The sequence below is a fragment of the Miscanthus floridulus genome, chromosome 3, assembly GCF_019320115.1.
Source record: "Miscanthus floridulus cultivar M001 chromosome 3, ASM1932011v1, whole genome shotgun sequence".
NCBI lineage: Eukaryota > Viridiplantae > Streptophyta > Magnoliopsida > Poales > Poaceae > Miscanthus > Miscanthus floridulus.
The window spans coordinates 124,346,706-124,417,611 of NC_089582.1; the positions used below are offsets into that span (position 1 = coordinate 124,346,706).

At 43.5% G+C, this 70,906-nt stretch overlaps 4 protein-coding genes, 1 long non-coding RNA gene and 2 pseudogenes across 6 annotated transcripts; 5 read left to right on the forward strand and 2 right to left on the reverse strand.

Moving 5' to 3' along the window:
* The window catches only part of LOC136546781 (myricetin 3-O-rhamnoside 1,2-glucosyltransferase UGT709G2-like), a 2,675-nt pseudogene extending 277 nt beyond the window's left edge, over positions 1–2,398 (reverse strand).
* Positions 2,399–5,996: 3,598 nt separating this feature from the next.
* On the forward strand, positions 5,997–7,818 carry LOC136546782 (photosynthetic NDH subunit of subcomplex B 3, chloroplastic-like). The gene is made up of 6 exons (XM_066538758.1): positions 5,997–6,363; positions 6,516–6,626; positions 6,746–6,802; positions 6,969–7,031; positions 7,206–7,268; positions 7,508–7,818. The coding sequence occupies exons 1-6, from the start codon at positions 6,130–6,132 to the stop codon at positions 7,556–7,558; spliced, it is 579 nt and encodes a 192-aa protein (XP_066394855.1). The 5' UTR covers positions 5,997–6,129; the 3' UTR covers positions 7,559–7,818.
* A 12,293-nt stretch (positions 7,819–20,111) lies between these two features.
* On the forward strand, positions 20,112–21,215 carry LOC136544348 (myricetin 3-O-rhamnoside 1,2-glucosyltransferase UGT709G2-like; annotated as a pseudogene).
* Positions 21,216–25,570: 4,355 nt separating this feature from the next.
* Positions 25,571–26,795, forward strand: LOC136546783 (expansin-A26-like). The gene is made up of 2 exons (XM_066538759.1): positions 25,571–26,093; positions 26,302–26,795. The coding sequence occupies exons 1-2, from the start codon at positions 25,597–25,599 to the stop codon at positions 26,609–26,611; spliced, it is 807 nt and encodes a 268-aa protein (XP_066394856.1). The 5' UTR covers positions 25,571–25,596; the 3' UTR covers positions 26,612–26,795.
* Positions 26,796–27,470: 675 nt separating this feature from the next.
* LOC136546784 (uncharacterized) lies at positions 27,471–31,298 on the forward strand. 2 transcript variants are annotated; one of them, XM_066538762.1, is made up of 5 exons: positions 27,471–27,926; positions 29,277–29,334; positions 29,410–29,527; positions 29,676–30,641; positions 30,846–31,298. In XM_066538762.1, the coding sequence occupies exons 1-3, from the start codon at positions 27,498–27,500 to the stop codon at positions 29,520–29,522; spliced, it is 600 nt and encodes a 199-aa protein (XP_066394859.1). In that variant the 5' UTR covers positions 27,471–27,497; the 3' UTR covers positions 29,523–29,527; positions 29,676–30,641; positions 30,846–31,298. The 2 variants fall into 2 exon arrangements, with proteins under 2 accessions (XP_066394859.1, XP_066394858.1); XM_066538761.1 differs by having other exon boundaries at positions 29,410–30,641.
* Positions 31,299–31,854: 556 nt separating this feature from the next.
* Positions 31,855–41,212, reverse strand: LOC136542327 (calmodulin-binding transcription activator CBT-like). Its single transcript, XM_066534710.1, has 13 exons — positions 41,038–41,212; positions 40,267–40,392; positions 39,092–39,207; positions 38,923–39,011; positions 38,210–38,255; positions 37,218–37,389; positions 36,863–36,958; positions 36,697–36,782; positions 35,327–35,701; positions 34,024–34,700; positions 33,064–33,616; positions 32,541–32,852; positions 31,855–32,194 (listed from the first exon to the last, which is right to left on the reverse strand). Exons 1-13 carry the CDS (start codon positions 41,105–41,107, stop codon positions 32,174–32,176), a joined length of 2,739 nt encoding a protein of 912 aa, XP_066390807.1. The 5' UTR covers positions 41,108–41,212; the 3' UTR covers positions 31,855–32,173.
* A 19,350-nt stretch (positions 41,213–60,562) lies between these two features.
* On the forward strand, positions 60,563–62,653 carry LOC136546785 (uncharacterized). Its single transcript, XR_010781428.1, has 3 exons — positions 60,563–60,696; positions 61,261–61,326; positions 62,376–62,653. It is a non-coding gene; the product is annotated as an uncharacterized lncRNA (long non-coding RNA).
* Positions 62,654–70,906: the final 8,253 nt, after the last annotated feature.

The window sequence follows — 70,906 nt, forward strand, 5'->3', positions numbered from 1 at the left end:
TGGTCGGCGAAGAAGGGCCAGCACACCATGGGCACGCCCTCCACGATGCCCTCCAGCGTCGAGTTCCACCCGCTGTGCGTCAGGAAACACCCCACGGCGCGGTGCCGCAGCACGTCTCGCTGTAGCACCCACGGCACGACGCACGCCCTGTCTCTCCCGACCGCGGCGATGGCTTCCTGGAGCGCGGCGTCCTGGCTGGCCCCGAGCATGTCCGGCCGGAGCACCCACAGGAACGGGTAGCCGGTGGCGACGAGCCCGTGCAGGAACTCGGTGGACTGCTCGTGGGAGATGACGGTGAGGCTGCCCAGGCTGATGTACACCACGGACCGTGCCGCCTCCGCCTGGCTGTCTAGCCACGCCATGCACCCGTCGTCGGGGCGCCACAGGCTCGTGGCCACCGCCGGCGCGGGGGACATGGCGTGCAGAGGTCCCACTGCGAACACGCCGCGCATCTCCTTGGCGAGGTGCCCACCACCCCCTTGATCAAGGGCTCCTCGTGCGTGCTGGTGAGTTGGCGGAACTGGATCGGGAGGTCTCGTCGTCGCAGGAAGCCCTCCATAGCCGGGGAGCCGCGGATGGGCTCGTCGAGGTCGCCACCTTCGGGGAAGGGGAGCTCGCCGTGGCCGAGGAGCCTGGGCACGGACAGGTACGCCAGCACGGCGCACGAGCTCACCGTGCGGCCCGTCCACCATGGCAGCTACCGGCCCTGCTCTGATGTCTGCTGCTGCTGCAACGGTTGTTCGGTCACAGCGCGTGCAGTCCATCATTGTCGGACCTTTGCTATCCCAGGCGGCTGGAGCAGCCAAGCGTCGGTGTCGTCGCAGTCGAGTCCGGCGGCGTCCCCAACGCCGCCAGGATGACAAGTCGTCCTCCCGTAGACGCATCCCTGTGCGCCAGCGTTTGGGGCCTCGTATCGCCCCGCCCAGCGAAGGTGTCGCCGCGGCCTCAGGGGCAGAGGGCTCCCATGCACAGGCGGCTTGGCCCCTTCCGAAGGACCTCCTCGCCGGATCGTGATGGGTGGCAAGAGGTGCTGCTCCGTCAGGGCGTCACAGCCTCGCAACACCACCATCGGGTTTAGCAAGTCGTTGGTTGGCGCTTCCCCGACGAGCTCCGGGGCCGGTGTCTCAATTGTCTATCCTGAACACACCGCGTGGCGACATGCCGCCTCCCATGCGGGTGCCTACGCTGCAATGGTTTCGGCCACCTGGCCCGTGCCTGTAAGCAGCCGCGAACGGTTCCTGCTCTAGGGGTCGGCGACGTGAGCCGTCGACGTTGTTGCTTGGGCGTGCAGGCTGGTCGTCGACTACAGCCACCTGCCAACGTCGGTCCGGCGAAGTCAGGTGGGGCTATGCATGTGCCGTCAGCCGGTACGCCTGTCGGCCGATCTTGGTCGAACCTCCACGTCTCCATGTTCCTAGGAGGCGTCGTGCGGCTGAATGCACATTCTCACCGCCACGTTGTAGCGGGAGGCTTGCGGCCAAGAGCAGATGTAGAGCCTCCAACCCGACCATGCAAGCCCAGAACGTGATGATGGCAAAATGGGGACTCCGCCAGCAGGATCAGGCGCCGCAGGCAGATGCGGAGGGCGATTTCGATAAGTACATGGCCCTATTCGGCGAGCCTCTCTCGGAGTCCAAGCGCGAGGCAATCAGGATGCTCTTCCCAGCAGGCTACGCGATTGAGGGCATCCAGCTGGTGGAGAGGGTTGACCTCGAGGTTTAGCCTACCTTGGGGTAGCCGCTCTAAATCGTTCAATCGTTGTCTATGGCCTAGTTTACTAGCTCGCTGTACCTTAGCTCGTTATTGCTTTTAATTCCTTTTGTGGTAGTAGCCGGGCTTCGTCGTAGTTTTCTTTAATTTTTTCGCTTCCGTTTTTCTTCCTTCTCCTCGCCTAGGAAATCTTTAATTACCTAGTGTTGAGCCGTTTATTATTTGGTTCGGTGTAAGTGCTAAAAAAAATCGCTGGGACGCCCAGCTCCTCCGCGACGTCGACCACGAACGGCATTATACCGTCGCCGACGACGCACGTCACGGGCGGGAAGCCGTCGGTGGCTGCGCCTCCGCCTCCCTCGCGCAGCGAGGCAAGCAGGGCGCGGTACGCGGCCCTGCCCTTGGTGCACAGGGCCTCCAAGAGCTCCGGGAGGCCGTCGACGGTGCGCGGGTCGTCGTCGGGGATGCCTTAGGGCACGGACAGGAAGCGGAGGCGCGGCGAGGCGGCCGTGGCCTCGGCGACAGCGGCGCCGAGGCGGCGGAGGTTGTGGTCAGTGTGGAGGAAGGTGACGTGGAGGCCCGCGCGGAGGAGCCCCGTGGAGAAGTGGAGGAAGCTGTTGAGGTGGCCCTGCGCCGGGCCCGGGAACACCAGCACGTGTGCCGCCGCCGCCGCTTCCGCCTTCGCCATTGCCGCGCGATCCCACTGCACTGCTCTACTCTAGTACTAGATCGCCCGGCCGATGACTAGATCGGCGCGGCCGATGGCGTCTATTTAAAATCGAAATTTAAGGGAAACGAATATGCGGGCGTGGGAAGAGGCCAAGAGGTTGGTGACGCGGACGGCCAGCCCGTTGCTGCCGGCGGGCACGGTTGTCGGTCTAGTATCGGAAGCGAATCCGGGATGCCTCGGCTGCTCTGCTGTCTGCTCCAGGTAAACGCTGATCAGAAATGGTTGGTGGAGGCGGCGTCGAGTGCAGGACAAACTTGGATACATAGGGAGTATGCTATACCGAGCGTGAAATATTTAAAGGACTTGTTGATGAAGTAATTATGAAGCGGTTTCAAGCCATCAAAAGATGAAGAATGAATTTGCCATGTCCTCCACGACATAGTTAATTGGTATGTTCATTCACCATCACTAGAATATGCGATGTTTGATTTTTTAAAGAATTTTAGAAGTTTATGGTAACGAAATTCCATCTTTAATATAATTAGGACATCGTTTATGAGATTCTGACATGATTTATGGATATGTATATTGTTATTTTGCCACGTTATTATCTCTTATCTTGTATACAATCACTTCATTGTACATATTCTTAGTACAAAAGTTCGCCATAGGTGAATTTTTGTCCTGGATCCGCCACTGGGAGTATGTCGACAAGGCTAACTGCTGAGTGCAACAATGCAAGTGAAAGCGACCCGGATGTTGGCTCACAATTCTCGGTCCATGTGTCTCCGGCGGCTCTTCCGCCGGCATAGATGCGGCTGCCACCCTCTGGCAGAGATGCACCCGGCACTGCGGCACCCGCCGCCGGTTGCATTTTTTGTGCTCCCCCGCTCTTTTCTCACGTACCGGTTGTCGACTCAATATTGACAAGGCATTCAGAAAATCAAGCAGGTTTTTATGGCGTGTTTGGATTGTGCCTTCCAGGGAGCTTCTCATTCAGGCAATTACTTAGCAGATTCCCAAGACGGCAAACAAACACGTTCGAGATAAGGGGCCACATTTAAAGTTAAAGGGTGTTGTTTTGGGAGGATGTTTGGATACAAGAAATCCCACTTAAGCTTATATTTCCATAGGTGAAAAGTCTATAAATGTTGTGGAGTCGTCTACTAGTAGAGGACAGGGCCTTTATCAGAAGCAGAGGGACAGGAATCGCATCTGAGGTTGTGATGTATAGTTAAATAACAACAAAGATTCCTATTAGCCTTCTTTTAGATGGATTAAGGTTAAAAATTGGTTGGTTAACAATTAGCTCTATGCATCCAACCAGACCCTTAGTTGGATCCCTGACATGATAATCCTAGGCCAATCAAAGTACACAATTCTTCGCATATTAAATTTATTCAACAAAATACTCTAGCAATGAATAGAATCGTCATATATAAATGAGGCCATATAGATAAATAAGCAAATCTAGGTTTACTAACCAAATCACACATTAATATCTCCAAGTTACCTATTAATGAAATTTACAAATATGTCAACATGATAACAATGTACTGCATCCGTCTCAAACTCTCAATACATCTATATAAAGAAGAACGCAAATCTAGGTGTTTTTTAAAGTATCTAAAGTTTGACCAACTATATAGATAAAAAATAGTAAGTTTACAACACCAAACAGATATACTATGAAAATATATCTCATGACAAATCAATTAATATTTATTTGATACCATAAATATTAATTTTTTTATAATTAGTCAAACTTAAGATACTTTAATTTAGTATTGTGTTAGAATTAATTTATTTTCTGGGTAGAGGGAGTTGTATATTGATTTGTTACTAGACGAAGTACTAATCATGCAAAATTTTAAGATTCGACTCGTTGGTCGTAGAGATACTATTGCCATCTGTTTTTTTAGAAACACTATTGCCATCTGCTACAGTTCTACTGTGGCCCATGTTGCCCTTGGCCATTCCATTTTGGGCTTGCGCGCTCACGCTTTGCCTTCCGGCCCATCGCCTGTTCGCCCACGCCTGCACTGGTTCAGTGAGTGGCTCGAGCCTTCGAGGATTAGTTTTTTTTTTTTTTGTTTTTTGGTGGGATAAGGGAGCCTTCCAGGATTGAAGTTTGGGATGGAGAGCCGAGAGACAGCCTGTGGTGGCCTATTATGGTCTATGGATCGCTAGATATATATTTTTATTAATTAATATTTAGATTATTGTATATTACGATAAATGATAAAAAAAACTATGTATTTCATATAGAACATAAAAAGTACTTTTCCTCGCCCTCAAAATTGTTTGGTACCCTGGTGTCATGATTCCCATCATATTGGCCCATGACCCTCATTGTCCACATACTCCATCCGTTCTAAATTATATGTCGCTCTGACTTTTCTGGTACATCAAATTTGCTATGTATCTAGACATAATGTATGTCTAGATACCTAGCAAATTTAATGTATTAAAAAGTCAAAGCGATCACTAAAGACAAATGCGTGTAAAAGGACTTAGACATAATCTATACAATGTTTTTTTTGGGTGCCCGGCAATCTCAATATTGACTACAAACAGTTGACTGTGAGACATAGTGTGGATGTGGATGTACTATAAAAGAGAGAATATAAACGATGTATGTGCTCCTTACTTCATTTTCTAATTAGATGCTATCACTAGTGTGACTAATGAAGATTGGTTGGTAAATGACAAGTACAAATGTAATACATCCAAATTTGTGTGACCATTTAATGCAAAACAACTCTTAGCCCCTATAATCCCTTATGAGTACAATTTTTTAATGCTAGAATACACTGTGTTACAGGATGAAGAGAGTATCGTCTATGTTTTTGCTGTAATTTAAAAATGAGCCATTAAAACAAAAAAAAGATTCCTATGGCCGTTAAATGAATTTTAAAAAGAAAACCACTTTTTTAATAACTTATGGTAGGTATTTTTTTTTCTTAAATGCATGTACTGATGTACTCTATTGCCTTTTATACATGAAACGAGTCCTGAACTTTGTAGAAAAAAAGTAGTGTGAGAGCAACTCCAACAGACTGGGTAAATGTATTCGTGAAGCCATTTATATGTATTGTGCTCAAAAAAATATTTCAACAACTTGTCTGTATTGTTTTCCATTTTTTTCCAGCTGGCCATCGCACCATTCTCGCTGGCCATATTTTCCTAGACTCTATATTTTAGATGGGCTTTCTATTTTACATAATGGCTAAATCTTACAATTTAGCATCTAATTTTACCAAGTCTTTTGAGTTGCTCTAAGGAAATATGATGTATCTAAACTATTTGATTAATATGCGCGCACGTGTGCATCTTGTATAAATTGTTTCCTGGAAAAGGAAAAACAAATATAGTTGAAACGTTTTATAAATGGTTTCACTGCGAACAGAAAGTCGCCAGGCCCAATGGACCAAAAAAAATACATAAAAAAAATAGATCCAGTTCATCCACTCCATACAAATATCACCAACCTATCTGGCAGAAAAAAGTGCAGCTGGCGACCTGGCTGCGTCTGCTCGAGCGGACAGCGGAGGCACCACTACCGCACTAGCACTCTAGCAGGTCCTCGCCGTCCACAAGCGCCAGTTCGTCTCCTGGATAAGACGATAATTCGAGCCGGAAAAGTATCATCGCACAGACACAGCTACACAAGGCAGCGCGCGCGCGTTGTCACTCGTCACACAGCCCAAGACCACCGCGCTTGCACTTGCATACCGCCAGGGAGGGGGATGGGAGCAACCATGCACCTCACCGGTGTCCTCGGCGTGTCGTCGTCGCCTCTCGCTCCGTCCCACTGCAGCTGCAGCGGCGCCAAGAAGCAGAGCTGCTCGCTGCGCCCGCCGCGGCAGCAGCAGAGGAGGCGCCTCCGCGTCGCCCGCGCCGTCGAGGTGGGCGCGCCTTCCGCCGGCGCGCCGGAGCCGGAGCAGGTGGAGGAGCCGTCCATCGACTTCGCGTTCGTCAGCGTGAGTTCCTCTCGCTCGCGCCCCCTTGTTTTTTTTTTCTTCTTTTTGAAGCGCCGAGATAGCGCAGGCAGTGCGCACGACGTACGGGCGTTCGTGGTCGGTTGACTTTGACGCCGCCGCTTGAATTGTTGCGCGCGCTCGTGATGTTGCAGCCGCGGCTGCTGCCAGACGGGACGCCGGACGTGCACTATCGGACGGCGCGCGGCGGGCAGAAGCTCAGGGACATCATGCTCGACGGCTACATCGACCTCTACGGGCCATACGTGAGTCACTGCACGCGGCGCCGGCGATCTCGCTCTCGCTTTGCTCACCGTACCATCGCCACCTGTCTTTCTTGCATCAGCAATTGAATCGTTTTCACTGCTGCTCTCTGCTGCCGCAGGATAAGGTTCTTCTCAACTGCGCAGGGGGCGGCGTCTGCGGGACCTGCCTCGTCGAGGTAAATCCAATGCAACCAGTCACAGTGCCATTTCAGAAGCCTGATGCAATGATATTTCTTGTCGAAAATAGGGCAGAAACAAGGAACTCTGCCTGTTGCGATTGCAACCAATTAATCCAACGACAGCCGCGCCGCTTGACACTTTGCCGCTTCGCTAATTTTGCAGGTGGTTGAAGGCAAGGAAATGCTATCCCCAAAAACTGAAGCGGAGAAGGAGTTGCTCAAAAGGGTTTGTAGCTCGTACACACGACTCCCTCTGTTCATCAGAAGCTGCCATTTTTTCGTCAAAAGAATAAACTTGCAAAACTCCTAGTATCCTTTTTTAAGTAAAAGATGTTTCACAGGAGCATTCCCTGGATTGAACTTGTATTCTTTGTGCTAACCTTTACGCGCCAATTTTCAGAAACCCAAGACGTGGAGATTGGCGTGCCAGGCAACGGTGGGCAATGCAGATTCAACTGGACAGGTAAACGCTTTTCAGTGTTTGCTTACGAAAATTAAACTGTCCGTTCTGAATTTTCTGTCGAAAGTTGCTCTGAAATATTTGTGCACAATTATTCTTGAATATATATACTGCCACTGGATAACGTTTTAGCCAATGCCCAGTGCTGCTTCATGTTTTTTTTTTCACAAGGCATAACATTGATAGCGTTCCTCTGAGATTTGTTTTTTTTTATTGTCCTCTGAGATTTGTTATTTGCGCAGATGATCATTCAACAATTGCCAGAGTGGAAGGTACATGAGTGGGACAAGTAGGAGTTACTGCTTACTGATCTTAAAGAGTACTCTCGTGGCCATATTATAGATTACATGCAATGGAAGTGGGGAAAAATAAGAAGCAGTTGATCAGTAGAAGAGCTGGTGCAGATTGATGAAGCCTTTTCATACTCCAAAGTCCAAACAAAATCCTGGGCATATTTTTTCACCATTTGTAGCAACCGAATGGAGCATGGATCCATTAGCCCCGTTCTGTAAACTGTTCCCTTTATACAAAACAAACAAAGGCAACTTGTTCATGATCCTCGAAAAACCTGATTTTTTCCCGAAAAAACTGTTAGCGCTGCTACGGCCTATGTATGGCTACTGAAGTCTCTAATGATCCTGCTGGACCGTTGGCGCGGGAAGATGATGTTGCGGCTGCCGATGGGCCTCTCTGGACTGCTAGATGGGCTCAGACCAACAGGTACTACTCAGGCCCAGAATGGGCGTAGTTGGTTGTGTGCGCGCATCTTGGGCTCTTGGCAGCTGTAATATAAGCAGAAACAGAACACATCATAAATCTGTTCTGCTAACAAACATATTTGTCGTTGCCAAACAACTATTAGCTCCACCTTATCGTAAGGGCAATAATAGTGAAGCGTGTCTTTACCAGAACAGATATCATTGCCATGGAGAGAACAACTGATCAACCAGCAGTAAAAGAAATAGAAGAAAAATAGCCTGTCTGCTATTGTGACGCCGTCTCTTCTCTTGAACAACTACGCTGGTGCTGTGGTTGACGCCGTACCCGTTGCGAGCTCCCTCATGAGCCCAACGAGCCGCTCGAAATCCGTCGCCGACGCCAGAGCCTGCGCCCAGCCCGACCGCCTGATCTCAGCAGACTCCATCACCTCCCTCAACGTCCTCTCTCCTCTGAACCACGGCTCTGTCGCACACGTCCTTCATGTCCAGCCCCGTGCCCCACACGGCTCCCACGAACCGGCTGTTCATCTTGTTGTGAAACGGTGTCTCTCAACACACACCTGTTCACGAAATGATCTCATCCATCAGTTACAAGATTAGTGATAGGATTAGACAGTTAGTTTTACTTTAAGGGTATGTCCTTTGGGAACAATCGTGTCCCTTCGTGACACCCCCTCACTTGTATAAATATATTTCAGAGATCAATGAAAGAGATAGTTCTCCCAAATCTTTCATTTTACATTCACTTTTAACACGTTATCAGCACTTTGCTCTACGATCAATAAGGCAGGAGGATGACGACGCCGGTGATGCAGATTCTCCCACGCCGTCTCCGCTGCAAGACTGCTAATCAAGAATAGGTTGAAGAACGCACGAACAGGGTGGATGGATCCCATCGATTGCATCGTACCTCGCCGTCGTGCACATCTTCACCAAAGGGTTTCGGCTCAGCGCCGCTCCATAGCCGGCCACATCGGCGGCGCAAGCCCAGCGCCTCCGCGCGCACCGACGCCCGCCGTCTTCAAGTGGCCGCAGCCGGCCATCTCCGCACCGGCCGCGCGAGGAGCCCGAGCGCCCGGCCGGCGGTGGCGTTCGCGCTCTCGGGTACCGTGGGAGCGTTTTCGTACGCCTAAGCCCGCAGCAGCACCCGGCCCCAGCGCTTAGCCCCAGGGCGGCGTCTTCTCCAACGCCGGAGTGACCAAGGGACGCGTCGCATCATGCGTTCAGCGACACACGCAACCATCCGTGCGAGTGTGATGGAAACCACCCGTACAAAGGATAAGATTGTGTGGTTTTTGCAGAAAAATCCTTACCATTTCTGTAAATAACATAACGAAGTCTACTTCACCAACACTGGAATAAATAGGCAATCGCTCATCGTTGCCACTAATTGGCTTTCACGGTGAGTATCAATGGTTCGCACTCTATAGCGAATCCATGACATGCAAATCCATTGACTACATCATGAGGTATACGATTGGGCTTCTTAATTCATTATTAATTAATTGATGCCAATTTTATCTATGTGATGTATCACCACTGCGTCTCATACCATGACGTTGGTGGCTTGCGTCTTCATGCATGCTCACTGGTCGCACATCCATTGGCGTTTTCATGCGCCCGAACAATGGCACTCATGTCATGGTGCGGACCCTACCAAAAAAAATTCTTCTTTCTCCTATGAATTACATGATAATCCTAATAGATTATTGATGTATTCCAGATTTATGTTTAAGCCATCAGGTTTTAACATACTACGGTGTACTATATTTACCCGGTGTACTATATTTACTCCACGTAAATGCTCATTTTATACCTTAGGTTTAAAATGCATTATGATGCATAATATTTACCTCCTGTAAATAAGTATTTTTGAGACCCATGTGTCATCAAGAATTGCATCATGACATGTACTGCTGCAGATGAATTTATCACTGTAAATTCGCTTTCTAGATCCTATGTTGTCTGGGAATTTTTAGTACTGTTCAAAGCGTTTGTTCAAATTGACAAACCCAATAAACATGTGTTATTATTACATTGTTCAAAATGTTTGTCCAAATTGGCAAACCCAATAAACATGTAATATTATTATCACGACCTTTGTATTGCAATTACTTTGTTATTTGCAATTTTCATTTTATGCTAAGCCCATTTATGCTTTATTTAAAGCTTATAGCGCTTACATTTTTAATGCAAAATTGATTAAATGTATTACCTCATTATTTGTATAACACAAATGTTCCACATTGTATGTTGGCCATACACAAGGTAGCGCTATAGTTGCTACTGTACACTAAATTCTTAGTGACTATTCTCAATGTGCGTACCCAACATCACAAATTGGAACATACGGTCTACATCTTTTCACAAAGATGACTACCATTAATCAGCATTTCTATTGGCCATACACAAGGTAGCACCATAATTGCTACTGCGGGATCTACACTAAATTCTTAGTGACTATCCTCAACGTGCGTACCTAATTCGTTTACGGATTAACTAAGGTCTACATCAATCTTTTGATGATTAACTTAAAATGTGTTTATACAAATTACATACACCACTTGGCATTTACTGTTCAACAGACTATGTCCATATTATTAGAGGTCTACATCTTTATGATGACTACCTCTAATGTGTTAGTATAAATGAGGCTTACACTATTAGTGAGATAGATCTTATCTTCTATTTATTTTGCTTTAATTAATACAGCATCACCATAGCAATTTAAATTTACCCTTAGCGTAAATTCAGAAAATCTATGGTTTAAATCTTGTTAGAATAATAGCCAGCAAAGAGTTTGATCTCTTGCGCTTGATGGTCACCATTATCTAACATGGTTAATGGACGTAATGTTAAACTTGATGTTCTATGGATTTATGGCAATATTTGATGCTCCTCATAAGAGAGTATCACCACTTATGATCAATTTAAATATGGAGTTTTATTTAAATAAAGCACCGTATACATCCAGGTCACACGTATGTGTATCTCAATGGGTGCAAATCGAAGCACTATATGGCTAGCTTTCAATGAGTGATACGAACAACACAAGGCAGTCATTCTGCCCAATATCAACTATGATTGGCCACAACTTTATCTTTAGGATCATAAGTCCACTTGAGAATATAATTACGTTGTTCCAAAATATCCCCCAATATTATGTTTTCGCGAAAGGACATAACTTACCAAATGTATTCTAGATTAATTCCTACATTATTTCAGGTCTATGTGTATGATAAACTCTTATCGAGGAATCATCATTAGCATTATAGTGATGCTCTATCATCTGAAGTACATTGAATTTTCAGAATCATACAAGTTTGATGCCATGTAATAATGCCATCCAAAGAACTTTAATGGTAAGATTTAACGCAAAAAGAAGTAGCAGCCCCATGCATTCCTTAGGGTCAAGGCATTTCCCAAATATGACAAACCATATTTTGTCCCAATTGTGTATGTTCAGCCACACAACTTGGAAATGTCATGCCTTAAAACATTTAATTGATCGGTATTACAAATCCATTGGACATAAATATCCGGCTCAACAATAAAGATATGAAGCACGCTTCTATCTTCAACCTGACACCACCAGAAAGGCCAGTTGTTCATAACAAGTTTCATGAAGAAACCAAGTAGCAACCAAACACTTAATTAATAAGTGGGTCTTATGAGCATGGAGAGCACGATCATCGAATTTACTTCGCTTGATCCATTTTGGGACCAAAATTTGTCTCCCATTTACAAACATACCTAGTTTCTACGTCCCATTTTGGTGTTGTAATATAAAATATTGTCATCAATTTCAATTGAATATCACAATAATGTGCCATCACATTTGATATTCCATTAATTAACATGTATGTAATCTATATATCTGCAAAGAATGTCATTATATTCTTCATGCTATATATAGACTTATACGGGAGTCAATCCAAATGCAAAGAGGAATTTTGCCTAGTGGATAGTTGCACCACATACTCTATATAGGGAAGCAAAATATTCCTAAATTCTTACATAGAGATAAGAAAATATTTTGTTAATCGCTTGACGCGATGTCATGATAGTGGGTTTTGATCATGCTACTATCATACTCCCTATTGGTACTCAAATAATAATCATGAATCCATTCTTGGATTCTGATTCTATAATGTACCCAATTAAGATTATAGAGATATCCGTCAATGTGGTTTTCATATGGAAACCTCAAGATGACAACTAAGAGGAGTATTTTTCTCTTAACAACGGATATGGCAATACTTAAACAAAACATCCTCAGTTTGATTTGACTACACATACATAACCTGTATCCAATGTTGCGTACAAATAATTCTCTCTCTTGATGTCAACAAGACTGGGCACATTTGCCTTGGTTATTCAACTATAGAGATAATTTGAGAATTATTGTCAATTCTATTGGTCATAGCATCAATATGAGCCACTACATTTCTTGAAGAAATTCAAGAACAAACTTGTGACTCTATTTACCATTTTATGGACCATAAAGATACTATGTAATGCACATTTATGCATCCATAATATAGTCCTAGGTGTGTCTCTTAGTCATGAGAACCATCACTATACCAAACTCATTGCTCGAAATCTTTAATTTAGAGTAACTTATCCTGGACGCGGGATCAAATCCATTTTATATGGAACTGTTTGGTTTTTGGGTACTATATCAAGTACCTTATGTCTATACCAATAATGGTTTTATTAAGTCTCTTATTAAGAATCAAATTGCATGACATATTAAAATAGAATTGTAATTTACCAGAACTAAGTTGTTTTCATGCGCCTTACACACCGCATCGTTAATTCAAATTCATCAAGCTGCATTTATACAACTCCCTCCGTTGCAGTATGTACGTGAAACTTTGGCCGCAGCCAAACATTTCCCATCTGCGCATCGAGTATGTTTTCACATATCCATATCACCATCCCAACATACCAATGGGCATTAGGGATCCCAAGAGGTAACTCTGCAGGGGATTTATAAATTGTCCGTATGTTGATCACATTTGAGGATAATTCTAGGCATTAGGAGGAGATTTATACCACATCAAGAATGCCAGGAATCAAAAGAGCAATCCTCACATTCACGTACCAAAAAATTCTAAACCTAATCATTTAGAATATCTTATATTTGCATCATACTGCAAAGAATCTGCCAGAAACATTTACTGATAATAAGGGTGTCATAAAATCCTCTTATCCTACTTATAATGCGCCTGAAAGAATGGAGGTACCAATTAAAACCATTCAACTCCCACTTTCAAAGAAGAGGGGGAGAAGTACGGTCGCTCTTAAGGATAATGCTCCAAGTAAGCATCCGAGGATATCGAGGACAATATCCTCCAAATCAGTAAATCCAAGTCAACCTCAAGTTGGTAGACACCCAAAATGGATGAGCATCCAAAACCTGGATCAAAATCCACCCGGATCAACAGTGCACCCAAACTCTGATCCTGGGACATTAGAACACCCTGACTCCATATGGGAAATGACTCGGAGTCCAAAAGGGTTAACATTTTCACATGCTATATTGATTTCAAGAACTGAATCAATCATTTAAAGACTACAAATTGTCGCGGCATATACTCCTCAAAGATTGCCTTTTTACCTTACTGGATCCAGACCAAAAATCCTAGGCAGAGTGTCTTCACACTCAAATTTGGTCAAACTAAAAGGTGGTAATTAAGGAGATTGCTCTTGTTCAATAATGAGAAGTATTACCACAGTAATATCTTCCCTCATAGAGTTTCTTTTCAGAAGCAAGGTGGTGAACAATGAGAGCTTGTAGCATATGGTTTCACGCAGAGACCCAGCATAGTATACCCCATGGTATGTGTGAAAATGAAGTTTTCCAAATTCAATAATTGGCGGATCAAATGAATTTGATAGATTCGGACGTATAAGTCCCAATGGACTTCATATTCTGAATCCAAATACAAATCGCAACATACATTGTGTATAATTAAGCATGATTGCGTATATTGGTTATTTTGATATCATCATGATATAGAAATAATTATGCAATCATTTGAGATATAATTTCCATCATGTGGATTCGAGATGGAGGATTTGGGTGAGACCAAATGTTGCTAGGCTTACAACTTAAGCACCGTCCTTCAGAGATTTTAGTGCATCAATCAGCCTATATCCAGAAAATATTGGAGAAATTCAATATGGACAAATCATATCATAACAATACCTCAATGGTTGTTCGTTCTTTAGAAATAGAGAAAGATCCATTTAGACCATGAGATATTGGAGAAAAGATATTGGGACCAAGGTTCCATATCTTAGTGTCATTGGAGCACTTATGTATCTTGCAAATTACACCAGGCCTAATATTGCATTTGCAGTGAACATACTAGTTAAACATAGTGCCAATCCAACTCACCGTCATTAGACGGGAGCGAAGCATATCCTCAGATATCTTTGTGGCATAAAGGATCTTGATTTATTCTTTAAGAGAAATCATGATCCCAATATGATTGGATACACGGATGCTGGTTACTTATCTGGTCCCCATCCCAAACTGGATTTGTATTCTTACATGGAGGTACAACTATTCATGAAGTCTTCTAAACAGACTCTGACTGCGACCTCTACTAATCATTCTGAAATTATTGCTCTATACGAGGCATCACATGAATGTGTATGACTTCGCAGAATGATTAACCACATACAACATGCATGTGGTATTGGTTCAATTGAATCACCTACAATTATCTATAAAGATAATTTTGCTTATGTTACATAAATGCAAACAGGTTACATAAAGAGTAATGTCGCTGAGGACATTGCCCCTAAGCTGTTTTATTCCCCATAAGTTATAAGAAAGCGGGGAAATAAACATCTTGCAAATCCAGTCATGTGATAATCTCGCTGACCTATTTACTAAGTCCTACATGAAATTGGTATATGGCGACTTCGAGATTTGCCAGAATCAGGGGGAGACATCTACTAAATGTTGACCTGTACCAGCATCATATTATACTCTTTTCTTTCACAAGTTTTACTTGCAAGGTTTCTTGTCAAAGTTTTTAATGAGGTAATATTAACATAAGCATGTGTCATATTTCCTATTTTCCCCACCGGGGTTTTTGTGGGAAATATCAAAGACACATATTGCCCTCACAACTCATCCATGGTTTTTCTCTGAAAAGGTTTTTTATGTGAGTTATCCAAAAGGCAATACCAATAATATATCGTCATATTTTCTCCTAATTTTCCCACTGGGTTTTTATAGGAGTTTTAGCGGCATATCACTTTATATTGCTCCTCATATTTTTCCTTAAAAGGTTTTTGGAGGAGTTATCTTTATGTCGTATCTCCAATATTTTTCCTCACTGGAGTTTTTAATGGGATACCAATGACATAGTGGTTTACTTAAATCACAAATAAATATGCTATTTTCTCCTTATTTTTCAATAAGGTTTAATGGAGTTTTTATGGCATATCATATATTCCTCAGATTTTTCCCATAGGGTTTTTCGAGGAATTTCAACTTACAGCTGTATTGATCTCAAGGAAGATTCGATCAAGGGGGAGTGTTGTGAAACGGTGTCTCTCAACAGACACCTGTTCACGAAGTGATCTCATCCATCAATTACAAGATTAGTGGATAGGATTAGACAGTTAGTTTTACTCCAAAGGGCATGTCCTTTGGGAACAGTCGTGTCCCTTCGTGACACCCCCTCACTTGTATAAATATATTTCAGAGATCAATGAAAGAGATAGTTCTCCCAAATCTTTCATTTTACATTCACTTTTAACACATCTGATGGTCCCCGACGGACGGCCAGCACACCGTCGGCACGTCCTCGACGGCGGCCTCTACCGCAAAGGCTAAATTCATTCTTAAACAAATTACAACTAACACAAGAATACAAACTACTCTCTCCGTTCCAAAAATAAGTATCATTCTCACTTATTAACAAGTCAAATATTGAATATATAAAAAATTATTAATATTTATGGTACACAACTACAACCAGTATCATTCGATAGATTATTGAATATATTTTCAAAATAAACTTATTTAGAAATGTAAATGTTGTTAATATTTTCTACAAACTTAGTCAAACTTAAAAAATTACAAACCTAGTTAAACTTAAAAAAAAATTGACCAATACAAATCTTATAACGACACTTTTATGGGACGGAGTAGTATATACGCAGTTCACTATGGCACTATATTACCTGATGAGTATAAGGCTGCGAGATGAGCTCATATCAATTGTACTATCGTGAGTGGAGGTATGTACACAGACATGCATGATGCACCTACGCAAAAGCAAGCTACCCAGCTAGGACAAACTAACACTGTAACATAGGGCTGCTCTTTGATGATTCATCCAAGGGGGCCAATGCCCCCACCCCATGCGTATATCATTCATCTCTGTCAAATAATAAAAGTGCAAATCTTTTTCAACAACGAATGAGTGTGATGCTGCAAGATGAGCCCTTCTTGATGAGGTTTTGGGAGGTCATGGATACAAAAAGTGAATTAGCGGTGAGCATATATCCTCTATTGGCCTCAAGGTTCTCACCAGCTGCTGCCTTCGAGGCTTCACTTACGCACTCTGATGCTGCGGACGTCGTCGTTGCTGCGGGGTTCGCGGCGGCCGCAGAGGCAGTGGCAGCGTTGGCAGCAAAGAAGCCATATGCTTTTTCCGCATTTAGTGCCCTTCTTAAGTCGCCTTCAGCAGCCGCTACCTCTACGCTGCCGCTTTGGCTTCATCAGACACCGCTGTGGCAACTGCGGTCACCGCCTCAGCAGCAACACCGGCAACCTCCGCGAAGGAGACAACCTTCTTCTTGGCCATTGGGCAGGCTAGATTGTTGAGGCCCGGAGCCGAAACAGCTTGGTTTGCCTTCAATCACGCACACTTTGCCTTAGCCGCACAAGCTTCCACCACCTTGGCATGGGTTGGGGGGCGATGGAAACAAGCTCCGTGAGGTGAACAGGCCGCCGGCGTGGAGTAAGGAGGGTTGGGTGGAGGGAGGGCGCTCGGGCATGATGAGGAGAGCAGGTACGGTGAGAGAGGGCAGCAGGGGTCGTGCGCGCCCCCCCCCCCCCCCCCCCCCAAGCACAGTGGATTTTTAAAATACCTATAATAAATTCAATTGCATAGTAAAAAAAGTTATTATTCCACTTTTTTTCTAATAAATATTGTGTTTTTGTTATGAATACTAAATATATATGTAAAAAAGATGAAGCAGAGGTCGTGGTCACGTGCTTCATCATGATTACGCGCCATGATTAAGCCACATAAAGTGTTTCACAACAATACACATTACTCAATATTATTTTTTCTAATGAATATTTTAAATTTGGTAGTTTGCTACTATCTTTGTCCCTAAATAAATCAACTTTCAAAGTTATCATAAGTCATTTTTTTGTAAGTTTGATACAATTTATATAGAAAAATGACTCAAAGTACTTTGCCATTCCCATCCCCTTCTTCATCTTGCACTAAAAGTTTTTGTGGCCTTCTTGTTGGCATGAGCATGCAGCAAGTCGCCGTTGCTCCCTATCCAAGTTGCTTCCTAACCTTGGGCCATTATCTTGTTGAGGTTGGATTTCTTGCCTTTTAATATGATCAAACCTTTGGTGAGGATTACTTATTTCTTGAGGAGCTCATTCTCCATTGCAACATTGTTGATGCATTAATTTATATTTTATAATCACATTCTCAACAGAACACTTGTTGCAAGTGGGTGAGTATAAATCATTAAATCAATGCAAAACATAGAGCCATCCTTTTGGGTTCAGCATAGAATATTGAGACTTTAGGTGCCTTTTAGTGAGGTGCTTACACTAGCTTCTATCTTTTTTTATTTCACTAGCTAGTTCAGTATGTTGTAATCTGCAAATGTGTTAAGTTTGCTTGCTAGTTCATCATAACTAGATAGTTGTTCTACTTTTTATCATCATGACATAGCGTTTGCTCAAAAGTGGTTAGAAAAACAAATTGAGCTATGCTCAACTGTTGAGCTTCGTTCCTTGTGAGAGGACATGTATACATGGAGACTTAGTATGGGCGCTCGCATCTTTAATTAATTATTATTCATTCAATAGTAAGTGACATGCTCGCCGAGAGTGATGCTTCTATCGTAATTTTGTCAATCTTAAGATGTCAAGTCTCTTATTCATAGGGTGTGCGTATGCATATATACCTTCATAGGCATAAGATGTGCTTGCACATATGTAAATCGTGGTGTGCGCACTTAGGTGTTTGGTTCCTAATCATAACTCACACTTCCTATGGGCTGTAGCTAGTGAAGTTTAACAAATTTTAGCAATAGTTTGGTTGTCACCGTGGTGTAGTAAGATTTCCTTTTAGGCCTTGTTTGATACCTTCGCATGTACCTTAATTCACGTGTGTTGAAATGGATTCAGGTGTAAATTAGTTTAAGCTCCACATCAATACACCTCAATACATGTGGATTGATATGAATATGAGAATATCCAAACAAGGGCTTCAAAAGTTAGATCACATGTGTCAATACTTTAAAAAAGGTTTAACAAAATTTTCTTAGACTTACCAAAGGTATGGTAAAGATTGAGTATCAACTTTAGTCGATCATGGCGGGTTTTTACACATTCCCTATTTTTACACATTCCCTACCTCACAGACGCCTGAAATCTCTCCAGGCTTCAGCCGACGCTCTCTCTCCCACGCGCCCCACGCCCTGCTCGCATGCAGCTCCACCCCCACGCGGCTGCTCCCTCTCTCCCCTCCAGTGGCGGCAGCAGGTTCCAGCGGTAGCTCCTCCTCGACGCGCAAGTGCTCCTCCCCACGCGGCTCCTCCCTCTATCCTCTTTGGCAACAACAATGGGTTTCGATAGAGGCACCATTGACGAGGTAGGCGGTTCCTCCTCCTCCTTCTCCTCCTTGATGTAGAGGCCCGATCTTCCGATAGATAAGATAGCGTTGATTGGTGGAGACTCGACGTTCACAATCTAGGCTTCGAACCATGACTGATTCAGTCCCCACAACCATTACACCACTGCTCCGTTGGTTATCAACCACGCACAACGCGATTGACCTCGCCGAGAAGGCTTTCCTGCAAGCGAATCAAGAACACAAGCAAGAACGAATAAATGCAATCTGAAATTGCAAATAAATATAAGGCTTATGAATATAAAGATGAGTTCTAGTCTTTATTAGAAAGGACTAATCGCCACAGGCGAACAAGATCAGGAACACGGGCCCTGGTTCACAGCAAGCGACCTTGGCGGTATAGTTGCAGCAAACGATGTCTATTTCATGAGGAAAACAATAACGCAACAAAACCCAAACCCTAACAAGAGTGACGGCGGCTAATTGTAGAGTCTTAGGCGTCACCCCCTGGACGCGCCCTCTAATGGGCTCTAAGACGATACACGGTCCAATGGACCAAAAGACAGTGTCGTAGCACCCTGGCAGATTCTGGACGTTGACTTGTTTTGATGATTCTCGTTGATTTAGAACGAACTTTGACGTGATTCTAAAGCCAATGGTTAGCTTATCAAATTATCTTTCCATTGATATCTGGATCGTCGAAAACTGAGTCTGTATGCCTCCTGAGCGTCGATTTTACCCGGGATTGCTCCTGGAATCCGAGATGGACTCCAACTTCAGTTAGACTGGGCCTCCATCATGAAGAAGACGAGTTGGACACCCACGCTAGTCCTCTTCCTCTCCTTGGCTTATACGTGACGGAGTGATGTCCTCATCACTTCTTCTAGATCTACGAGTTAGGGTTCCAACAAGAGCTTCTCCTCTCTCTCTCCCAACTCCAGCGAGCTTCTCCTCTCTCTCCCAACTCTAGCGGCCTTAGAAAAAGGAGAGGCCTCGGGAAGGTAGGCAGGTCAGGCGGTGGGGACGACGGCCGGGTGGTTTGGGGTCCTGGTGGCGGTAAAGGCGATCGTGCCAGGTCGGGCGAGGGAGTCGCAGCCATTCATTGGAGTTGGAGAAGAAAGCGGCGCCAGGGGGGAAGAGGAAGGTCGCCACGGGCGTGGTACGGTCTCGCCAGAGCTCTAACGAGACCTACTGTGCCGTGGTGGGGCGGTGGACGGCGACTAGGGCGAGGAGCAGGCCGGTGCAGACGCCATGGCGAGAGATGGAAGATGAACAATACGTCGTCCGAAAGAAATGAATTTATCATACGCCTGGAATATATAGCATCTCCTTTTTTTTCAAATGCTGTCAAATCCGTCCCCAAGCTTTTCGAGCTTCGCGACCTCCCCTTCCCAGCAGGCGGCGGGGACCTCGACGAGCCGGTACGAGGCGTTCCAGGAATGGGGTGCTTCTTGCGGTGACGAGATCTGCCAAGCTCTTGCCGCCTCCCCAATGGGACCGACGACGACGTCGACCCCGCGCTGCACGAGCTCACCAAGCTCTCGGCCCGCAGCAGCAAGGGACGGGCGCTCATACTCAACACGGCCGTCTCCTTGGAGCAGACGACGCTCGCACACATCGCGCCGCATATGCGCGACTTATTCGCCATCGGCCCTCTGCACGCAATGGCGCCGGCGCCGGCGTCGTCGTCTTCCAGCTTGTGGCGCGAAGATGACGGCTGCTTGGCGTGGCTCGACAGCCAATCTGACCGGTCCGTCGTGTACGTGAGCTTCGGGAGCCTCACGGTCATGTCGCACGAGCAGTTCAGGGAACTCTTGGGCGGGCTTGTCGCCACCGGCTACCCCTTCCTCTGGGTGATCCGGCCGGACATGGTCCAGGACGTCGGCGCCCTCCAAGAACAAGACGCAGTCATCATGGCGAAAGGAAACCACAGGGCGCGCATCGTGGCGTGGGCACCGCAGCGAGACGTGCTGCGGCACCGCGCGGTGGGGTGCTTCCTGACGCACGCAGGATGGAACTCGACGCAGTAGGGCGTCGTCGAGGGCGTGCCGATGGTGTGCTGGCCGTCCTTCTCGGACCAGCAGACCAACAGCCGGTTGGTGGGCGCCGTGTGGAGGAACGGGCTGGACATGAAGGACGTGTGCGACGGAGCTGTGGCGGAGAGGATGGTGAGGGAAGCTATGGAGTCCGCTGAGATCAGGCGGGCGGCGGAGGCTCTGGTGCAACAGGTCAAGCGGGACGTCGCGTACGGCGGCTCGTCGGAGAAGGAGTTTCAGCGGCTCGTCAGTTTAATCACGGTGCTCAGCACGCCGGGCGCGACGGAGTTGAAAGCGGCGTGCACCAGCGCGACGCCCGGTTTCAGCCAACAATAGCTTCCGAGCTACTACTATATTCCGTTTTTTGTTTTATGCCTGCTTTCCACTATGTTATGTCTTAACGAAAACTGAAATCTCAAGAGCATATTTTATTCACTGTGGACTAACTTTTTCTCTACATGTCAGAATCGTTTCTTTTTCTTTAAGAGAGTACTACTACATTCTTTACAGCACGAGTACAGGGTGTGTGGACTGCGCAGCATGTGGTGTCCGATCTCTCTCTCTCTTTTGAAGTCATACTCCTATCATGGCTCCCTTCGTCCCCAAATAAAATATAACTATAAATTTATACAAGTCAAAATAGTTTAAATTTGTTCAATTTTATAGTAGATAATATCAATATATAATTAATTTAATTATACTTATTTTGTATCATAAACATTAATATTTTTATAAAGTTAGCTAAAATTTTAAATATTTCATTCTTTTTAGAAAAGTAATAATTGTATTTTTTTCAATAAAGGGAGTTGGATTTTGTTTTTGATCAAATCATGCCGAGTCTATTTATTTATAAACATGAGGTTCAGCAGGAGTACGACAAATTCAAGGCCAAGAAATGATGAAACATAAGGGGATCATTGGGACAAGCAATGATTTCGTCACAACACTTTATGGATGTTATTTTGACCAACTGATAGGTAGGATATTCCTAATTACTCAACCCCATTGTTGCACTTGCACTTGCACATGCTGTTTCTGCTGGGGATGAGGAGAAATCGAGCAGAGGGTGCATATCCCAAATCATAGAAGCGCACTTTTACTCGTAAAGTATGCACGAATTTGAGCATATCTTCGCCACGCAAGGCACTCAGCGCCTGTTTGCTCGTGATCGTGACCCTGGCCCAGGCAACTTTTTTACTATATTTGGCTAGGCATCATCTATATCCACAGCCGGCCGTAACGTCGGCGACGATGCTAGCTACGTAGCTACATTACACAGAGAGAGATAAAAGTAAAAACTATTTTATATATTTTTATTTTTTAATATACTATTGAACCCACATGTTTATCTCTTAAATTTTTGGACTATGTGAAATAGATCAGCTATTTATTCACCGCTAGTGACTATTCTCTCTCCTATTTTTTCTCTGTCCACGTCAGAATAGCTAACCAAATAGCTAGCCGTTGGGACGCCCTTAGGGTAAGAAAATGTCGTGTGGACGAAACAGGTTTTTCCGGGCACAAGGCGAAAAGGCTCTCTCAATATTACTTCCTCTGTAAAAATATTAATATTTATGGTACATAATTAGTACAATTAGGTAGATCGTTGAATATACTTTCATAATAAACTTATTTACATATATAAATATTATACGTATTTCTATAAATTTAGTCAAAGTTAAGAAAGTTTGACCAGGATGATTTCCCTAACTCTTTTCTAGAGACGGAGGCAGTATTGGCCTATGCGATGGCTGCTCAAAAAGAACATAGAAGTACCTATGTCCCTTCTGCAAGGCAAAGAAACCTTAACTGTTGGATATAGTGCTTTTTTTTTCTAGTTCTACTATTGATCATGTGATTCCTCGAAGGATGACTATATATTTGATATAAATTTTCGATAATACAGAGGGTCAAGGCGTCCGATCCGCTGGACACCACCATTGGTGGGCCATGCGGTCGAACGGCCCAACAGGCTCACACCGTGTTGCTAAAAAAAATACGGAATACTCACTTTCCCCTCCTTAGGCTTCCTCGCAGCGCCCGCAGCCATTCCGCCGCGACCGCACCGTCGCGGCGTGCTGCACAGTGGCCACGCTGCCGCGAGCCCACGACGTGCTCCACCGCGCCTGGGCTGCCGTCATCCTTCATCTCCACCATGTCCGAGCGTGGTCGCCCGCCTTCGTCGCTCTCCACCACGCCTTCGCCCTGCCGCGGCCTTCTACAACACACTTGCCTCTGCAGGTGCTGCCGTCACGTCTGCCTAGCCTGTGCCGCTCACTCCTCTCTCCTGCCCGTTATTCTCGCGCCCACCTCTACTAGTCTGACCGCTCCCTCCCACACGCGTCGGGCTGGTGCACGTGCGCCGCAGCTCGCCGCCGGCTCCGACCCCGACGGCTAGAATCGACCGCCCCCGGCCTCCCCCATATTGCAGACACATGTTTCAAGTATTTTAGATGTTTTTATAGGTATGTTGCAAGTGTTTCACACGGCTGTTGTAAAAGTAGATCGAGATGTTGCAATGGTTGTACACGTATGCTGCAAGCTCCTGTTCTCAATGTTTCATCTATTTTTTTCCAACTATGTTGCAAGTGTATTTATTTGGATGTTGCATACGTTTTCACACATATGATGCAAGTGTTTTATCTGGATGCTGCGTATGTTTACAATGGTTTCAAGTGTTTTTCATATGTTTTTGCAAGTGTTTACGTATGTTTTAAATGTTTCATTTATTTTCAGACGTACGTTGCAATTTGTTGCATCTGGATGTTTCAAAACTAGATCAGGTATTGCATCTCCCTCCTCATCTTTCAGTTGTCTCGCCTCGATGTCAGGCGTGGGAAGCGAGCACGGGCAGAGGCAGTCCCCACTGGCGCGGGTGGGCCCCACATGCTTGTGGGTGGGCTCAACAGGCCATAAGTGGGCGGGCAAGTGCGGGATGCGGGACGGGGGGCAGCGACGCGGGCGTCCGAACATCCGGACGCTAACCACGCCCAAATATTTTTTTTGGTGAAGTTAATGTGAGCCTAAAGGAGCTAGCAGCCGCCTAAGCGACAAAATTAGTAAGCTAACTGCTCAAAACCCCAAATTGGTAAGCTAACTGCTCACAACCATTTCACTGAGTAGTTAACATGCATATAACAAAACAATCCCTTAGCATCAATACTTCACACAATCCCTTAACATGCATATAATAAAATAAGAGAAAATTTCTTATCTGACCCTAGTTTAAAGTTGTCTTTTTTCCTTGGCCCTGAAACAAAATTTCTTACCTATTTGACCTCACTCGAAGTTTCGCTTTCTAATCTGGCCTTACCGTCATCTCCCGCCTCTAACACCGTTAAGTGGCACATGAAAAGACCAAACTGCCCCTGAGACATTATGAGAAACCAAAGGTCACCCAGGCAGCATAACAACATAATTTTGAGCACTTTAAATTCAATTTTCATAACACAAATTTTTATGTTATGAAAATTGGATTCAAAGTGCTCAAAATTATGTTGTTATGCTGCCTGGGTGACCTTTGGTCTCTCATAATGTCTCAGGGGCAGTTTGGTCATTTCATGTGCCACTTAACGGTGTTAGAGGCGGGAGATGACGGTAAGGCCAGATTGAAAAACGAAACTTCGAATGAGGCCAAATAGGTAAGAAATTTTATTTCAAGGCCAAGGAAGAAAGACAAATTTAAACCAGGGCCAAATAAGAAAATTGCCCCATAAAACAATCCCTTATGCACGGTTTATATTGGTCTTTTTGTATGATGAGATGCTTTTTTAAGGAGTGCGTTGTCAACGGATCATCCGATTATTATTATTAATCACGAACCTCAATAACTATATTTTTTGACCGAATCAGTAGGAGAATCCCCTACCTACATTTTTTTTATTTTCCATTAAATGAAAGAATAGTTATGTACAGAACCTCACTAACCATATTGGCTCGAGCATATGGAACGGTTAATTTGACGATATACCGCCGCCCTCGTACTCAAATGCGTGGTTAGTTAATAGTGAGGAATGGTATTGTCCCACCAAATGAATTGAATGGAATGGCTAATAATGGACAATTCCGTTGTAGATGATCGAGTTGATTTCTTAAACCGAACACTGTAAACGGCAACGACGAGAAGAATGACATGACTATATTGTTCGAGGAGAACAGATATCTAGGGCCTGTTTGGCACAATTCATAACAAATTCATGAGCTGTTTTTATTTTTGCCAAACACCTATTTCCAAAATAGCTTCGTGGGTGAAGTTATTTTTCTCTTCCTCTCACAAAGCCATGAGTTAATATAAAGCTGAAAAAAGTAGCTTATCCTAGCTCTCTCTCTCTCTCATTTCTCTCTCATTCATGAATAAAGTTGTTGGTGAAGCTGTTTTGACAAACAATTTTTATAAAACAGCTCAGCTTCCCTATAGAGTTGCTTATGAAGTTGTTTAAAAAAAACAGCTTTACTATGTGAAGCTACTGTGCCAAACGGGCTCTAGTCTATAGGTCAACGAACGGTGTCTTGCTAATGCCAACGTCCTCCTATTCCTCCAAGCCGTCCATAGTTTCATTTTCGTTGCACCGCACCTCCACAAGCAAACCATGCATGCATGCATGCATCTAAAAATGGCGGGTGCATGCCGGCGCCCCATCTACGTATATATATTATTATCACGTAAGCTTGCTAGGTTTACACGCTGACTACCAAGCAAATTAAACCATAACCAATCATGCCTGGTCGTCGTTCGTGGTCAATATGGGCGCCTCTCCTGGCGTCGCTGCTGCTCGTCGGGCTCGCGTCGTCGGCCGCGGGCGCCAAGGTGGTGGAGGAGGAGGACGAGGACGACGGCGGCGCCAGCAAGAAGAAGCCCCACGTTAACCACGGCAAGTTCAAGGCGGACCCGTGGACGGACGGGCACGCGACGTTCTACGGCGGGCGTGACGGGTCCGGCACCACGGACGGCGGCGCGTGCGGGTACAAGGGCGAGCAGGGAAAAGACTACGGCGCGCTGACGGCGGCCGTGGGACCGTCGCTGTACAGCAACGGGGCCGGGTGCGGCGCGTGCTACGAGCTCAAGGGCACCAAGGGCACCGTGGTGGTGACGGCCACCAACCAAGCCCCGCCGCCGGTGAGCGGGCAGAAGGGCGAGCACTTCGACCTCACCATGCCGGCGTTCCTCAAGATCGCCGAGGAGAAGGCCGGCATCGTGCCCATCACCTACCGCAAGTACGTAGTAGTAGTGTAGCACTTCCACATGCATGCGCATCATATATGTATAGGCCATGTTCGCTTCTCTTATAATTCGTACTTTTGAGCTTGTTTTTTCAGTCGGAACAGTATTTTTCTCTCACAACCAATCAGCTGGAACAGTGTTTCGGCTTGTTTTTTCAGCGAATGTGGCATCCGTACAAACAACTGACACATGTACGTGCAGGGTGGCGTGCGTGAGGCAAGGCGGCATCCGGTACACGATCACAGGGAACCCGCACTACAACATGGTGATGGTGACCAACGTGGGCGGCGCCGGCGACGTGGTGGGGCTGTCGGTGAAGGGCAACAAGCGCGTCAAGTGGACGCCGATGAAGCGCAGCTGGGGCCAGCTCTGGACCACGGAGGTCGACCTCACCGGCGAGTCGCTGACGTTCCGGGTCATGACCGGCGACCACCGCAAGACCACCTCCTGGCACGTCGCGCCCCGCGACTGGAAGTTCGACAAAACGTACCAGGCCACCAAGAACTTCTAGGATCGGATCGTCGGCCGGGGAGTCCTTCTGGCCCGCCCTTTCTTTATGCATGCATATTGTTTTGTATTTTTGTATACTACAGTACCTTGTTTCATTTCATGCTTAACATATTGACTGCATGGTTTGTAAAGAAAAACTGAACTGAACCTCCGTCGCTGGAGTCAATAAACTGTTGACATGTTCCAATTTCAACACCATTGGTTTGCGCCCAGCACAGAGCACAAAATTTCTGATGCATCAGTTTCTACGATCTGCAACACTAACGTATGATGTGTATTTTGAATTCTTAATGCGTCAAATATGTTGTCAAAAAAATGCGTCAAACCAGATACTCAAAGGTCAAAGGGTCCGTTTGGATCTATAGAATTTGATTGAATTCGAATCATGTTGTTTGCGTAGTCTATTTTGGTAGGAATGACAATTCCAATTAATTCCAGTGAAGCCCACAACACCTACGTACTAACATTCTTGACCTGGAAAACGGAAAGGCTAATTCCATTCTTTTACTACTATATTACTCGCTCTTGCTGCCCATCATGTACTCCAAAGCAGCCACCTGTTTGTAATCGAACGACCACGACACCATACACCAACGCGGAAGGAGCTGTCGAGTATGCACGCTCAAATATGCCAGAAAGGTATTCCAATTCAAGGGACCCAAACGGGCCGAAATTGATTTGTTACAGCAATCGTTTCGCCAGGAACAGGAAGGCGGGCTTATTGCAACTTTTTTGGGCTGGGCTGGAGAATAGGCAGGCCCAGCCAGGCGAAAAACTCTCCACTTTCTCGGATTTATCAAGATACAAAATCCCCCAACCAATTCAATCGGCGACGGCAGAGGCGCTGCAACGGCACAGCACCGCACGGCCTCCCTCCGCGATCGGCAATGGACGACAGCGACCTCGACTCCGCAGCGCTCTGGGCCGCCATCGACTCCGCCGCCGCCAAGGCCACCTCCCGCGTCCGGTGCGCCGCCAGCGACGACGACCACCGCGGCGAGGTGCTGCAGCCGGCCCGCCCGTTCAAGTCCCCGCGGCTCGCCTCCGCCTCCGCCTCCCACTTCACGCCGCCGCCCCCCGCGCCGCTGCCGCTGCCCCTGCCCCCTCCCCCGCCCTCGCCCCGGCTTAATGCGTCTTCCTACGCCACGCCCGACGCAGCGGCGGCCAGGAACCGGCCCCCGGTCGTTGAGAGCCCCTCGCCCCCTGAGCTCTGGAGGCTTCCCATGGGGAGCCCCATCGCCGCCGCCTATGACGGGGGCTTGCTCCCCTCCCTCTCCGTGGCCAACTTCAGAAAGTACCAGGACGTAGCCCTCTCGGTGCGTCTCTCCCTCCCCCTCTCTCTCTTCCACCATTACATTGCCCCGTCAAATTGTACTTGTTCTATCTTCTATCGTCTCGTTACAGTTTCCAAGCCGATATAGAGTGTAATTTACGGATTAAGTCGCCGATAAAAGTTACTACTAGTAATTTGTAATTATCTAGATGGGAACCCTTAACTGTCATTGGAGAAACAACTACAGTCAAGCTCGAGCTGTTTCTGTTTTGGCTACTGAACATAGAAAATGATAATCTGTAGAAAATCACACAACGAGGGTAGTTAAGCTTGAGCTATGTTTGTCTTGCCCTGCAAAAAATAGAAAATGATGCTCTGCAGCCTGTGGAACGAGATCCTCTGGGACCACGATCAAACAGAACTTAAGTCGACTCAGTTGCCTGCCATAAGTCCATAACTAACAGTGGCCCTCCTGATAGTTTTGTTGTGCCTTGATTGATCACTCAAGGAAATGAATGAACTTCACTTATATTCGTTATGCTTGTGTGATGGGGGATCGGAGTTTATGCCTTGTGTATATCTGCTTCTTCTTAGGTCATGTATCGGTTGGTTGATGACATTAGGCACCATTAGTATCTTTTTTCTCGAACACGCACGAGAACTGTGTATCTTTATATTAAGAAGGAAAAAGGGGGGGGGGGGGGGGCAAGAGCCCTTACAACACACACTCACACTCCTAAGCTCTTAGACAAATACACGCGCCTTTTACTAATATAGGAAACGACTTCACCTCCACAAAAGGATCCTACTGGCTATCTACAGGCTCAAGAGAAGGGAAGGAGCTTCCCTGAGCCTTTGCAAGCTTCCAGAAACGCTGTTCCTCACTTGCGAGCAGCAATGCTCCAGCCAGGCTAGGAGGAGTCCCATCGAAAACACACCGGTTGCGATGGTTCCAAATTGTCCATGCACCAAGGATGATAAGCGAGTTGAGTCCTTTTTTGTGTGAACCATCCATTCTAGACTGCACCATTAGTATCTGTCTGCTTGTGTGTTTGGTTCTTTGATCACTTGTTAAAAGGAACATATTGTCAAACTTCTGTTCCGTGTGCTAACTTCGTAAAATTCAGTAGTATTTAACTTTGATTTGCTTTGCTGCACTTTCTCAAACTAAACAAATGTGCGCAGTGTGTTCTCATTGTCTCATTATTTGTGTTCAGTATAGAATCTTATGTAATCTCTATAGAAAATTGTCATGTTTGATGCCATGGTACACATATGCTTGTTTGATGCAGAAAAATCAAAGCTGGATCTTCAACTCTATTTTCCAACATTAGCTGCTTCACCTTCCCAAACTCTATTATGAGTTTTGACATACTTTCATGACTGGTTTCAGATTCTGGAGAAAAGTGACTACACCTCTATCAGTGGGAACCCATACATAAAGAAGTCAGGTGCTCACTTGACATAATGTCACTGTGAGTTGTTGATGGAATCTTCATGGTGCTCACTTCTATAATCCTTTTCAGGGTGGAGAAAAATATCTTGCTTCTTCAATATCTCGTTCGAAATCAAGGATCACTCCATTGAGTTTGATGAAAACCGCAATGTCAACCGTGCTGAATTTCTTGTTCGAGCATGAATGACGTATGCTGTTTTTTATGCAATTGCGAGTCATTTTTCTGTCACTTTCACCTGCCCTTTACTTCTATTCGTGTTTTTTTTTAACTTCTATTCGTGTTTTTTTATCAGGCATTATTAACTCTTTTTTTCTTTTTTTTCGTGGACGATGTAGTGCTAGTTGATGAAAGCCGGACAGGAGTGAATCAGAAACTGGAGTTAGGGCGGGAGATTTTGAAGTCCAAAGGTTTTAGACTTAGTAGAACTAAAACTGAGTATATGAGATGTGACTTCGGCACTACTACTCGGGAGGAGGAAGATATTAGTTTGGAAGGTCAAGTAGTGCCTAGGAAGGATACCTTTCGATATTTAGGATCAATGCTACAGAGAGATGGAGATATTGATGAAGATGTTAGCCATAGAATCAAAGCAGGGTGGATGAAGTGGCGCCAAGCATCTGATGCCCTATGTGACAAAAGGGTACCACAGAAATTAAAAGGCAAGTTTTATAGGACGACGATTAGACCTGTTATGTTGTATGGTGCAGAATGTTGGCCTACGAAAAGATGACATGTTCAACAAATAAGTGTCGCGGAAATGCGTATGTCGTGTTGGATTTGCGGTCATACAAGAAGGGATCGAGTTCGGAACGATGATATACGTGATAGATTAGGGGTAGCACCAATTGAAGAAAAACTCGTCCAACACCGGTTGAGATGGTTTCGACATGTCCAACAGAGACCTCCAGAGGCACTGGTGCGTAGTGGAATCCTAAGGCAGGATAGTAACATGAAGAGAGGCAGATGAAGACCGAAGTTGACTTGGGTAGATGCAATAAAAGGAGACTTGAAATGATGGAATATACCCAAAGACTTAGCCTTAGATAGGAGTGCTTGAGAAACAACTATTCACGTGCCTGAACCTTGATTGCTTCTGCTGGGTTTCAACTCTAGCCTACCCCAACTTGTTTGGGACTTAAAGGCTTTATTGTTGTTGTTGTTGTTGTTGTTGTAGTATTTAAAGAGGTGGCAGATTCTCAGATGGTTGGGGCTCCTGTGATCGACGAGAGAAAATATTCAACAAACCTAACCATGACATTCCCAGCACAGCTGAAACCAGAGCTAAGAACAAGACTTGCCAGGTAAGGAAGAGTTCAACACTTATCCAAACCATTTATCTTGTTTACATGATGCACCTATAGTTTATGCTGTAATTTTAAAAGAAGAATACATTCTTGACATGTCCATCATTTCTTAATTGAAAAGTCAAATGCATAGTTCATGTTTTATTTCATGAACTCAGGTAATATGTGAAGGTTAAATCTTTCTTATTGTAAATATTTTAGGATCTTCTTGGAATTGGGCGTCCAGGATGAGAAGTGGAGATCGCTGGACCCCCGAAGTGGAGTCCACGAGGTGGTTTACCTTTAGATGGGCTGCTCATCGCCAGAGCCCAAAGTGGAGTCCACAAATTTCTAGTTTCAAGGTTGTCTGAGCAGCTGTTAGCTCAGTGAAAGAGTTTACTGGTACTGGAGGTTTCTTAAGATTTGAAGTAAATGAAAAGGGCGTGGTAATGTGTTCTGAGCTCTGAAGGTTTAGCATTTAGGGTATTTTAGCTGATGCTAATTCGGTGAAAGAGTGTAACATCCTTCTGTCAGATGTGAAGTTAATAGAAGGGCACAATGCTCTGCTCCTCTTTGTTAGTGAAGTATATCAGGTGTGTTTAGGATGTGGTTCATAGTACCAGATTTATGTGTTGAACTTGTGATTCTTTTTGTTTGTGTAAGACTATCAGATCAGTAAGGGGGAAAAAGTGTTGCTCCGATCACCTGTCACTGGACTTTTTGTTGCGGTGTGGACATTGTCTGTCTCCATGAGGGCCCCCAATCTGGAATGGAAGCGGTTTGTGCTTCGAGATGCTGTCAATTGATGAAAAAAACAAACACAAGGAGTGATCCTCTTCTTCTCAGATAGAAACAGCAAACAGGAAAACAGTGTAGGATAACAAGAACTAGAACAAACTCAAGAACTCTAGCAAATGTGCTGGAGTGAATATATCACAAAAGCAAGACGTCTGAAAATATATGTCCGGAGCAATACGCGAGACATCTATATCCCCAGGCAGAGATCTCAATTCAACCCCAGGCGTCCAAAATTAGACGCCCCGGGGAGCTTCCAGCGTCTAAGGCAAGGGTGCCGATCAGCGATCAAACATCCCATGCATTTATCTGCTTCCCAATCCCAATCCATGTCATTTTAACCTTTGGATATACGCAACTCGTAGTAATGGTTGTACATAAACGGTGTAAGGAAAATCCATCAAATAAAGAAAACAAATGGCCAACATATTGCAAATGTTGCCTGCAATCCACCTGGATATATAGTCAGGTGGAGTTGATTATTAGCATTTACGACCTTATTTGTATTTGCGTCCACATAAACCAGACCTAATAAGCACAATGCCGTTTTGGCCCAACTAAAAACCAACCAAATACACATAGAAGAAGGCTAACGGCAGGTACATTTGGCAGACTGACCACGAGCGTCAGATGTTCCTAAAATGTACACCATCAGCAAACTACGCCTATTCCTTCAAATATACAAGAATTAGAAGAACTGGCCAACCCCTACAAGGTACAAGTCCCTTCAGATCCTGAACCTATGCCCGTCTCAACTACTTTTGACTGAACTCCACCTGCAAAATACAATGACAAGCACAGATGTAAGAAGCGAATATGGTAGTGTCTACAAACTGAATCTAGTAGTGTTTATAACCATAATTGCATGTGCAAGTCCCTAGCTGAAATCCCATATCAAGGTTTGGGTTTTGCAAATCTGACTATTTCTGAAAACATACAGCAGATTCACTCCATTCAGAACATTGGACGAAAGCATAAGCTCAATTACAGTAGGCAAGTATTCTAATAACAGAATTACTGGCAATAGTCAAAGCAGTTTTTCCTGTGAACCTAAATTCTTTCTAGAGATTGTATTATCAGATGTCAGTCAGTATCAGCAAGGCACAAGGGTGAAATCGTTACCTTGGCCTCCTCATGAGCAACCTTCATCCTCCGGTACTCCTGCTGTGCCCGATGAGAACGGAACAAAGCTTGGACACGTACCACTGATCTATTAAACCTGTCCTCAGCTTGTTGCCGGCCGACCTGGTAGTAGTCCTCTTCTGCAGTGCTTGCTGCTTCTGCATCTGTGGCCATTTCTACTGGCATTCCAGTTGCAATACCGCGCAGGCCTTTTCTTTTCTTCCTCCATCGCAAGATGGCTTTCTCCATGACTCCAACGGACCATAATACCTTGCAGTACTGCCTTCTCACTTGGTGACCTCGGTATGCAGCCTGAGCAAGATGTTTGAATCATTAGACGACACGATAGATGAGAGACACACAGGATAACAAAAGACAATTTCAAATTTGTTAACCCAAAATGGGAAAAGGTGTCTGTCAGATGGATTCATTCAGTGTTTACCAACACGACCCGACCAAAATGAATCCCTGGGAAAAAGGAAAATTAGCAAACCAAAACACACAATAGTAACAGAAGCTTTACTTGTATTTTGATAGCTTGTCTACGCATGTTCATGAAGTTCCTCCTAATCTGCCATGTTCGGAAATGACTCTGTATTCGTGCAGCAGCTCGCATCATTTTCTTTCTGTTGTAGTTTCGGAATGCGTGCTGAATCCTCATAGCAGCAACTATTGAAGCGGCTTCAGTCTCGGGATTGGCCAACTGAATTGCTTTTGTTTGAAGCTTAAGAGTTCGCTCCCTGAGCGCGGCTTGTATGTTGCTAGCAGCATCAGCAGCATTACGGTAGGCTGCTAAAGATTCTCGTAAGCACAGTTCTTGTTCACTAAGGTTTTCAAATTCCATGGTATTTTGTTTTAGTGATTGTGTCCTTGATGTTGATCGCTTATCCTTGGATAGTGACATAGCCTCAAAATGAGCAGTCAGCCCTTTCTCAGCAAGATATGCAGCTAAGCCATCATAACCTTGTCCTGCAGCCAGATCAGCAGCAGTGTATCCACCAGGGGCATCATGAGTAGGATCTGTCACCAAGCTTGGATTTGCTCCAGCAGACAAAAGAGCGGCAACCATTTTTTCCCTAGAAAAAGAATATTAAAACTTAAGATGACACCAGATGACTCGGAAAATCTAAAGAATAAGTTGATCCCAACAAACATGTGCCTGAGGTCACATAGTGTCTACTTCTATACTCACCTATGCGAAGAACCAGATGCCTTTAAAAACACATTGATAACTTAGCAGGTTTCCAAAACAAAGTTTGGCCCATCTTTTTCTACAAACTGCTAGTACTTTCTTATTAGTTATAATTTTGGTATCAATAATATATATATATATATATATATATATATATCTTTTGTGTAGTCAGTGTGATAAATCCATCCCAGTTGCCAGAACCAATACAAGACATCGTTCTTTTCCTCACTGTACTGTCTATGTTAGTCAATCAAAGAAAAAACATTAGGAATTTCAGAAGAAAGAGGATACCTCCCATAGTATGCAGCCCAGTGCAAAGCTGTCCAACCAGAAGAATCACGAAAATCCAAGGAGAATCCTGAATAAGAAAATAATCGAATGGCCCAAGTATAGCCCAAGAAAGAACACAGATGGATAGGTCCTTGTCCTAGATCATCGCAGTCAGTTGACTTCTGGCCTTCAATTACTTTTTCAACAAGCCACTCTTGCAATCTATTTCGCAATACTAGTTCAAGCAATCCCTCAATAGCCGGAACATAAGTGCCTTTAGAATCACTACCAAATTTCAACAGATCCATCCATTCCTTCTCTGCAGATACTGATAAGAGATTGGAAACTTTGCTGCCTTCTACAAGCAACTTGGGTGCCACCTTTTTCTTGTTTGTAGTGAACAACAAACGAGCTAGTCTCATTTGCATCTGAAGCTTTGACTTTTGGGGCTCATCATCAGCCAAGGTTTGACTTTCAGGCACCATACGATAGTCAAAACTCAAAACCTCACTGATTGGTGTTTTCCCATCCAAAGTCAAATAAAGATTGACTTGTCCAGGAACATGTGGTCTAACAATGAGACGGTAAACGCCAGTTTGAACAATGTTAGCAACAACACATTGGTCACCAATGACACAGAAGAGATTGGTCCCATCCAGATGTTTGTAGTTCTCATGGAAATATCCAACCACAAGGACCTACAATTAAGTTTACATTAATACTTTGTTGTTTATTGGAATATAGATAAGAACTTATAAGCTCACACAGACATGCATATAAATTGTTCTATAATGCAGCTATTAAGTATTCAGTTATAAAAGAGACCTCCACATCCACCAAAACAGGAGGTACCTGATAGATAATTAAATAAGCAATGGTTTGAGTAGTTCTTAACAGATGAAGGTGAAGTAGAACATTTCCCAGGAGAATTGAACAGCTGAAGAGAAATTAAAACATAGAAATTCTTGCGTGTTTGAAGGTGTCTCCCTAACTCCCAGGTGCTCCTGCAGGCCATAACAAATGAAAGCACCCTGTGGTGCTTGGCTGGAGCTTCTAAGCTCAAAGAGCTGCTTGCTAGGTCGCTTGTAGCACCATCTTAGGTTTGGTGCTCTATGGTCAGGTCTTTCCTTGTTTTGGGTGTGTAGTGTTTTGTAAGTGTGGGGGTGTGTTTGGTACTTAGTTTGGGGGCTCTCCCCCTCTCTATGTACTTTCTTTTCTATCTTAATGAAATGACACGCAGCTCTCTTGCGTAGTTCGAGAAAAAAAAAGAGAAATTAAAACAAGAAACCATGGGAATTCAGTATAGGATGAGGGGAGGGGGGACCTTTGTGTCCTCTGTACAATAAGCCCATTCTGAGGATATCTCAGTGATGTGAAAGGGTCTTTCGTCGGTCACTTGTTCAGTGGGGAGTATGCCAGAGCTTGGATTATTCTCTAAACTAGTATCATCATCCAAGTACTTCCACAACCCAAGACTGTTCTGCCTGGCAGGTACATCATTAGGCATGTTACCATACACTGGAGCTTTCATCAAAGAATTTGCATGTTGATTTGATTGAGAATCCAGATCTGATGTTAAAAGAGATGGAGAATTGTTTGCTTGATGTTTCAGAGATCCAAAGTAACTCTCTGATGCTTGATTATGGCCAGGATTAGCATAAGCTTCTGAAACTACATTAGTTGTTGGAGAAAAGATAGCCTGCCAAAAAGAAGATGCTGATTCATCATCATAGATACATTCAAGAAAACAAGCAATAGTACATCCACACCCATGCATAAATACACAAATCTTGAGTAGAGGCCGAGACCAAGAATGACCTTGCATGCCTACAGATGCAGCTGTTTGACTGAGGTACACAAGGATCGAAGGTTAAGTAGAAACATCAATACGTAAGGGGTGCAATTCTCTCAGCTTCTTTGCAGCATATGATCAGATTGACAAAATAATCTCTTATGCATAGACAGATATAATAACAACCCAATAGAATTAGTTTTGTACATAGAAGATATTGCAAACACTGATTATTACCAAAGAAAGTTGCAACCAAGGCAAGTGGTCCCTTAAAATTCCAGAGTATCCGTCTTCTGGTACACTGCTTGGCACATCCATAGTGCATCCACAGGTGTAGTTTGTCACAACTTTTGCAGCAAAGTACATCTATGGATGTGCAAAGTTTCGGATTTTTTTTGAAAATTGCAGGGGTTTTTTTTGGGGGGGGGGGGGGGGGGGGGGGTCACGATTCGACCAAGAAGGTAATTTCGACTGGATATTTTTCCCATTCTAAATTCAAATTTCAGATTTTACTAGATTCAGTAATTAATGTAAAGAGAGATAAATGCCGCCTTAACAAAAGAGGAAAAAGGAAACTAAATTGTGATGCAAATTAACTGCCACAGCTGAAGTGAACTAAGAAATGCAAAGGAAGCTAAAAGGAGCAAAATTAAGGGATACAGTTATAGTCAATTTCACAGTGCAAAGAAAAAATAGTTTCATCTAAGATCCAAGATTTCAACCATATCTGTTACGATTTAAAATAGTTAACTGTAGCTCACTTAAAATACTCATAAGGAAAAATATAAAGAAGAAACAGAAATTAAGGACCACAGTTATACTACTTTTAGCAATGTAGAGAAGTGATAACTTTATGCAAGTTACATGCATGCACCATTGCAAGGCAAACTTAGCTCACATACATTGCCTGTGGCATTGGCATGCAAGATATTATTTCCAGAATCTCTCGTCCCATTATTAGTCTGCTGATTGGATGCCAAAGATCCACCTGTTTTATATAATAAGCAGGATTACAATCTGTACAACAGTAGACACCAAGAAAACTTGCAGCTATGTCAAAAGACCCACCACAAGAAGAAGCACCAACAGGAGTATCATTTTTCATTGATGACTCCAATAGATCTGCCCAAAATGATTCCAGGCTAGAACCATGATCGTCGGTTTCTGCAAACTCAACAAAAGAAGATACAGAAATATACTCTCAAAAGTAAAGAGATAGAAGTAAAATTCTGTATGGCGTTAAACAGTATGTTTTGAAAATTTTGGCATCTATCAGTAAGTAGTATAAACTAAACACTATAAAAACAGGTCTAGTTTTAAAAACTATATTAACATATTTCAAAATTTTCAGAAGATGTAGAAACTGGCATAGAAGTACACATATAATCAAATAAAAAATGTTTGGGATCTAAGCATGTCTTACCACTAGAAATCGCCCCACCACCATTTGAGTTGATATCAGCAGCAGCAGAAGATAGCTCAGTATGAGCAGAGGCTGAATCTGTTGAGGTCAAAGGAGAGGCGTAATGAACCATATTGATCGGAGGCACTTCTGCAACTTCAGCTTCTGCATGTGGAGGTGGTAAGGCATTTTCCTATTTTCAGTATAAAAATATATTAGCATACTGAACAATAAAATATGTAACATTTTGTTCTAATACGCTTGCACAATGGAGGAAAAAAATATATATCTTTGTGATTCATTTGAAGTTTATTGCTACTTGTATCTAGCTATAAGCGAAGGATATAGACAAGAGTCATTGCAATTCTCATGAACCTTTTACATGTTTGACTAGATAAGTGAAAAATTAATATCAAGTTCTTTGTCAGTCAAAGAGCTACTTCAATAAATCTTGAGGAAAATAGAATGCTCGATGGGGCCAAGTCAGAAGCTAATATTTATTCATAAAAAGAAACTCCGGCATGATGAACTATTGAGTGTGGTCCTTGAATTTCAACAAAGTTATTAGTGAGTGAATGAATTCCTTAGTTTCTTTCAACCTTAACGGCATTTTGGATGAAGTAACCCTGCTTTTGCACAGGATGCACAAAAGTCTCAAAGCTCTAGTCATATCACATATAATTCTGTAGCTTAACCAAGTTCCTTTAATTGTTCTCTCTTTGGACCTTTTCAGGTATGAAGGCTACTTCATGCCCTCTTGGCAAGGGAAGCTGTGCAGACCCAGCCACTGAGACCTCAAAATCAGTTGCACATTCACATTCAACAATGTGTCATTTTTAATGAAATTCACATGTTTGAAGAGAAGCTCACAAATTCATAATACATCTCATGAGTATTACTAATGATTTGGAGTGCAAAAAAAACAACTTTCCTTACCCAAGCAGAAGCAAAGTGAAAAAAAATCTAAATATTTACTACAAAACAGAAAAAAGATGAGTAAAGAAAGACCGGACCTCAGATGTTTGACGATAATGCACAAGAACTATGCGCTCCAACTCTCTGAATAAGAAACAACCAAGAACAATATCAGCAATGAGAACCAGCATGGCATTTCTATCAAAGTCTGCATTTGAGCAAAAGACTAAGTCATAAATGTGGTGAAATATAAAGAAAATTATGCCATCGACCTCATATTCTGTAATCCTTCAACAGAACTTTCCTACAGATCTATTCCTATAAACTTAACATAATGTGATAACATCCATTCTTATGAACTAGCCAAGATTTCCACAAAAATTCACAGCGATATTACAAGACATTATACATCTAGCAGTACCAGCATTTATCTGAATAATCTACAGCTTTAAGATATGGCAAGCCAAATTAAGAAACGCCGAGCTGTTTCCTTTTCTCCAGATTCATCATATTGGTTTTTTTTCCTTAATATATACAAAATTTTAACACACCATTGCAGGTCCTTGTGGATGTAAGGATGTGCCAATTCACTTCTGCATGTGGGCAAGAAGCATGGAAGCACCAAACTGAAATATCAATTCTGTTGCACAAAGATATTTCATGATGCCACGAGACTGGCATCCTACCTCTTGTGAAAACTATTTTTGAGCTTAGAGAATAAGGGGGGGGGGAAAGACCAAATATCTCAGCCACCACATTAAATAAAGTTTAGTGATCTAACATAATTTGCAGGCCAGGGTTGAAACCTTACTTGTCAAGCAGCCAGTAGCATCTGCGAAAGAAATTTGGATCATCCTCTCCTCGAGCATAATACACATGAACCTTTTCTTCATTACCAATCTACAAGATAAGACAAAGCACCAATAGTGGTGGATGTACTAGGATAATACAATGTAGCAACAGTTATTTGAACAAATTACCTTTAGTTTTTCATGGGCTTCTTGGACAGTCTTGCCATCTTTCTTTTTCTTCCAGTTATGGCCATCTTTACGGAAGTTCCGGACAACTTTACGATCATATAGAACAACAGTACCACCTAGTTTAAAAGAAAATTACAACTGAGGATGGATTGGGAATGCATATACCAATTTTCTCATGGAATTAGAAGATTAATATAAGACAAAATAAAAAATGCATTCTTTTTTTTAAAAAAAAGAACTTAAAGATGTAGACGTTCTCTGAAAGTAGTGCGATCAGATCTACACACTTGTATGAGTAACTTAGCACAGGAATAACAGTAGCAAATAAGTTATACAAGAAGCACAAAAGGAAAATGATTCCCATGTGCAATAAGTGTTGTTATAGAAAATCATGTAAGATACAGTATATTAGAACGGTAAATGGTTTTAGTTACAAGTAGCTGCAGAACTCATTGATTGGGTAAGAAACAAAAGACCAATGTGAATGTGAATAGGTAGAGGTGTTTTATACCCAATGGCATAGCCACAAAAAAAACAGTAATTCATACCAAGCAAAATTAATTTTGGATTTACAACGAATACCATAAAAAACCGTGTTCACTTAACCTATGTTTCTGTAATCCTTCATGATCCCAAATATGGCATTTTGAAGAGTAGAAACTAAAGCACATGAAGACATGCACAAGAATCAAAAACACCATTTTAACTAGTACTGTGGGCATATATGTTACAACCCTGCACATTGTATTATGAAGGGAGAAGATTATCAAACAGAAGAGAATGAAATGATTAGTCTTTACAACGCTGCTCCTGCGCGCAAACATTTCAGGAGAAAGTATGATCAAGGTTAGTCAAGTAGGTCTCCCTCGTACTCAGAAACTAAATGTGCATTCATTCATTCATCTCTTCTCTTATGGATACCAGCACTAGATCAATCATAGCATTCTAAACAATAAAGCAACTGGCCTTGAACTGAGGGATAATTACTACTATTCATTCTACATACAAATCAAATTGTTCAGACTCAGAAGCTCAAAGAACACAACCATCTTATACTCGGTACTTCAACACACAAGCTTCTGTTCTGTTTCCTTTTGTTCGCATATGTCATATATAAGTTACAAAAACTACTAATGGGTTTGTCAGGGGGTTTATGGCGAATGTGGAACACATACTAATGGGTTTGTCGATGGGCTGTGCATGGACCTTGAACCTTGCATGGTTCGCCAGCACCGCATAGATCTCATTCGGCCGGAACCAGCGTGTTCCCGCCTCCATCATCAGCTTATCAAAGTTCAAGTCTGTCCACCAATCGCCAATTGAATGAAACACAAACAAGCAATAACTCAGTGCAAGAAGCAGCACAAAACCTCATCATTTGGGCTTTGAACAGTACCAGATTAGAACGTCATGTCATTGAACACCGGAACAACAAGAGCAACAAAGACACCAAGTATAAAGTTTAAACTAATCACGAAGTGCTTAAACTGAGCATACCAAAATTCAGGGGAAAGGAACTAAAAAAAAATTAGGTGATGAGATGAAGTGAGCTAAGAAAACTGAGCAGCCAAACGCTCACAATGCAATCGATCAGTTTCCAACAGAAGTACAGAAATACCACTATTATTCCAATCCAATCAAGCAACACGACTGCAGAAACAGCCCAAATAGTCTCTAACAGCACACCTCATAGACTAATACAGCCGGAAATGGGGAAATACGCGTATGCAGCCGCGAAACTTTGAAGAACCCCGAAAACCCACGAGTGCTAGGCATCAGACGGCACCAGCCCCCAGACTCCAGAGCTCAATCGAACCACGTCAAAGAAGAGAAACAGGACCAAGGCGAGCAACAGAATCGCAGTACCAAAGGAGGAGAAGAGAAAAACGGAGGGGGAAGGGGGGGAACAGAAAACCCGCGCTCGAGCGGGGGCGTGGCGGGGCGACCTGCGCAGGTGAGGAAGCCGTGGATCTCGGAGGCGAAGAGCAGGTCCCGCCTGCCGGTGCCGCCCGCCATGGTCGCGCTTCTGCTGCTTCTACACTCTCTCTACCTGCGCGTTCTCTTGCTCTCACGGGGGAGAAGACGACGAGGGGGAGGAAAGAGACTAGTGAGCCTGTTCGGTTGGCAGGTCGACGGGTTGACGGGTGGATCTTGTAAACCATTCTAAATTTATAGGATAAACATTATTTTCCTCTTATAATAAATTAACCACCAGTAATAATCGACCATCCAGTCATGAACCAGTCAGCCATCCGAACAGACTATCGTGAGAAAAGTCATAAAGTGATTAGAGTTTTTCACACGAAAAAAAGGAGGCAGACGATAACCAAAAGGAAATATTATAAACAAATTTTGCTGTTCCTGTGGGACCCACAAATTTCACGAGGTCAGTGGGATCCAACTGCCAGAACGATATTGGTAGGTTTTTTTTCTCTCATCGTAAGTAGGTAGAATCTGTTTTGAGACATACACCAACCTACACACGCACACCTCACACACATGGTATACGAACAAACCTAATACAGCTGAGATTTACTCAAAGATCCTCAAACTTCAAGTTTGATGGACACGTCACTTGACCATTGTGGCACATCTACTCGAGAGACACCTGAAATTATTATTTAAGACCGAAAATTCGCAACCACAGATGCCCAAACTCCGACCGACGAGGTCCCAACCACCGGGACTTGCCACCCGAGCTACGCTCGGTTCTCACAATATTGGTGCTTGTTTAGTTTCTAAAAACTTTCCCAAAAAGTGCTACAGTAACTATCACATCGAATCTTGCGATACGTGCATGGAGCATTAAATGTAGACGAAAAAAATCAATTGCATATTTTGGTTGAAAATTACGAGACGAACATTTTAAGCCTAATTAATCCATAATTAAACAATAATTACCAAATAAAAACAAAAATGCTATAGTATCTAAATTTCCAAAATTCACGAACTAAACGCAGCGTTGATAGTTGGATGCACGTTTGTCATCGAACTTTGGTAACAGTAGCATGATTAGCGCGTGCCAAACTGGCAGGTGCCGGTTGGCAAAAAAGATCACGGGCTCACTCTGCTGTGGCTTGGCAGGCTGAGCCCACTTGCCAGCTTCACAAATTTGTGCGCAGACCCATGATTTCCTTGCAACTTTTGCTCACAAAGAATGTTATCCATTAACCTCCTGTTTATAATTTCTATCTATCCTATCTATTATATCCATAAAAATTTGCTAGGTATTTATCGTCTACCTTCCGCAACATCTCTCTCTCTATCTCTATCTATCTACAACTAAAACATTCATAACTATTCCGTCCACATGTGCGACATCAAAACCGCTAAAACGTGGACGTTGGTTTCCGACTCCCCCCTGCGATCCCCTGCCGCTCGCCCTACAATCACCGCAATCTCCGTCGGTCTGCCTTCCCCCTGCACTCCTCACGCGGTGGCTCAAATCCCGCATGCTCAAATCACGCATGTGATCCGTGGACGGGGAGGGAAGAGAAGCAGCCGCACCATGAAGGCGTTCACCTCCATCCACGGCAGCAGGAGCTCCTCATTGCGGTGGTAGCGCAGGAACGACGGTAGGCCCACCGTGTTGTAGCCCCCGGCGTCGATGTGGTTGAGCGGGAAGGAGGACGGCGCCGCATCCACGTCCTCCTCGCCGCACGAGCCCCATCCACGTCCTCCCACCAGCAGTAAGGAGGATGGCGCCGCCCAGATCCGTCGGAACCTGGAAGTGACCGACGTAGCCCGGTTCTTCCCTCTCCCTGGCTGCTTCCCCTCCCAGGCGACACCTGGATCTGCTCGCGATGGGCGCCATCCTCCGTCATCGCGCTCGGCAGCAGCAGCAGCATCTCTGCTCGCAAGAGTCCAGAAGAGCCCGGCGCCGCATCTCTGCTCGCGATGAGGAAAATGTTCCCATCGTAGATGATGATGACGGTACCTCCACTGACCACTGTCCGGCCCCGATGCACCTCCTCTATGCTCCAGCAATCTCGATCTACCTCGATACCTCGACTGGCAAGGTCAACACCTCGTGATTCCTGATTTCTCTTCCATGATGTCATCCCTGATCCCCTTCACAAAGAGATGGAATACCGAAGGATGCCAGGGTAGGGACGTCCGATCTGGTGTGTGTGTGTGTGTGTGTGCGTTTCGCCCTTGCCACTTTTGCTTGCTCACCTACTTGTCATGTTCTGTCGCGAAGGGTATCAGGGATTCAGGGCTTGTGATCTTCATACTCAGATTGTATTTGTCAAGTATGGCATAAAGGTTGACAGGGATGATGCCCACCATGTATTCACTGAAATGCCCTCAAGGTAATATATGGTACAAGTTTTAATTTCTCGTTCATTTTGTTTTGTGAATTTGATATGAATTTCACTGTTCCTTTTCATTTGGGCCCAAATTAGAGTGGCAACTTTGAAAATGCTCTAAATGTTTTCTTCATGAGTAATTAATCTTGTACTATTGTCATTTAATTGAAAATACAGTTCTATTGTTTACAGAGCTCTGGCGGATAAGGTTTGTTCTACTGTCCATGATGAACATCCATACTGCAGCACTCCTGCACGAGTGTTTTAACAAATCCATGCGATTTCAACTAATGCATGGTGCAGACAAGGTAAGTGATTTAAAAAAAAAAAATCTTGTTTCTTGAATAATGGAAGATTTTGTAGCTATTATTTTTAACCCTTGTGTTAATCTAAATCTATTCTTGCATTATAACTTACAAGTTCAAACTACTGCTCAAGCTGTAGTTTTAAAAAGGAAATCATTCGCTAATTGGGATCTACAGTTATTATGTAGGGTCCTAATAAGTAGTGCTCTTTTCTTTGTTGCGCTGCGTGCTTAAACAATCTTTATCTGTTTCCTCGTGCTGACAGAGCTCTAGGCAGACAGCTATGCTTGTTGGATGTCAGGCTTACTAAAATTGAGGCTCATGCATTTGGTTGGAAGCAAGAGAGCAGCAAGTCCCAGTCAGCTCTGGCTACCCATTCATGGTCTCCAGATGGCTGGTACATGTCGGCTGGTTCAACAGATCTAGTGATCCACGTCTTCAAAACACTGCAGGTTTGTTTCCTGATCCATGAAACATTGTCATGTCTCATATAGTATGCTTATCAAAATATAATAAATGAAAAGCGATTAAAAAATGTATCTGAATTGCTATGCCTTGGAACAAAGCCGCCTTCATTCCTAGCATCAGTGCAAAAGTGCAGTAAATTCCATTATACCACACAACTTGTTCTATTCTGATTCTTTGTTTAGATTTGGTCCAACATGTTGAAACATTTTAAAGTGGAAAGTGACAACATGATAGAATTAATAGTTGGATTGCTGAGGACTACATCCTCCTTCCACTCTAGGACTTACAAGAACCATGAATCTAACTCAAGGGACTCTACAACATAATGAATAAAAACAAGCTTATATTAGTGAGCTCAGGAGTAGGACAAATACCTGATAGTTGCATCTAACAAACAACCACCTAATTGTTTCTTTACAGATGAAATCTATAGATTTTTTTTACTACAGATTGATCACTTTGTCAAGAACATCTTCTCTTAGTGGTGATTAGGCGAACCACATCCACTACTTTTGCTTCGGTTATCAAGGCTCTGTTTCAGGTATATATTTCATAGCTCATCTCAAATCTAAATCTCAAAGGATATGTTGTTTTTTTCATTGGTGAAACACTGTCTTTTCAATCCGAGACTTCTTTGAACCTATATAAGCATTCAGTGACCATGATTAAGTAGTGTCTGGTTTATTAATTGCTTAGCTTCATGAGCAAGTTAGATGTTTGAGAATGCAGATGGTACTTGTTCTCAAGCAAAACTGAAAACAGATGCTACTGCTATCTCTGTTTTTTCTATAGTACAATTGAAAATTGATGCTACCGCTACACTTTCTTTGATCCCTAGCCAATATAGTTTTGAGTTACTAGGGTTACAGCAACAGGTTACCATGTGCCTTTGTGCCGTGAGAGTTAATGATGAGCAAGATTATTGTAACTCAAAAACAGAGGAGGCACTATCAATAACGACTTCACTTTGGTAGTTATCGGTCCCTAGACAACATGCTCAAGGAGAAATGATAAGCAAGATTGAGTTTGCCTACCTAGTCCTTTACCGCACCTAAAAAAATCAGAGGGAGTAATAACTAGCGGAAAACATGATTTAGGATGGAAGGGAGCTCTAACTATAAATCATTGCTTTGTCAAATGTAGCTCACTTGGTCAGGTTTCTTATAATGGAATGTAGAACCTGCCCATCTGGGTTCAGATTCTCGACTTGACATAGATGATCGTATTTTTCAGTTCAAGTTCTCAACTTTGACACGGGTGCTCTGGGACTATGATTTAACATCGTTATTCTTCCAATGATAAGCAGTTTCTTCCGAGGTGCTCATAGGGGTAGGTAGGGTGTGCGTGTATTCATAGAGGTGAATGTACGACGTGTATATGGATGTCTAAGTCTATGCTGAGTCTCGCAAAAAAAAAACACTATATAATAAAGAGAAGTTTTCGTAGGGGAGACCAGGAGAGGCTATATCGAGCCTCGTAAAAAAAACTATATAATAAGGAGAAGTTTTTGTAGGGGGGAAATCAGGAGAGGTTAGGTAGAGATAACAAGAAAAAATATTAAAATTGTTTATTTTGGTAGGTGTTTTCCAGATTTTGTGCTGCCTTTTGTAGTTATGTGCGATCCTTTTTTTTTCTATGTATAAACATATCTTTTTTCCGACGAAACATCTGTAAGTAAACATCTGCGTACAAAAATGCACCCAACGTAACATTAATGATGCACTTACTAATATATATCATCTGCGTAAGCTAGGGCGTGATTGGTTGGGTGTATCTCCACGGATGCAGCATTTGGCATTTGGCTGTTTGGTAGCTTCGTTCACCTTCGAAACGTGGCTGAGCGGGTGCAAACGACGTCTCTCGGCCTGGCTCCGCGGAAACGCGGATGACTTCCGTTTCTCGCGAGCCAGGCCCGCGCAGTGCGACGCGGCTGCTCTGGACAAAGCGGAGAGGCATCTGAAAGGATGGAAAAACAGGCTACCAAACAGTTTCTCGCGGCAGCCAGTCGTCCTGCATGCGCGTAGCTTGGCCAACGTCGGCCTGGATCCCAGCAGCTAGCCAGGCTCAGCACGTTCCAGAACCAATCACGCCCCTAGTGACTGATAAATGATGCTTTTCTGTGGGCAGCTAAGCTAAGTACTAGTAATAAGCTGGTGCACACCCTATTTGCCCGAGTTCACAGTTCGCACCTCCATTCTCTCTCTCTCTCTCTTGTGAATCGCACCTCCATTGTCTCGGTCAGTTGATTATTAGTGTTATGTACAGTATTATGTAATATATAATCTTGTCACATTGTCTCCGTCAGTTCATTACCAGATTATGTATTATATGTAATATATAATCTTGTCGCATTTGTCTCCATCAGTTGACTAATTAACAATCGAACAGATGATGTATGGGACAAGGACCTGTTTATCTTTGTCTAACTAACTGCAAATAATCACTCACTTAAGCAATAAGTTTTTTTTGCGAGACAGTTAAGCAATAAGTTAGACAATGAACAGGGACCTATAACTAAGGGGGTGTTTGGTTCCCCTTCTAAACTTTAGTCGTTGTCCTATTGGATGTTTGTACACATGCATGGTGTCGGTGTTTCGAGTTGCCACCAATAAGTAAATTTCTAATATTACGCGTCCGGCTCGTATGGTGTGCTAAGAAGACACGATGTTTATATTGGTTCGGGCAGAATGTCCCTACGTCCAGTTCATTGTTGTTACTCGTGTTACTAGCACTAAAAGTTTGTAGTAGGGGTTACAAACAGTCGAGAGAGGGACATGTCCCAAGTCTCTGGTGAGAGGAGCGAACGGGCGCCGATGGCTCGGTCGCTTCTCTGCTGTGTGCTTGAGTGTTCTAATCGATTCGGGGTTCGAGTCCGAATCGATGTGATGTGTTCGTTTCGAGTCTTTAATGGGACGCCCTGCTTTCCCTTTTATAGGCCAAGGGAAAGCAGGGGTTATAACAGAGGAAAAAAGAAGAATCAGAAAGAGAAGAAGTCCTCCGGAATCGTCGGGTCCTCCTTCTCTTCTATGCGGGTCTCACCGACCCTGTAGACGTCAACAGGGACAGCTTCACGTCGTGGCCATATCCGTCACTAGCGCCATGTGCAGACATCGTCTGCCGTCATGGTGCTCCACTCCGTCCTGGCGGACGTCGTGGCGAACTGACGCACCTGTCAGTGTTCGTACGAGGGTTAGGCAGAACAACACCCGTCAGTGTGACCAGGCCTGCTAAGAGCGCGTCGACGCGCAGCTGAAGGTCGGCTCCCTCCAGGCCGAGCTTGGAAGCGCGACGGCCCAGAAGCTGGAGGCCGAGAGCGTCTCTGCCGGGCTGGCCGTGGTAAATGGCGAGTCTTCCCTCTGATGGCAGCAATGGTGTTGATGATTTGTTGTTTGACTTGTATAAAGAGTTATGTATATTTTTTTTGGTTTTGGTTTATGTTAATTTATGTCTCATTCTTCTTATCTGTCATATTTTGAAGCACTTGAGAAGTAAGATGAATCCTAATATGTTGATCACCTTGGAAAGGTTGAAGGCAAGTTAGTTTTTGTATTATTTATTTTGGTGCTTTGTTTGCGTTGGTTAGGTTCTAATGCTAATCGTGGCGTCATGATGTCATTGTTTATGGTGCTACGAATGTAGGTTCAGTAGTTATGATCATATAGGTCTCCTTTTTTTTATTAGGGATATACTTTTTATGGGGTCTTTTTTGTTGCCTATAGCTTTCGATTTCTGATGTCCTGCTAGCCTGTGGCCCATGAAATTTGGGCACCATGGTGCTTGTTATGTAGATGGTAAGCTTTGCATACATGGTTCATAATGGTTAACTTCTAGTCTGAGCTGTCAATAGGGGGGATTAGCTGGTGGTTGAGTCACCCGTAAGGGAATGATTTTGTTGGACCATGATCTTTGTATAATTCTGAGTTAGTTTTTTTTGTATGTGTATTTTTTGTTTTTTAAGGATGGTGGCGCTGGTTCTTCTGATATTTGTGTCTACAAGTTGAGACTGGAGTCCTTTTTAGCGTCTATTGTAGCTGGAGATGTGTGTTTTTGTTCTTTTTTATCTTTTTTGTTCAGTTCTTCTCATGGTTGATGTAATGTTCTTTTTTTTATTTCTGATATTTAGTTTTCTCTAGGTTGGTTTTGACTTGGAACTTGAGCTGTTTTAGTAATGTGCATTTTATATCTGATGATTGCTTGCAAGTTTGAGGATTTGGTGGTGCCCTGCAGGTTATATGAGCTGTTTTTTTAGTTTTCAGCTAGAATTGAATGTGCCAATAGATGTTTTTTTGGTTATTGAGTCCTTTGTTTGCTAGTTTTTTAGCAGGTTTACCATGTTGTGTCTGTGTGGGTGTGGGAGGAGGTTGAGCAGTGTTTTATGGTAGGTTTTCATCTGCTAATGCTAGGGATTCTGTTTCTGTAATCTATGATTGCTTGCAAGTTTAAGGATTTGGTGGTGCCCTGCAGGTTATACGAGTTTTTTTTATGACGTGTTGTTAATTTTATGGCTTTCTCTGCCTCCCCTTTTTTGTTGTTTGCGTGTGGGTGCATGTGTTTTCTCGCGTTGTGTGTGTTTATATAAGCATTATTGTTTTTTTCTTTTGCCATTAGGTGTATTTTTCAGAGTTGTGATTGTCTATTTAGTTGAGTTGATTTTTTTGTAGCTATATTTTTTAGATTTGTATTGCTGTGATGTGCGGATGGGCTTTTCTTTTTCTTTTTCTTTTCCTTTTTCTTTTGCCATTAGCTGTAATTTTTAGAGTTGTGATTGTCTATTTAGCTGAGTTGAGTTTTGTTGACGGTAGTTAACAACCATTATAAACTGTCAAAGAAACATATATAAGGGCAAAAATATGATCACCAACAAATGTCTAAGAGTTTAAACTAATAAATTTCACTAGTTTTGGTGAATCTGTATTTTCAGCAGGATTTATCTAGAAAACTATCAATGTGGACCTACATGTCAGATTTAATTGCGCTTATCCGTCGTGAAACGAACACTAGAAGGTTCTAGAGGACACCAGAGGATACCATGCCGAGACAGAGAGGAAGAGGCTGCCAGGTGGGGCCGGCCCCATCTGTAGGCCACCGGGCCCCTGGGGCCCACTATCAGCGTCCACGTCGCAATGTTGATTCTCCACCGCCTCCTAGGTTGCATCTAGGCTGTTACTTAAGTCGGTTTGATCCAAGAGCTCACGTTGGACGCTCCGATCTATATATATCAGTCTTTGTCACCCCCTGAGGCATCAAGTCATTTGAGAAGATAGAAACCCTAATCATCCTTAGAGCTCCACCATATTCTAGGGCATAGCTAGTTAGGTTAGATCTAGAGGGAGGCAAGGAGGCTTCGCTTGGATTCCGGATCGTGTCAAGAGTGGGGTTTGGTATAATCCTTGTACCCCCTCTCTTTTATATTTTTATTATTTTTATATACTTGCTACAATTGTTATGACAATATTAGTATTCATCTTATTCATGTTCTTTGTTATAATATTCATCGTCTACTTTGATTATATACTTAGTATAGCTAGTTTATTATTATGTTTATGCATAAGTTCGCAAAGTGCTCGCTCCAAAGTACATGGGGTGAGTGGTCGATTTTGTGTAAACGTGGTGCTTATATGTTGTTTACCTACGGATACACCCTATATTCCGGGCCATGTGGTAGATCACGGATGTGACACTCCCGTTGAGTCTTTTGTAATCTACTCCCCGAATATAGGTATACAAGTAGAATCTAGTTATGAAGGAAGACAAGCTATGTTCTTAATCTTCCTTAGTAATATCCCTTATGTATAGATATAAAAATGATCTTAGCCATGATTACTAGGTGTTATTGCACTAATCAATATATGCTTTGACTTGTAATTAAGAATGACCTATGAATTATTACTCTAATATTCTACCTGACCATGCTAATGCCATAAAAAGGAGTACTCTAAGTGATTTATCATTATTGATGATCAATACTTTATATATATATATATATATATCTTATCCTATGATGACATACCTCTGTTATAAGTAGAATATTGGTTATAGTTTACTTCTTCATCAATGGACAATGGTATAAGTTATCAATATTTGTCCATGGTAGATCTTCCCTGTGGTAAAAATATAAATAACAATACCTGAAATACTCCTGGGTGAAGTGCTATAATGGTATAATTATCTGTGCGCTTGCAAATTCCTTGGGCCTGTTCGGCAGGACTGAAAAATACTGTTTCGGCTGATTGTTGTGAGAGAAAAATATTGTTCTGGCAGGACGTGAATAGTGATTTTGTGAGGTGGCTGGCCAGCCGGCAATCAGCCAGCCAGCCAGACGAACACGGCCCTTTTCATTCATATATATTTATATTTTTTTCTAGTCATATAAAATGATAAAGAACTATTAAGTATCATTCTAGTAGTGATGCTAGGTAATACCAACAAGCATCTCTAGCACCATCACTAGGGATGACAGCCTATTAAAGTAATGTTAGGAGATGTAGGTAATTAATAGATGGCTACTAAAACAAGTGACAAGTTAATAAATACCAAAAAACATTTTAGCCGCCGTTGCCGGGGACTAGATTCAACTCTGTTCTTAGTAATGACGCTAAGGAATGTCAACATGTTTATATTTGTATGATTTTGTGTGTGGGGGTGCCAAAGCCAAGATGTTGGCTATTATATCATGGGATGTATTTTAGTTGATTCTGCTGATTGAGCTGATTTTGGTGTTGTTGCAGTTGTTGGTTGAGCTACTACTACTGTTCTTATATAGATGTAGTATTTGTGCATGTTTTTGGTAGCTTCCTGCTTTGTGTGTGCGTGTGTTTGAGTGTGTGGGGGGGGTGTTTTTGTGTTTGTGTGTGCATGTGTTTTTTTGGCGTTGCTGTGTGTGTGCTTTGTGTGTCTCTCTATCTTCCTTCCTCTGTGTGTGTGTCTGTGTGGTTGTGGGTCTGCTTTTGGAGCTGCTGCAACAACAACTTTGAACATTGTTTTTTCTTGAATTTAGTTGATCTGCTTTTGTGCTTTTTTGGGTGAATTTATCTCATTTTCATTTTGTTGTTGCCATAAAATTGCAAATAGTATTTCATTCTCATATAATTCTTACCACAGGCACTTAAAGAAGCCTTTGAGGTCTTCTTTTAACAAAGGTGTCCCTGGTAGTTTGAGTGCTAAGTTGTTGGCTACCTTCTGCGACAATATTCTAAAGAAAGGTTGCAGTGAAAAGCTTAGTGACGAAGCCATTGAAGATGCCCTTGAGAAGGTACATCTGTTTTGTTTGTTTGTTGTTATTGATAAATTATGTGCTAGAGCTTTTCATTTTGATTATGACTGGTTTCAAGGTGAATTGGTGCCGTGCAGGATGCACTGATCGAGCTTCCATTATCATTCGGTACTGTGGCAGAACCATCTAATCTAATGCCTCCCAGGAGTGCTTGTCTTTCATTAGACGCTAAGTATCCAAAGAAGAACATTAAATTACTCGGTTCCGTCGGACACACCCCAGGGGAGAACCAAAAAATCTATATTTTTGCCATTAGGATCACAAATGAGAGAATAAAGGTTACATCATTCTTAACCATTTCTTACATCACTTTTAGTACAACATCAAAGTATAATATTTATTTACTATAACAGCGGAATATAATTATATTATCAGAGTTATAAACAATTTAATTGAATAGCCGAATATAAACATGTGAACAGAGTTACAGCAGAAATAAATATCTATTCATGACATGATGAAGTATTGATATATAAGCTATGACAACAGATTATACAACTTTCATTTATAAAAGCATTTGGTGAGAGTTTTAAATAACAGCTACAATCACAGCGTAAAAGGATCCTCACTGAGCCCACCAGGAGGTATCCACACACAAAAGTTAGCTCAAGCGTCCACCTGTCACCTGCAACAGGGGGAATAAAATCCTGAGTACTCAATTGTACTCAACAAGACTTACCCGATAGGAGAAACGAAAAGACTCCAAGGATATGCAAGGCTATTTGGTTTATGGGTTTATTGCATTTGCAGGAAGCATTACTAAGCGTGCGTCCTTATATTCAATTTTTATTAATAGCCGCATTGGTTTATTAACAAACCATTCTATGTAAGCACCTATGCTACTTTCAAGCAGGTGGTAAGCAATCAGATTTCCTTTGTCTATCTTCCATCTTTCATCTTTCAGTTCTTACTACAGTGCTAAATCGTAGACAAGCCATACCGGATTGCCCGACGATTCGTGAATAAATGCCCTCAGCTGGGTATCCCGAAAACACACGCCCTGCTTATACCCAAGGTACAAGTAGGACCAACCCATCACTCTCATGTCCTGGGTGTCCAGGTTCCCATCCAAACTGGGACTCCAAGCCCCCGTCCCTAAGTCCTAGACTCAATGCGGTGCAAGGACCTCCTCCACCAAAATAAAATCCTAACAGTCGATCTGAAAAGAGCCAGATCCACGACAAGAGAGCAACAAGTCTTTCAAGCGCCCATACACAAGTATGTGCTCGAGATAATAAGTCTGTGACTTGCCTAGAGCCTTATGCAACGATTGGTCCTTAACCGACACAGACAGGGAAAGCAGTGTAACCAAGCCATGCCCCGCGTCCACGGCGACATAGCCCCTTACACCCACCAATACCCAAATCATATCCCTGCCTGGTCACTATTTTCCTTTCCACCATTTATATTTTCCAAGTGATAATATTATAGTAATATATTTTCTATATCTCGCGAGTGATATGCAATCACTCGACTTCTACTGGAGTCTTGTAGCATAGCATTCTACACGATCCTGTCATACTAGTAAGACTCATAGGATAAAGATATATATGCAAGTGGGTTTCATTCAACTCCTTAAAACTTAATGCACAATTATAATTTAAACTACAGAAAAGTAGGGGTTATGCACCGGGGTTTGCCTGGGTAAGATATATTAAAAAGTTAGTGTCTGCATCTTTAGATCATCAACCATCATCTGAATAGCAAGCCCATTGCATCATCTCCTGAAGAGAATACCATTACATCATCTTTGGATTTCCACTCATCCTTCACTTGATCCATTGATCCATCGTCGTACCTATATGATATGCAATGTGATGCAATGCAAAGACGTAATTAATCAACTGCAATCATGGCTCGTAAAATACGGCGTACGCCTCTTGAGTTAACGGGCTAGTTCTAACGACGACCGTACTTAGGCTACATATACACATTGTCAGATAAGGCGTTATTTCCCAACAATAATTTTAGTTATATAAACCAAGGTGTTTCTTTATTTTATTCTATCGATTTAATCATTATTCGAAATAAGACATCATTATCTATTTAGCAAACTAATTATTCTGGAGCTACAAAAATTACATTGAGCAGCTAATATTGCCAAAAACCTACTGTAAAGATTTCAGATCCAATACTATTACCCATTTATCACAACAATTCCTATAAGTTTATATTTTTATAATGTTAAGTATCCCAATTTAATTATATAGCTCCTAAGAATATTATCCAACTATGTGAACAAGTTACACTAGCAGGTAGATCATGATTTTAGGAGCCTAACAAACTTAGTTTGACATTTTTATGACTTTTCTATTATTTACTACGAATTTCCAAATATTCAGCCAATTATTAACATTAACAAAATACCAAAGAAAGAAGAAAGGGCCCTTGGGCCCAAAGCGGCCTAGCTCGCGCAAACCAGCGGCCACAGTAGCCTAGGCGGGGTAGGCGCGACCCAACGCGGGGCGGGTGCGTGTAGGCACGAGCGGCCCAGACGCTTCGGCAACCAGCCGGCCCAGCTCGGCGCAACAAACCAGCCAACCCAGCAATTCCCCAAGATGGAACCTAGCACGGGTGCTGGCATTTTGCAAAAAGGTCCATGTTTTCTTTTCTATTCGCGAAGCTACCAATAGCACTATTCAACTGAGTTAGAGCTTTATATCAGGAACCCTAGAGTTATTCGAATTCTGAAATTCAAAGGTCCCTGGCCGGACATACAGAGACCGCACGACTTCGATCAAACACCAACGTATACGGCCCCCACCGGCGACAACTAGCACTACCAAATGACTACACGCGTCAAGATCAACCGATCAAGGAATTTCGCACACCAAACGGTGCGACACCGCAGCAGGGACGCGTGCCGTGGCGAGGTACGACCACGATTATGTCCACGCCGGCGACAACAGCCCTTCTGGCTACGCTGCATCACCAAAAATCTCTTCTTAAGTTACTGCTAGCCTGCTAGAAGCCTTAGATGTACTAGCACTACTCCCTATCAGCCCAGCCCTGGAACAACATCTAAACCGAGCTCATCGGCGGCGACGAGAGCGCCCCGGCGAGCGCGAAGCTTAGATAGACGAATTGACTACCACAAAAGCAAAAGGACCTCACTAGAAACATGTAGGAGGGGCCGGTTGAGGTTGTAAGGCTCGGCAAGGTAGCCAACCACATGCGCACCGACAGGCTTTGCGCGCTTCCGCTTGGCACCATCGCGTCACGTCGCTAACGGAGGGGTCGCTGGCAAGGACGAGCAACAGCATGAGGGGATCGATGTGAGCTCATATGAACAACTAATTGGAACCCCATAGAGGGGCAAGAGTTTACCCCCAATCGTGCTCTATTCCAGCGGTGAACTGACGGACAGCGCGGAAACACCAAATTAGTGGCCATCGGTGCTCAGCTGAGGTCTAGTGCGGTAGGGCGCCTAGCTAGCTTCCCAAGATACACACAGGTGCGAGGAAAAGAGCTGTGAACCTCACTGCCACGTAGGAGGGAGAAGGCAACGGCCATGGCGCGGTGCGGCCGAGTGAAAAGCACGTAGCGAGCCGGCAATTTAAAACGAGAGCTCACGGTCGTGGAGCGATGCGAGCACGTACACACAAGCGAGCGGAGCCTCAATGCAACGCACTTGAATCAAAACGACCAAGCTTGAACAGAGCTCACCACCGTCGGCTAGTGGGACAGGGCAGATAGGTGGGGCAGAGCAGGGAGTAGTCCCGTCGCAACAGCGGCCGGGCCAATGACACAGTGGCGATGACTTGGCGCACGCCCCCAGGACTGAGCGTGGTCAGGGAAGCGGACGGCGAGGGCTAGCGCCATGTCGGCCAAGCAACAACGACCACAGCGTCGGGCTTGAACCCACGAGATACGGCGGACAGCGCACGCACGTGGGCTCACAAGGTCATCCGCACGGCAGGGAGGGGCTGGCCAACCTAGCCAGGCACGGGACCGACAGCCGTGGGGCCAACCAGCGAGGCAGCGGCTACAGCCACAGCGCCAACCAAGGCGGTAGCGTGCGCACGGTGACCACGCCTCGAGCTCGAACAGCTAGAAACGGTGCTACACACGCTTTTTAAAGCGAAACAAAAGCCACTTAGTATTTCGATTGATGTCCAACCGAAGCCACCAACCTAAAGTCGGCATTAACAGCTATCTAGCGAAGTAAACTTCATGACCAGTGAGCAACTAGAGAGGGAGATAAGGGACTGCCAACCTGAGTTCATCACCTGGGTGCCAAAGTCATGGACAAGGTTCCACAATCTGTTTCCCAGTGCATTCTACGGAGATTAGGGCAAATTTGGAGAGTGCATCACGACCTCACACACCACCTTAATCTACACCACGCTCACGAGCTCACGTAGTGACAACCAATAGTGCAAAAACATAACACGGTATTTATCATCTTTGTTAGAATTTAAATGCCAAAGATGGCATTGTCAACAACAACTCGATGTTTGCCGACTTAGCTGAAAAGAGTGGATTTAATTTCCAATTTGATTTTTGAGCTTCCAATAAAACTAACTAACAACATTTACCTTCCCAAAATTAAAGTGACCTATTCCTCTACATATCTTCCCCATCAACTTAACTTAAGTAACATGCACAAGTTTATTATCTATGTTTTAAATCAAAAATTTGTGAAACACGTTTCAAAAGTTTTACTTAGGCCTAAATCGCGGCGCTAAATAAGATCGTAACACCGGGGTGTTACAGGTACGTACAAACTCCTTTCCAGCATCAAAACTTCTTTCGCGGAACCAAACTTGAGCTGGTGACAGTGGTATTGGTGAATTTATTAGATTTGTTTTTTTTTTTGTAATGGTGAATTTTTTTAGGTCAACTAATTATTTGTAAGAAGATTGGTAAACCTCTGCTTGTCTCTTCTCTGACTTACACTTGACTGGTTCAGTAATTGATGTGTTGACCATTTGATGTGTGAGGGATCAATAAAAGGTGTAGTTGAGTTGAGTTTTTGAAGCTGTTTTTCAGAGATGTCATGGTCAATTTAGTTGAGTTGTTACTTGGTTTTTCCCCTTCCTTTCTTTCTTTGTAAGTTTTTGAGCGGGTTTACCATTTTGTGTTCTGTGTGGGTGTGGTAGGGGGATGAGCAGCAGTTTATGTTTGGTTTTCAGTTGCTGAACTTTTTTTTCTTCCAATGTTCTGTTACTTTCCTGACAGATGTGTCATTTTTGGTTTGTCTGTAAGTGAACTTAAGGATATCATTATATTCAGTGTTTGATGATGTGTCATATATGCTGCTTCTTGTAGGTGGTATTTAGTTATCTGCTTGTTGATCCTATGGCAATTGTTTGATCTATTTTTTGGGTTTCACTATTTTTTAGTTCTTGATCCTATGCAATTATTTGCAATTTGGTTGTTTTAACTGTTTGATCAGTTTCTGCATATTTTTCTAGATGAAGGTCATTGCTGCTCCTCCCTTCATAGGATACCGCTGTGGTCCGAGGCGAAACTGTTGTTGGTGGCGTGGCTGGTCCTGCCGTAGTTTCAGGGGTGCGTCGTTCATCTAGGACAAGTTCGTCAGGGAGTAGTTAAGGAAGAACGGGGTGAGGCTGCATGATCACCACGGCCACGCCGCCGACCACACGTCGCACGTCTTCCAGGTATGTGTGTGTCCGCGCGTGAGCATGCCCCTATTTGCAGATTGCTTCTCTCACGTAGAGAATTTTTTTATTTTTAATACTTTTTGTAAACTAATTTTAAACCAAACACTGTTTTTTTAACTAACACTTTTGGCCGCGTCTATTGCCACCACGCCATGCATGGTGGCGCGACGGGAGGGTGATGTGGTGAAGACCGAGCGATGCTGATCGCTGACGTGGTAGGGGCTGTCGTGCCACCGATCTTGGCGCAGCAGTGACGCGCCCTGATCCGTGGCACGGCAGAGCCAGATAAAAGGCCCGCGGCCCAGTCCCGCCTACCTGCCGCGCATTCACTCTGTCTGCCCACCATGTCCACCCGCCTGGCCACCGCGCCACGCCCTCCCGCCACTCCCAAGTGTTGTCGGCGACCGGCCCTCCGTTGCCACCTCCCTCCCTCCCTTCCCTTCCATTCCCCGGCCGCGTCCCTCCCCCCTCGGCCTCATTCAACGTAATGACACACTTTTTATTTTCGTTTGAATGGTGGATTGGAATATTATAAATGGGAGTTAAGGTTATGAGGAAAATCATGTTTGGAAACTATATGGGCTATGGTTTGGAGGAAGATATTAGTTTGATTTTATCAATGTTAAGGTTAATTATTTAGTTAGAAGTATGTTTACCATGTATATTTTTGTTGCTATAAGTGTTGGTTATATTATTTGAGTTGCAATGCAAATGATTATATTTTACATTAATTTGCATTGTTTTGATTGATGTTTAATTTGAACCATTTTATTAGATGGAAGACATGTTTCGGGAGCAGTTGTGGCAAAAACAGGGTCATCCTGGAGAATTGTACCTAGACGAGTCCAGCATAGATGCCCCCGTCCCTCCTGACCTCCCTATCTCTAACTATGACTGTGGTCGTCCGGCCGACGTGTTTCAATCGAGACATCTGGACACAGCGGCTCGTTGCTTCTACACATGCAGTCGTTTTAATGTAAGTAATTATTTTCGTATGTTTTTTCTTCATTTGTATTACTAGGTTACTAATATTTTGTTGGAATTTTGTTGTGTAGGCCCATAAGATGTGCTTTTTCTTTTAGTGGATCGACGGTGCAGACAAGTTTGACCCCAGGTACCTCCTTTTCGATGATTGGTGGAGAAGGCGACATCCACGAGAGCACTTCGAGCGGTGGATTCCACCTCCCCTAAGCCCCTCCAATGACGGCTAAGGAGAAGCACTTATCCACAGTTAGACGACTCGAGAAACCTCCTCTGTGCGATTGTAGAGATCGAGCTATGATAAACCCTGAGAATACGTTGGAGTTTGTGTGTCCAAACAAACATGAAGTAAGTGCAAAGTGTATGTGTTGAAATGTTGAGCTATATGTGTTCATGTACTAATGTCACCTTATTTAGGTATTTTCAATGGTGAAGTGTCGTTTCAAGGAGTGGTTGTATGGTCCTAAGAACCAATGGCCGGAAGAACCGCCAAAGGCAAATCAAAAGAAGAAAGAAAGGTTAATTTACAAAGCACATCCAGTCAAGTACGAATGTGGTGTTAAATTCAACTACGGTCTAGTCCCTTCGGAGCTTGGAATAGGCCATTATTGTAGCCATATGGTTGACTATGATGAGGTTGGTTATTTTTGTGGTAAACATGAAATCGTATTTTATTTCATTTGCTAATACATATATGATATAATTTTTTGTTTGAATGGAGCACTAGGAAATACAAGTGGGAATGTTATGATGGTCAAGCTAAGTTCTTGGATGAACTGAAGGGGAAGCAAGTAATTGCACGAAAGAGGGGATATGGACTTGACTACGTCAACCTATTTGTTAAACATCACAAAGACAAGATGTGTGAGTTTACTAGATAGCGCAGTATTTATAACCTGATAGATGTTGGGCTTGACAAATGAGGATTGGAGAGATGGATGACGTTAGAGGAGAAGAGGGCAAGGAAGGAAGCAAGAGAGGAGACAAGAGTACAGATGTAGGTTTTGAACGAGCATGTTGTTGTATTATGTGCCAGTGAGTGTTTGAAAGCCTTTTTTTCGTTGCCTGATTTTAAATGTAATATAACTGCTTTGCTAACTGATTGCATTTTATACATGAAGGAATTGGATGCAGCGAGGAACATACTGCAGAGGTAGCTCATGCAAGGTATGAGAAAAAGAAGTTAGATGAGCACAGAATGCGAGCTGGTCGCACCATTGAATCACCGATTATGTTGTCTGGTGAGGGGGATGAGGATGAGGATGACACTGTCAGACTCATCGCTCTAGTAGATGTGGACTTGCAAGCGAAGGAGGCTGAGGATGACACTAGCAGACTGAGCGAGCTCATCGCTCTAGCAGAGGTGGGCTTGCAGGCGGAGGACGAAGACGACACGTTCTTCACTCAGGCCGCAGAGGCCGCAGATGAAGCGGAGGCTGCTTACTATAGGCGAAAGACAGATCATGGCAATGTAGGTGACCCTATCCACAGCAATAGGGTTGTGGTAGAGGATTAGTACTCGGACGATGAGTTGCTTACTCAGTATGTTTCTGACTGAGGATTTTTGAATTGTGCCGTGTATCAGAACTTTCATTATGTTGTCTTGTTTTCTATTTAACTATTGATGTATTGTACCCATCTATCATGTACTCGGATTACCCATGGTCGATCTTAAGTCATCCCATCCATTTGTCGCTCTCCAAGTTTTTCTAATAAAAGCGAATGCGTTGAGAATTTCTAAAACGAACAAAATCGACGCGCCAACCCTAAGCCTAGGTTCTGTCTGTGTCCAGGTTTTGCCATGCCAAGCCCATGGTGCGGCACTGATGCGCCAAGCCCCATGGTTTGGCAGTACCTGGACACAGACAGAAGCTAACCAGCCTCAATTGCAACTGAACGGGAGCTGCTGTCGGTGCTGTAAACAACTACAAGTGCTGCTACGACCGTGCGTAAGTTTAAACGAATATTGTAACACCCAGACTTTTTAATTTTTGCAAGTTTCTAAATTTGGATAGAACTAAAGTAGACATATGACCAAATTTGTAGTTGGAGGAAAAACTATTTACAATTAAAACTCAATTCAACATAGGCTTCAATTTTTTTTGTTGCATTCATCCCGTTTGCATCTTGGTTTTATGATGTGATAACTTTCAAAACACGTTTAGGAGTCGTTTCGTGTCTCTCGGGAATTTTTCTCGCTTTTCCGGGAATTAAATTCCTTTTTCCCACAGCTTAATCTTTTTATTGAAACCTTCCAATAACCTTTTCATGAGCTCCAAACTCCATATTTTGATCCATCATGTTCATAGCTACCTCCGGAATTTTTCTCAGAATTTTCTTTAATTTCTGTGATTTTTCGTGGCTTAAATATGATTTCAGGAATTTCCTGGAATTATTTTTAAACAGGAAATAAATCTCGAAATTAAGAAATTCCGAAACTTTTCCAAACCCTAGGACTATATATATGCCGGTGTTCCTCTCGACGCAAGGGTTCGAGAAGTACAACCCGTTTCTGCAGCCGCCACCCGTAGGCTCCTAGATCGGACGCCGAAGTTCGGAAGAGGCTAGGTTTCCGACGAACTTCCGGCGAGCTTTTCCGGGCAAACGATCACGTTCCGGCGACGACCACCACCACCCAGAGGTAGATCTCTTTGTTCTCTACACCGTGGTATATCCCAACGAACGAATTCATCACCGTTTGGCCGTTTCCCATCTCTTTTTCCTTTTCTCCGGCCGAAGTTTCCATTGCAGGTCTCTGTTTTTGCTTCTTTGGCCGCCGCCGCAGTTCCCTGACCGACCAGCCAGCCTCCACGGCCGGCCCAGCCCCCTCCCACAGCCGGCCGAGCGTGGCCCTAGCCCCCCACGGCCTCCCCTTCCCTCCCCTTTTCTTGTCTGTAGGCCGCACGAAAACAGTAACCCGTGAGTTACTGTAGCAGCGAGATTGAACCAGAGGAGGAAGAAGGATCGGATTGCAAATAAATATTTTCTGGTTTCGCGGATTAGTCTCTGATTTCTCTGCAGATTAGTCCCTGGTCTTCGGGAGGCCGTAACTTCTTCGTTTCAACTCCGTTTTTCGCGTTCTTTATATCCGCGCGATCGTAGAGACGAGTACTACTGTTTAGTATAGGTTTTATAAACTTTTAATGTGCTATGGTGTACTGTTATTTAATTGTTTTGTGGGCCCATGCTTGTTGTTTGTGCGCAGAAGGTGTCGACACCGTGAACTTCCAGGACCAGGAATTCGACACCTCTGATCCGAACCAGTTCGAAGGCAAGTGTCCTTGACCATACTTGCTCCTACTTTTGTTTTGATTTGAGTTAGTGTAGTTAGACCATTAGTTACATGCTGAGTCATAATTTGAATCCTATGTTAGGGTTTACTAGAACTTGATGGTATCATCCTTGTAACCTGGGTTGGTTGGGTAGTTGTCTTGCTTAGCTTGCAGTCTTGGGTTGGAAATGTTATCATTTAATATTGATTAATGATTTATGCAACTTGGGTTGGTAATGTTTATAGCAACATGGTGAATAGGAATCCAGCAGGATGGTTGGTTTTGGTGGAGGCGTGTGCCAGATTTTGGGTAAATGTTTTCTGGTGGATTGTTGGAATTGGTGGAATGGATTGTGCTCGTTCCTGCTTGGATTCTAAGGACCGGTTCATGGACAAGTAACCCGGCTTAACAGCGCAACCTCGAGGGCTATATGGCTCTGGCTCTGGCCAAGTAATTAGTTTCCTCCAAGTTATGCTACATCGGGTCGGTTTGTGTGGCACAAGAGGGGGCTTCTGCAGTGGTGTTGGTACCCACTGTAGCGGTTAGGAACCTTAGTGAAGGTGTAAAACAGACTTGGAGGGATTTTGTAAAGGCCTTGTAGTGTGACCCCGCTGAGCACCTAGGTAGTGTGAAGCGTGATGGGGAAACATGACTCGTGGTGAAAGTGCGCAACCTCTGCAGAGTGTAAAACTGATATATCAGCCGTGCTCACGGTCAAGAGCGGCCTGGACTTCTTCTTGATTAGATGGCTCTGGTTTAGTTGGGAGGCTTGGATGGAATCCAAGTGTTGGTTTGCTTGGATGGAATCCAGGTGGGGTGCTCGGATGGGATCCGAGTGTTGGTTTCAATGGTTCTCTGAGGAGAAGGAAGATCTCACCTAGTTAAATAGGTGCTTAAGGTTTAAGGTAATAGGTGTGTTGCTTAAGTGCTGGTCTTAACTTCTGTAAGCCTGTCCTTGTTATAAGCCTCATATCATATTTTCCCACACTTGTGGAGTACATTTCGATGTACTCACCCTTCCTCTTTGTCCCCCTGCTACCCCACCCAGGCACTGGAGACGGTGAAGAGGAGTACATTGAAGACGGTGCCTTCGACCCTGATGACGTGTACTAGGCTGGTGCTGCCCCTGGTCGACATTCCTGTGAAGATGGAGTCCTTTCCACTAGAGTTAGAATAAAGTTTATGAAATTTTCTTTCAGACCCACGGGTCATTTTGTAATGAAGTTTAAGTTTTAAGTTTCGAACAATGCAGTGATACTATCATGATGTCGTTATATGTATGAATAATTGATCCTGGCATACATATGATGTGCACTCAATTTTGTCCTTAAAATTGGGTGTGACAAATATGAAGTAAATAAATGGAGTCTATGCGCAAGTTGACAAGTTGCAAGTTTCGAACAACGATATTCGTTTGACATAAGTTTGACATAACCAACTAAGTCCTAGGAGTGAAAGGATCCCTCAGACGCCTCTTGGAAACCTCGTCGTCGTACTCCACCTCAAGAAGAGGGTAGATCTGGTGCGGCGTTGGAGGGGCCATCCTGTTAGGCTGTTATAAATTGATAAACAAAGGGTTAGAGTATTCAAATTAACAATATTCAAATTAACATTATGTAGCATTGTAAAATTTGAACTACTTGGTATGCAATAAGAACACAATATGAAAGCACCTACTGCCCTCGTCTTCTATGCATGCTAGCCTTGTGACCAGTGACTTTGTAAACGGAGCAAAGATTCCTATCACGGGTCTCGTTGAAGTCTCCCCCTCTGTACATGTCTTCGTCGTACTCTTTCATAGCGTCCATGTCCCCCTTGAGTCGCTTCTTCTTCCTCCTATCCTTCCCTACCTTCATTAGATCTAGATGCGGCACATAGTCATAACCATTATAATGTGGCCACTGTGTCAGGTCAAGGTATGGCACGAAGCTCATCTCCCAAATACTAACGATGTTCGAACAGAGATACAAGGGTGACATATATGGCAGATCCTCATAGTTGTAGCCGCGAACCCTGTAGGACATGATCATATGAGAGCGAGGGGCATGCATGATCTGAGGGACATTGCAACTGCACTCTACCTTTTCAAGATCAACTCGGTAGTTTTGTCCACCATAACGTTCATCGCCCAAGCTTATGCCACTCTTGCCCCGTACACTAAAGATATGGCTGAAAGCATCTAGGCCCCTAGTTGGATTTCGGTGATTAATGTCAATACAAGATTACTATGACTAACGTGTGTTTTGCAGAGACAATTAAGTTAGGTCATGGTAATGGAGATCGATTGGGCAATCGAGGTTGTCATGCCCCTACAATGGAAATCATTTCGGTTTTCAAAGGATAGACGACAAGGTTAAGGATAACTAGTTCTAAGTGTCAATTAGAGTTGGAGAGACACCTAGAGTAGTTTAGGACTTTGTTTTTTCCTTTGGCCGTACTATGAAGGGGGGTATGAACGGGTAGCTTGACCTAGTTAAGTCTAGTGAGTTAGGTGTGGTGCACACTTGTTAAAACTAGCTCTAGGTAGCTCCTATGAATGCCTAAGATCTTTAGGAGCAAACTTCATTCACATATGTTCGGAAGATGGAAGTGAATGGAGGGTCAAACACTGACCGGACGCTGGCTCCGGTGCGACCGGACGCTGGCCGCAGGGTCCGGTCAGTTCATTTGACCAAGGGGATCAAGTCTGGTGTGACCGGACGCTGGGAGGTCATGTGACCGGACGCTGAGGGCCAGCATCCGGTCGACTCCAGTAAGGGTCCAGACTTGGGAAAGAGTGACCGGACGCGTCCGGTCAATGTGACCGGACCTTGAGTATCCAGTGTCCGGTCGTTTATAGTAAGCATCCAAGAGCAACCGGACATGTCCGGTCAGTACTGACCGAACCCTGACAGCGTCCGGTCATCACTTGAAAACTGGTTCGCGGGTTGAACTGACCGGAGCGTCCGGTCATCACGACCGGAGCGTCCGGTCATCCCGCAGAGGCTCATAACGGTTTGTTTTTCAGGCTGGTTTATAAATAGAAGCTCCACTCGTGAGTGGAGCATCTTTTGCTCATTCCAACAGCTGAGAAACACGTTTGTGAGTGCCAAGAAGAGCAAGGTCCTAGTGAGGTGTTTGTGATTTGAGAATCCAAGAGAGTAGCCTCACTAGCAAATCAAGAGTAGCAAAGTGTGCATCCATCTTCTCATTAGGCTTCGCATGGTCAAGTGAGAGTTCGTGCTTGTTACTCTTGGTGATCGCCATCACCTAGACAGCTTGGTGGTGATTGGGAGTTTGGTGTTCACCTAGCGGAGCTTGTGGGTGACCCAACTCAAGTTGTGAGCGGCTTTGGGTGATTCGCCGCGATGGAGTGTCGAAGAATCAACCCGTAGAGAGCACTTGATCCTTGCGCGGATCAAGGGGGAGCTACACCCTTGCGCGGGTGCTCCAACGAGGACTAGTGGGGAGTGGCGACTCTCCGATACCTCAACAAAACATCACCGCGTTCCTTTCTCTCTCTATTTACTTTGAGCACTTACTTTGAGCATTTACTTTGAGCAATTCAATACTTGTTTTTACATCCATAAGAATTGCTTGCTAGAGTAAGTTTGGAACTTAGATTGAGAGGTTGTTGTGCATTAGTTTGATATAAACACCTTTTTAGGCACAAGGGGTTAATTGGGCTATCCATAGGATTTGATTATTGCAAGAGAATTTAGAATTAGCCCAATTCACCCCCCCCTCTTGGGCATCTTGATCCTTTCAATTGGTATCAGAGCCTCGTGCTCATGTTTTTAAGCTTAATCGCTTAGAGCAAGATGTCTCACGGGGATGAACCTCCTCCCATCTTTGAGGGAGATGATTTTCCATATTGGAAAATCCGCATGGAGGCTTACATAGAAGCTCTAGATGTTGGAATTCTTAAAGCCGCCTCTCAAGGGTTCCCAGCACCTAGGAATGCCGCACAACTTCAAGGCGATGAAGTGAATTATGAAAAATGGAATGCAAAGGCTCGCAACACCATCTTTAGAGGCCTTTGCAAAGATGTGTTTAATCGTGTAAGGAACCACAAAGACGCCCATGCACTATGGTCGGACGTTTGTGCACTCCATGAGGGAACCAAGAGTGAGCGTGAGGAACGCTATCATCTTGTGATTAAAAAGCTAAATTCTTTTGAGATGTTTCCCAAAGAAAGTGCTAATGAGATGTATTCTCGATTAAATGTTCTTGTAGAGGAAGTCAATGGGCTTAGACTCACTCAAATGTCACCATCCGACGTTGTGAGAAAAATCTTGAGTGTCCTCCCCATTGACAAATATGGGCACATTGTGACCGTGCTACATCAAGGTGATCTTTCCACCGCTACACCGACACAAATCTTGGGAAAGATCAATGCTCATGAGATGTACATGCACATCACACCACAAGATGGCTCATCCTCTACAAAGAAGAAAGAGAAGGACTTAGCATTCAAAGCTAGTCAAGATAAGGGCAAAGCAAGACTTGAGTATGAGAGCTCAAGTGATGAAGATGATGAAGAAAGCCTTGCCCTCATGGTGAAGAAGACCACCAAGATGCTAAAAAGGCTAAACAAGAGTGGCATCAAGTTTGATGGGAAAAAGAAGAAGTTCTTCACTAGCTCAAGAAGAAAGCCAATCTCCGAGATGGATTGCTACAATTGTGGCGAACTTGGCCACCTAGCTCATCAATGCACTAAGCCCAAGAAAGACAAGTTCAAGAACAAGGGCAAGAAAGATGAGTCAAGCGATGAAGATGAAAAGAAAAAAAACAAGCCATACAAGAAGAGAGATGGCAAAAAGAGGGACTTCTACAAGAAGAAGAAGAGTGGCAAGGCCTACATTGTCGGTGATTGGCTCACGGACATTGATTCATCAAGTGGATCATCCGATGATGATAGTGACGATGAAAAAGTGGCCGCCATTGCTATTGATCTTGCATCTTCACCACCACCATTGCCATCATCCTCTACACACCTATGCCTTATGGCCAAAGGTGAACGCAAGGTAACTAAGAGTGATGATAGTAGTGATGATGAACATGCTAGTGATGATGATAGTGATAGCGATGATGATGACTCACCTACTTATGATGATCTTGTCAAAATACTAAGAAAATATACTAAGATCATTAGAAAGAGTAGAGCTACAAATGAAAAACTTGATGCTAAAAATGATTCACTCTTAGCTAAGTGTGATACATTAGAAAAGGCTAATGATGAGCTCAAGGAAACAAATGATTCTATATCATCCAAACTCAAGGAGCTCAAATCTTCTAAGAAAGAGCTTAAAGATAAAAATGATAAACTTGAGTGGGTGCACAATGAGCTTATCACTAGTCACAATAAGCTAAAAGATGAATATGCAACTCTAAAGATCAATTATGATACCCTTATCATTGCACAAGAATTCTTACCAAATGAGCCACATGATGCTACTAACCATGTTGTTAAGATTGATATAGCTACCTCATGTGATGATTTAATTGATGAAAGCATTGAGCATGGATCTAGTAGCAAGGGCAAGCAAGTGGTTGAATGCAATGACTATAATGAGTATGTCAAGCTCAAGAGTAACAATGAGAAGCTCATGAAAGATCTTGAAGAAATGAAAAGTCACAACACCATTGTGCTAGAAACTCTTGATCATGACAAAGAGGTGATTCTTGAGAATGAGAAGTTAAAAGAAGAAATCAAGAAACTCAAGGAGGAGAAGAACAATGATACTCTCAAGGAAGAGAACAAGAAGCTCAAGGTGGAGAAAGAGCATCTCAAGGTGGGATTGAGCAAGTTTGCTAGAGGCAAGCATCTCCAAAGTGAGCTACTCATGAATACCGTCATGAAGATGGATAGAAGTGGCATTGGATATATGGCAAGTGTAGAGAAGAAGAAGGCTCAAGCTCAACACCAACAATCAAAGCCAAAGCCAAAGCCAAAGAGATGTTTTGAATGTGGACAAGAAGGCCATTTTGCTCATGAGTGTCAAACTCCACCACCACAACCCTTGCCCAAGCATGCTAGACCCTTTGCTTTTAATGCTCACTACATGCTTAGAAAAGATTCGAGTGGAAAGATGAAAGTCATGTTCTTAGGTCCCCCCAACAAGAGTAGGCCTAAGAAAATTTGGGTGGCTAAGTCACTTGTTGAGAAGGTGAAGGGCCCTCAACAAGCTTGGATCCCTAAAGCTTGAATCTCTTGTGTGTAGGTGAACTACAAGACCGGTGGAAGTCATTGGGTTATTGATAGTGGTTGCACTCAACATATGACCGGTGATCCTCGTATGTTCACCTCACTAGATGAAGAGGTAGATGGACAAGAGAAAATAACATTTGGAGATAATTCAAAGGGCAAGGTCAAAGGATTGGGCAAAGTAGCAATATCAAATGATCATTCCATCTCCAATGTGCTCTATGTTGCTTCATTGAGTTTCAACTTGCTATCTGTTAGACAATTGTGTGATCTTGGCTTCCAATGCTTGTTCACCAAGAAGGAGGTAGTTGTATCTAAGGTAGATGACAATCAAGTGATATTCAATGGATTTAGATACAACAATTTATATCTAGTTGACTTTACCTCCGAAGATGTAAACTTGAAGACTTGCCTATTCACCAAAACAACACTTGGGTGGCTATGGCATAGAAGGCTTGCTCATGTTGGGATGAGCTCACTCAAGAAGCTTATGAAGAATGATTTGGTGAGAGGATTGAAGGATGTAAAGTTTGAGAAGGACAAGCTTTGTAGTGCATGTCAAGCCAGCAAGCAAGTTGCAAACACTCATCCAACCAAAGCTTTCATGTCAACCACAAGAGTGCTAGAACTCCTACATATGGATTTATTTGGACCAACAACATACAAGAGTTTGGGAGGAAATCTCTATTGTCTTGTGATTGTGGATGACTATTCAAGATATACATGGGCATTCTTCCTTCATGACAAATCCGAAGTTGCATCTTGTTTCAAGAAGTTTGCCAAGAGAGCTCAAAATGAATTTGAAGTGAAGCTCAAGAAGATAAGAAGTGACAATGGCAAAAAGTTTGACAACACAAACATAGAAGCTTATTGTGATGAAGTTGGAATCAAACATGAAGTCTCCACAACCTATACTCCTCAACAAAATGGTGTAGTTAAGAGGAAGAACCGGACTTTGATCACTCTTGCAAGGACAATGCTAGATGAGTACAACACCCCCAAAGCTCTATGGGCGGAAGCAATCAACACCGCATGTTATGCATCCAACCGCCTATTTCTTCAAAAGTTCCTTGTCAAGACACCTTATGAGTTGCTCAATGGGAAGAAGCCGGACGTCTCCTTGTTTAGGGTGTTTGGTTGCAAGTGCTACATCTACAAGAAGCGGCAACACCTAGGGAAGTTTCAAAGGCGTTGTGATATAGGTTTTCTTGTTGGTTACTCATTGAAGTCCAAAGCATATAGAGTATTTAATCATGCCACCGGCTTGGTTGAAGAAACATATGATGTGGAATTTGATGAATCTAACGGCTCCCAAGGAGCACATGAGAATCTTGATGATGTAGGTGATGAACCATTGAGGGAGGCTATGAAGAATATTCCGGTAGGAGACATCAAGCCAAAAGATGATGAAGATGATGTACAAGTCATTAATCAACCTTCTTCATCAAATGTACCACAAGATGGTGAAAAAGTTGGGAGAGTAGAAAATAAAGATACTCATATCTCCCATGAGCAAATGGTGGTACAAGCACAAAATGTTGATGCTCCACAACCTCCTCCTCAAGTGGTCAATAGAAGAAATACACCTCTCCTACAAGATCATCCACAAGATCTCATCATAGGGAGTCCAACAAAGGGGGTGATGACTAGATCTCAAAAACTTACCTCATTTATTGCTCATCACTCTTTTGTCTCTTGCTATGAGCCTACCAAGGTAGAAGAAGCTCTAAAAGATCCGGATTGGATCAATGCCATGCATGAAGAGTTGAACAACTTCACTCGCAATGAAGTTTGGAATCTTGAAGAGCGACCAAAAGGTGCAAGAGTGATTGGAACAAAGTGGGTATTCCGCAACAAGCAAGATGATCAAGGTGTTGTTGTAAGGAACAAGGCAAGACTAGTGGCAAAGGGGTTCTCTCAAGTTGAAGGCTTAGATTTTGGAGAAACCTTTGCACCGGTTGCAAGATTAGAAGCCATCCGTATCCTTCTTGCATATGCATCACATCATGAAATGAAACTATATCAAATAGATGTGAAAAGTGCATTCTTAAATGGCTTTATTAATGAACTAGTCTATGTTGATCAACCTCCCGGGTTTGAAGACCCTAGATATCCTAATCATGTTTATAGGTTGTCCAAGGCACTATATGGGCTTAAGCAAGCCCTAAGAGCTTGGTATGAGCGCCTTCAGGACTTCCTTATTGAGAAGGGCTTCACCATTGGGAAGGTCGACACCACACTATTCACCAAGAAGCTTGATGGGCATATCTTCATTTGTCAAGTATATGTTGATGATATTATCTTTGGATCATCAAATGAAGACTCATGCAAAGAGTTTGGTGAATTGATGTCTAAGGAGTTCGAGATGTCAATGATTGGTGAGCTTACATTCTTTCTTGGTTTTCAAGTCAAGCAAATGAAAGAAGGCATCTTCATCTCTCAAGAGAAATACACAAAAGATCTTCTCAAGAGATTCAAGATGGATGAATATAAGCTAATCAAGACCCCAATGCCTACCAATGGACATCTCGACCTAGATGAGGGAGGTAACTCGGTTGATTAAACTCTCTACCGTTCTATGATTGGTAGCTTGTTATATTTAACCGCATCTAGGCCCGACATCATGTTTAGTGTGTGTATGTGTGCTAGATTTCAAGCTAGTCCTAAGGAAACACATTTAATTGCCATAAAAAGAATCCTTAGGTATCTTAAGCACACACCAAGCATTGGCCTTTGGTATCCCAAAGGAGCTTTATTTGAATTAATTGGCTATTCTGATTCGGATTACGCCGGATGCAAAGTTGATAGAAAGAGCACATCCAAAGGATGCCATTTGCTTGGTAGATCACTTGTGTCTTGGTCCTCCAAGAAACAAAATAGTGTGGCTTTGTCCATCGCCGAAGTGGAATACATTGCCGTGGGTGCTTGTTGTGCACAAATATTATACATGAAACAAACTTTACTAGACTATGGAGTAGTTCTAGAGAAAGTACCTCTTTTGTACGACAATGAAAGTGTGGTAAAACTTGTAAATAATCTGGTTCAACACTCGCGCACCAAGCATATAGATATCCGCCATCACTTTCTAAGAGATCATGTAGCTAAAAATGATATATCACTAGAAGGTGTAAGATCCGAAGATCAATTAGCGGATATCTTCACTAAACCGCTAGATGAGGCTACATTTTGTAGATTGCGGAACGAGCTCAATGTACTTGATTTTAGTAACTTCACTAAAAATTGAGCTTGTGTTGTCCCTTGCATTCATTGTAATATACAACTTGTTTATTTTGTGGAAATGCATATAGGGCTTGTCTAACATGGTTAAGATAACCGCCGAAAAGCGTGTGAAGAAGCTTAACCTTGGATCAAACTTGACAAGCAACTAGATT

Excerpts from the sequence above, each read along its gene's own strand:
- LOC136546782 (XM_066538758.1), top strand. The coding sequence starts at position 6,130 with ATGGGAGCAACCATGCACCTCACCGGTGTCCTCGGCGTGTCGTCGTCG. Across the intron at positions 7,032-7,205 it reads AGAAGGAGTTGCTCAAAAGG|AAACCCAAGACGTGGAGATT; the intron begins GTTTGTAGCTCG and ends GCCAATTTTCAG. Across the intron at positions 7,269-7,507 it reads ATGCAGATTCAACTGGACAG|ATGATCATTCAACAATTGCC; the intron begins GTAAACGCTTTT and ends TTATTTGCGCAG.
- LOC136546783 (XM_066538759.1), top strand. The coding sequence starts at position 25,597 with ATGCCTGGTCGTCGTTCGTGGTCAATATGGGCGCCTCTCCTGGCGTCG. Across the intron at positions 26,094-26,301 it reads GTGCCCATCACCTACCGCAA|GGTGGCGTGCGTGAGGCAAG; the intron begins GTACGTAGTAGT and ends ATGTACGTGCAG.
- LOC136542327 (XM_066534710.1), bottom strand. The coding sequence starts at position 41,107 with ATGGCGGGCGGCACCGGCAGGCGGGACCTGCTCTTCGCCTCCGAGATC. Across the intron at positions 40,393-41,037 it reads CGGCTTCCTCACCTGCGCAG|ACTTGAACTTTGATAAGCTG; the intron begins GTCGCCCCGCCA and ends ATTGGTGGACAG. Across the intron at positions 32,853-33,063 it reads GACAAGCTATCAAAATACAA|GCTGCATACCGAGGTCACCA; the intron begins GTAAAGCTTCTG and ends CATCTTGCTCAG.
- LOC136546784 (XM_066538761.1), top strand. The coding sequence starts at position 27,498 with ATGGACGACAGCGACCTCGACTCCGCAGCGCTCTGGGCCGCCATCGAC. Across the intron at positions 27,927-29,276 it reads ACCAGGACGTAGCCCTCTCG|ATTCTGGAGAAAAGTGACTA; the intron begins GTGCGTCTCTCC and ends GACTGGTTTCAG. Across the intron at positions 29,335-29,409 it reads CCCATACATAAAGAAGTCAG|GGTGGAGAAAAATATCTTGC; the intron begins GTGCTCACTTGA and ends AATCCTTTTCAG.